Genomic DNA, 72,089 nt, shown 5'->3' with positions numbered 1-72,089 from the left:
TGTGTGTGTGTATATACACACACATATATTCCATTATTTTTTTAGTATTTGCATTTGTCTAGGATTTGCATTATGTTTCTTGTTTTAGTTTTAATTTCCTTTAGAGCCATAACAAACCACCCAGAATCTCAGTGGAATCTCAGCTCCCTGGCCAGAGATTGGGCCCTGAGCCTTTGGAGTGAGGGCACTGACAACAAGACTCTAGACTGTCAGAAAAATCCTAACCCCAGGGAGTTTTAATTAGTGAGACCTCCCACAAAGGCCTCCACCTGTATACAAGACCCAGCATCACCAAGCTACCAGCAGAACACCCAAAAAACAGACAAAACAAAAACATAAATCCAGTAATCAGCAAAAAGGATTACCATATCATACAGCCCTTCTCATCAGAGGGTATAAAGAAAACTTACCTCCTACCACCCAAGTCACACCCAACAGAAGCCTACACAAACCACTGGAACAACCCTACTCACCAAAGGCCACAACCAAAAGGAAGAAGAAATTAGACCTCAAAGCCTGAGAAAAGGAGATCTCAAACATAATAAATTAAACAAACAAACAAAAAAAAGAAAAGGCAGAGAAGTATCATGCAAATAAATGAAAAACCTAGAAACACAAAAGACCAACAAAACAAAGAGGAAATAGGCAAGCTATCTGAAAAAGAATTCAGAATAGTGTTAGTAAAGATGTTCCAAATCTTCAAAATGGAGAAAATGCAAGAAGTAACCAACTCAACACAATTACCAAGGATATAGAACAAATAAAGAATGAACAGACAGATGACTAACACAATTACTGAAATTAAAAATATTCTAGAAGGAGCCAATAATAGCTTAAAAAATCAGAAGAATGGATAAGTGAGCTGGAAGATAGAATGGTAGAAATACTGACGTTCAGTTCAGTTCAGTCGCTCAGTCGTGTCCGAATATTTGCGACCCCATGAATCGCAGCACGCCAGGCCTCCCTGTCCATCACCAACTCCCAGAGTTCACTCAGACTCACGTCCATCGAGCCAGTGATGCCATCCAGCCATCTCATCCTCTGTCGTCCCCTTCTCCTCTTGCCTCCAATCCTTCCCAGCATCAGAGTCTTTTCCAATGAGTCAACTCTTCGCATGAGGTGGCCAAAGTACTGGAGTTTCAGCTTTAGCATCATTCCTTCCAAAGAAATCCCAGGGCTGATCTCCTTCAGAATGGACTGCTTGGATCTCCTTGCAGTCCAAGGGACTCTCAAGAGTCTTCTCCAACACCATAGTTCAAAAGCATCAATTCTTCGGCGCTCAGCCTTCTTCACAGTCCAACTCTCACATCCATACATGACCACAGGAAAAACCATAGCCTTGACTAGACGGACCTCTGTTGGCAAAGTAATGTCTCTGCTTTTGAATATGCTATGTAGGTTGATCATAACTTTCCTTCCAAGGAGTAAGTGTCTTTTAATTTCATGGCTGCAATCACCATCTGCAGTGACTTTGGAGCCCCCCAAAATAAAGTCTGACACTGTTTCCACTGTTTCCCCATCTATTTCCCATGAAGTGATGGGACCAGATTCCATGATCTTCATTTTCTGAATGTTGAGTTTTAAGCAAACTTTTTCACTCTCCTCTTTCACTTTCATCAAGAGGCTTTTTAGTTCCTCTTCACTTTCTGCCATAAGGATGGTGTCACCTGCATATCTGAGGTTATTGAGATTTCTCCCGGCAATCTTGATTCCAGCTTGTGCTTCTTCCAGCCCAGCGTTTCTCATGATGTACTCTGCATAGAAGTTAAATAAGCAGGGTGACAATATACAGCCTTGACATACTCCTTTTCCTATTTGGAACCAGTCTGTTGTTCCATGTCCAGTTCTAACTGTTGCTTCCTGACCTGCATACAGATTTCTCAAGAGGCAGGTCAGGTGGTCTGGTATTCCCATCTCTTTCCACACTTTATTGTGATCCACACAGTCAAAGGCTTTGGCATAGTCAATAAAGCAGAAATAGATGTTTTTCTGGAACTCTTGCTTTTTCGATAATCCAGCGGATGTTGGCAATTTGATCTCTGGTTCCTCTGACTTTTCTAAAAGCAGCTTGAACATCAGGAATTTCACAGTTCACATATTGCTGAAGCCTGGCTTGAAGAATTTTGAACATTACTTTACTAGCATGTGAGATGAGTGCAATTGTGTGGTGGTTTGAGCGTTCTTTGGCATTGCCTTTCTTTGAGATTGGAATGAAAACTGACCTTTTCCAGTCCTGTGGCCACTGCTGAGTTTTCCAAATTTGCTGGTATATTCAGTGCAGCACTTTTCACAGCATCATCTTTCAGGATTTGAAATAGCTCAACTGGAATTCCATCACCTCCACTAGCTTTGTTTGTAGTGGTGCTTTCTAAGGCCCACTTGGCTTCACATTCCAGGATATCTGGCTCTAAGCCAGTGATCACACCATCGTGATTATCTTGGTCATGAAGCTCTTTTTTGTACAGGTCTTCTGTGTATTCTTGCCCCCTCTTATTAATATCTTCTGCTTCTGTTAGGTCCATAACATTTCTGTCCTTTTTTGAGCCCATCTTTGCATGAAATATTCCCTGGTATCTCTAATTTTCTTGAAGAGATCTCTAGTCTTTCCCATTCCGTTGTTTTCCTCTATTTCTTTGCACTGATAACTGAGGAAGGCTTTCTTATCTCTTCTTGCTATTCTTTGTAACTCTGCATTCAGATGTTTATATCTTTCCTTTTCTCCTTTGCTTTTCACTTCTCTTCTTTCACAGCTATTTGTAAGGCCTCTTCAGACAGCCATTTTGCTTTTTTTGCATTTCTTTTTCCATGGGGATGGTCTTGATCCCTGTCTCCTGTAAATGTCATGAACCTCAGTCCACAGTTCATCAGGCACTCCATTGGATCTAGTCCCTTAAATCTATTTAATGACTGTAGAGCACAATAATAATTACTGTAGAGCACAATAAAGGAAAAAGAATGAAAAGAATTGAGGATAGCCTCAGAGACTCCTGGGACAATATTAAACACACCAACATTTGGTGTTACAGGCATCCCAGAGGAAAAAGAGAAAAAGAAAGGCACTGAGAAAGTTTTTGAGGAGATTGTAGTTGAAAATTTCCCCAGCATGGGAAAGGAAATACTCAACTCCAAGGAGCACAGTGAATCCTATACAGGATAAACCCAAGGGAAAACCTGTCAAAACACATACTAATCAAGCTAGCAGAGATTGAACACAAAGAACGAATATTAAAAGCAACAAGGGAAAAGCAAGAAGCAACATACAAGGGAAAACCCATACAGTTAACAGCTGATCTTTCAGCAGAAACTCTGCAGGCCAGAGGGAATGGCAGGATATATTCAAAGTACTGGAAAAAAAAAAATTACAACCAAGATTACTCTACCTGGCAAGGATCTCATTCAAAATTGATGGAGAAATCAAAAGTTTTATAGACAAGCAATATTAAGAGAATTTAGCACCGCCAAATAAGCTTTACAACAAATACTAAAGAAACTTATATATCAATAAGCACAGAGAAAGGAAAAAGCTACAAAAAGAAACCCAAAACAATTAAGAAAATACCAATAGGAACATATATATAAACAATTACTTTAAATGTAAATGGATTAAATTCTTCAGCCAAAAGTCACAGACTGGCTGCGTGCATATAAAAACAAGATCCATACATATGCTGTCTACAAGAGACCTACTTCAGACCTAGAGACACATATAGACTGAAAGTAAAAAGATAAAAAATATATGCCATGCAATTGGAAATCAAAAGAAGCTGGAGTGGCAATTCTCATCTCAGAGAAAATAGACTTTAAAATGAATATTACAAGAGAAAAAGAAAGACACTACATAATGATCAAGGGATCAATCCAAGAGGAAGACTTAACAATTATAAATATTTATGCAACCAACATAGGAGAACGTCAATACATAAGCTGAAAGTTAACAGACATAAGAGAAGAAACTGAAAGTAACACAAAAATAGTAAGGGACATTAACACCCCATTTATACCAATGTAGAGATATCAAAATAGAAAATTAATAAGGAAACACAAACTTTAAATGAAACATTAGACTGCTGCTGCTAAGTCGCTTCAGTCGTGTGCGACTCTGTGCGACCCCATAGACGGCAGCCCACCAGGCTCCCCCGTCCCTGGGATTCTCCAGGCAAGAACACTGGAGTGGGTTGCCATTTCCTTCTCCAATGCAGGGAAGTGAAAAGTGAAAGTGAAGTTGCTCAGTCGTATCTGACTCTTAGCGACCCCATAGACTGCAGCCTACCAGGCTCCTCCATCCATGGGATTTTCCAGGCAAGAGTACTTGAGTGGGGTGCCATTGCCTTCTCCGAAACATTAGACTAAATGGTCCTAATTGCTATCTCCAGAACTTTCCACCCAAATGCAAAAGAATACACTTTCTTCTCAAGTGCACATTGAACATTCTCCAGAATAGCCCACATCTAGGATCACAAGTCAAATTTCAGTAAATTAAAAAAAAATTGAAATTGTATCAGGCATCTTTTCTGACCACAATGCTATGAAACTAGATATCAATAACAGGAAAAAAAAAAAAAAAAGATGTAAAAAACGCAAACACATGAAGATTAAACAATATGCTTCTATGTAATGAACAGGTTAACTAAAGAAATCAAAAGGGAAATCAACACATTCCTAGAAAGATATGACAATGAAAACGACAACTCAAAGCCTATAGGATGCAGCAAAAGCAGTTCTAAGAATGAAGTTTATAGCAATACAATCCTACCTCAAGAAACAGGAAAAACATCGAAGAGATAACCTAATTTTACACCAAAAACAACTGGAAAAAGAACAAAAATACCCCCAAAGTTAGAAGAAGAGGAATAATTGAAAAAGAAATAAAGGAAACAATGCTGCTACTGCTGCTAAGTCACCTCAGTCGTGTCCGACTCTGTGCGACCCCATAGACGGCAGCCCACCAGGCTCCCCCGTCCCTGGGATTCTCCAGGCAAGAACACTGGAGGGGGTTGCCATTTCCTTCTCCAATGCATGAAAGTGAAAAGTGAAAGTGAAGTCGCTCAGTCATGTCCAACCCTCAGAAACCCCATGGGCTGCAGCCTTCTAGGCTCCTCCATCCATGGGATTTTCCAGGCAAGAGTACTGGAGTGGGGAGCCATTGCCTTCTCCAAAAGGAAACAATAGTAAAGATCAATAAAACTAAAATTTGGTTCACTGAGAAGTTAAAGAAAATTCACAAACCATTAGCCAGACTCATTAAGAAATAAAGGGAGAAGAATGAAATCAACAAAATTAAAAATAAAAAGGAGAGGTTACAACAGACAACAGAGAAATACAAAGGATCACAATAGAGTATTGCAAGCAACTATATGCCAACATAATGGACAACCTGAAATAAATGGACAGATTCTTATAAAGTTCAATTTTCCAAGACTGAACCAGAAAGAAATAGAAATCACAAATAAGCCAATTAGAAGCACTGAAATTGAAACTGTGATTAAAAAACTACCAAAAACAAAAGCCCAGGGCCAGATCTTCACAGGTGAATTCTATCAAACATTTAAAGCTAATCCCTATCCTTCTAAAACTCTTCCAAAAAATTGCACAGGAAAGAACACTTCCAAATTCATTCTATGAGGCTGCCATCACCCTGCTACCAAAACCAGACAAAGAACACAAAAAAGAAAATTGCAGGCCATTTCCACTGATGAACGTAGATTCAAAAGTCCTCATCAAAATTCTTGCTAGGATTCAATAACACATTAAAAAGATCATACACCATGATCAAGTCAGTTTTATCCCAGGGATACTTGGATTCTTCAGTATATGCAAATCAGTCAATGTGATACACCATATTAACAAACTGAAATATAAAATGATATGATAATCTCAATAGGTACAGAAAAATCCTTCAACAATATTCAGCACACATTTATGATAAAAGCTCTTCAAAAAATGGGCATAGAAGGAAGCTACCCCAACATAATAAAGGCCATATATGATAAACCCACAGCAAACATTATTTCAATGGTGAAAAACTGAAAGCATTCCCTCTGAGATAGGAACAAGGTGACAAGTGTGCCTACACTCACCACTATTATTCAGCATAGTTTTGGAAGTATTAGCTCTGGCTAATACTTCAGAAGAAAAAGAAATAAAAGGAATCCAGATTGGAAAATAAGAAGTAAAACTCTCACTGTTGGTATAAAACCCTATAGTGAAATCGCTCAGTCGTGTCCGACTCTTTGAGACCCCATGGACTGTAAGCCACCAGGCTCCTCCGTCCGTGGGATTTCCCAGGCAAGAATACTGGAGTGGGTTGCCATTTCCTTCTCCAGGGGATCTTCCCAACCCAGGGATCAAACCCTGGTCTTCCGCATTGCAAGCAGACACTTTCATGTCTGAGCCAACCCTATAGATACCATCAGAAAATTACTAGAGCTAATCAGTAAATTTAGCACAGTTACAGGATACAAAATCAATACACAGAAATCACTTGCATTCCTATACACTAACAATGAAATATGAAAAATAGAAATTAAGGAATAAAATCCTATTTACCATTGCAACAAAAAGAATAAAATATCTAGAAATAAGCCTACCTAAGGAAACAAAAGAGCTGTATACAAAAACTATAAGACAATGATGAAAGAAATCAAAGACAACATTAAGAGATTGAGAGATATTCCATGTTTCTGGCTTGGAATAATCAATATTGTGAAAATAGCCTATACAACCAAATGTAGTCTACAGATTCAATGCAATCCCTATCAAATTACCAATGGCATTTTTCACAGAACTAGGACAAACATCTCACAATTCATATGGAAACACAAAAGGCCCCCAATAGCCAAAGCAATCTGGAGAAAGAAAAATGGAGTTGGAGGAATCAACCTTCCTGCCTTGAGACTATACTACAAAGCTATAGTCATCAAGACAGTATGGTATTGGCACAAAAATTGAAATTTAGACCAATGGAACAAAACAGAAAGCCCAGAGAAAAACCCATGCACCTATGGATACCCTATTTTTGACAACAGAGGTAAGAATATACAGCGGGGCAAAGATAGTCTCTTCAATAAGTGATGCTGGGAAAACTGGACAGATACATGTAAAAGAATGAAATTAGAACACTTCCTAACACCATACACAAAGATAAACTCAAAATGAATTAAAGACCTAAATTTAAGACCAGAAAATATAAAACTCCTAGAGGAAAACATAAGCAGAACATCCTTTGACATAAATCACAGCAACATCCTGTATGACCCACCTCCTAGAGTAATGGAAATAGAAACAAAATAAACAGTAAATAAATAAATAAACCTGATTAAACTTAAAGCTTTTACACTGCAAAGGAAACTATAAACAGGGTTAAAAGAAAACTCTCAGAATGGGAAAAAAATAATAGGAAATGAAACTGACAAAAGATTAATTTCAAAAATATACAAGCAGCTTTTACAAATCAATACCAGAAAAACAAACAACCCAATAAAAATGTGGGCAGAAGACCTAAACAGACATTTTTCCAAAGAAGACATACAGATGGCTAATAAACACATGCAAAGGTGCTCAATATCACTTATTATTAGAGAAATGCAAATCAAAACTACAATGACACATCACTTCACATCAGTAACAATCAGTTCAGTCACTCAATTGTGTTTGACTCTTTGAGACCCCATGGACTGCAGCACTACAGGCTTCCCTGTCCATCACCAACTCCCAGAGCCTGCTCAAACTCTTGTGCATCGAGTCAGTGATACCATCCAACCATCTCATCCTCTGTCATCCCCCTCTCCTTCTGCCTTCAATCTTTTCCAGAATCAGGGTTTTTTTCAGGTGATTAATCCCTTTGCATCAGGTGGCCAAAGTATTGAAGCTTCAGTTCCAGTATCAGTCCTTCCAATGAATATTCAGGACTGATTTCCTTTAGGATTTTCAGTAAGAATCAGATCAGATCAGATCAGATCAGTCACTCAGTTGTGTCCGACTCTTTGCGACCCCATGAATCGCAGCACGCCAGGCCTCCCTGTCCATCACCAACTCCCGGAGTTCACTCAGACTCACGTCCATCGAGTCAGTGATGCCATCCAGCCATCTCATCCTCTGTCGTCCCCTTCTCCTCCTGCCCCCAATCCCTCCCAGCATCAGAGTCTTTTCCAATGAGTCAACTCTTCTCATGAGGTGGCCAAAGTACTGGAGTTTCAGCTTTAGCATCATTCCTTCCAAAGAAATCCCAGGGCTGATCTCCTTCAGAATGGACTGGTTGGATCTCCGGTAAGAATAGACATTATCAAAAAATCTACAAACAATAAATGCTGGAGAGCCTGTAGAGAAGAGGGAACCCTGTTGCACTCTTGGTGGGAGTGCAAATTGATACAGCCACTATGGAGAACAGTATGCTGCTGCTAAGTCGCTTCAGTCGTGTCCGATTCTGTGCGACCCAAAACTAGGAATAAAACCACCATATGACCCAGCAATCCTACTAGTAGGCATATAACCAGAGGAAACCAAAACTGAAAAAGACACGTGGAACCCAATGTTCACTGCAGCTCTATTTACAACTGCTAGGACAGGAAAGCAACCTAGATGTCCATCAACAGATGAATGGATAAAGAAGCCATGGTACATATAAACAATGGAATATTACTCAGCCATAAAAAGGAACATGTTTAAGTCAGTCCTAATGAGATAGATGAACCTGGAGCCTACTATACAGAGTGAAGTAAGCCAAAAAGAGAAAACTGTTGTTGTATACTAATGCATATATATGGAATCTAGAAAGATGGTACTGATGAACCTATTTGCAGAACAGTTCCCTGGTGGCTCAGTGGGTAAAGTCTGCCTGCAGTGTGGGAGAACTGTGTTCGATCTCTGGTTTGGGAAGATCCCCTGGAGAAGGAAATGGCAACCCACCCCAGTATTCTTGCCTGGAGAATTCCATGGACAGAGGGGCCTGGTGGGCTATAGTCCATGGGTTCACAAAGAGTCAGACATGACTGAATGACTAACACTAATGGAGACACAGACATTGAGAACAGACTTATGGTCATGGCTGGGCATGGGGGAAGACAGAGAGGGTGGGAGGTATGGAGAGAGTAACATGGAAACTTACATTACCATATGTAAAATAGATAGCCAATGGGAATCTTCTGTATGACTCAGGGAACTCAAACTTGGGCTTGGTAACAACCTAGATGTGTGGGACGTGGAGGGATGTTCAAGTGAGAGGGGACTTGGGTAAACCTATGGCTGATTCATGCTGATGTTTTATAGAAACCAATGCAATACTACAAACCAAATATCCTTCAATTAAAAATAAATAAAATTTAAAAGATATCATTAGTATATGTAATTCAAGCACATGTGTGCTAAGTCACTTCAATTATGTCTGACTCTATGTGGATTGTAGCCCATCATGCTCTTCTGTCCATGGGATTCTCCAGGAAAGAATACTGGTGTGGGCTGCCAGGCTCTACTCCAGGCCATTTTCTCGACCCAGAGATCAAACTTGCCTCTCCAGCTTTGCAGGCAAATTCTTTACCACTGAGCTGCTGGAGAAGCCCCCAACACACACACACATTCATATCGCTATTTCTAAAGTGCTGACAATTGTGAACTCAGAGAAATAAAACTAAAGCTATTTGATCAAGTCTTAGAGAACTTTGGAAGCTGTCAAAAATGATATGACAAGAGTTTAAATGTCATATTTGCTTAGGTTTTGCTCACTTAGTAAGCAAACAAGATCAGTTTATTGATAATTGAAGGAAACAAAGCTTATTGTATGAGTAATGAATAGAGTTAATAAGAACAAATTATGTGAAAGGTTCAGTTCAGTTCAGTTCAGTTCAGTCACTCAGTCGTGTCCAACTCTTTCCGACCCCATGAATCACAGCACGCCAGGCCTTCCTGTCCATCACCAACTCGCAGAGTCCACCCAAACCCACGTCCATCGAGTCGATGATGCCATCCAACCATCTCATCCTCTGTCGTACCCTTCCCCTCCCACCTTCAATCTTTCCCAGAATCAGGATCTTTTCAAATAAGTCAGCCCTTCACATCAGGTGGCCAAAGTATTGGAGTTTCAGCTTCAACACCAGTCCTTCCAATGAACACCCAGGACTGATCTCCTTTAGGGTGGACTGGTTGGATCTCCTTGCAGTCCAAGGGACTCTCAAGAGTCTTCTCCAACATCACAGTTCAAAAGCATCAATTCTTTGGTGCTCAGCTTTCTTCACAGTCCAACTCTCACATCCATACATGACCACTGGAAAAACCATAGGCTTGACTAGACGGACCTTTGTTGGCAAAGTAATGTCTCTGCTTTTTTTTTTTTTCTATTTTATTTTATTTTTAAACTTTACACAATTGTATTAGTTTTGCCAAATATCAAAATGAATCCACCACAGGTATACATGTCTCTGCTTTTGAATACGCTATCAGCTGGTAACAACTTTCCTTCCAAGGAGTAAGCGTCTTTTAATTTCATTGCTGCAATCGCCATCTGCAGCGATTTTGGAACCCAGAAAAATAAAATCAGCCACTGTTTCCTCTGTTTCCCCGTCTATCTGCCGTGAAGTGATGGGACTGGATGCCATGATCTTAGTTTTCTGAATGTTGAGTTTTAAGCCAACTTTTTCACTCTCCTCTTTCACTTTCATCTGCGAAATGTTAGTTACCAGTTATTCAAGAACCTCATCCCTTTCCAAGAAAAGTAGAATTTAAAAGCAATTTTTTATTTTATCTATGCAGGAAAATGTTTTTGCCACTTATGTTGTTTCTCTTCCACACATTAAAAAAATTAACAATTTAAAGCTTTCTGATAATCAAATTAAGACAGATTAATACGGAAAATCAGAAGTAGCAAATAAATATCATCTATGATATCATCACCAAGGAAATACAGTGCATTTTTTGACATATATTCTTCTTACCTTTCTTATGTGTGTGTATGATATATAAATATAATTAATTTTATAATTAAAATTAATTATAATTAATTTTTAATACTGTATACAGCATATTCAGACTTTATTTTTTTGGGCTCCAAAATCACTGCAGATGGTGACTGTAGCCATGAAATTAAAAGACGCTTACTCCTTGGAAGGAAAGTTATGATCAACCTAGATAGCAAAAGCAGAAGTATTACTTTGCCAACAAAGGTCCGTCTAGTCAAGCCTATGGTTTTTCCAGTGGTCATGTATGGATGTGAGAGTTGGGCTTTGAAGAAAGCTGAGCACCAAAGAATTGATACTTTTGAACTGTGGTGTTGGAGAGGACACTTGAGAGTCCCTTGGACTGCAAGGAGATCCAACCAGTCCATTCTGAAGGAGATCAGCCCTGGGGTTTCTTTGGGAGGAATGATGCTAAAGCTGAAACTCCAGTACTTGGGCCACCTCATGCGAAGAGTTGACTCATTGGAAAAGACTCTGATGCTGGGAGGGATTGTGGGCAGGAGGAAAAGGGGACGACAGAAGATGAGATGGCTGGATAGCATCACCGACTCGATGGACATGAGTTTGAGTGAACTCCAGGAGATGGTGATGGACAGGGAGGCCTGGTGTGCTGTGATTCATGGGGTCACAAAGAGTCGGACACAACTGAGTGACTGAACTGAACTGAACTGAAGTGAACTGAAGTATTTATCACCTCTTTTGCAGTTTAATCCTGTACAACTTGTTTGCTACAACATGATAATTACATGTTTAGGAAAGTTATGGACTACAGTTTCAGATTTCCAGCATCTATTCTAATAACAAAGGTATGTCTGAAACTGTGCCCATATACAACGTAAACAACACTCAGTCAAGCCAGTGTTTCATTCCATCCACTTCTTGTTATCATAAACAGAGCACTTGTTAATCATTCTTGGCAAATAAATGGGGAAAAATGAAAACAGTGAAAGACTTTATTTTCTTGGGCTTCAGAATCACTGTGGATGGTGACTACAGGCATGAAATTAAAAGATTTGCTTCTTGCAAGAAAAGCTGACAAACCTAGAGAGCATATTAAAAAGCAGAAACATTACTTTACCAACAAAGTTCCATATAGTCAAAGCTGTGCTTTTTTTAAGTAGTCATGAATGGATGTGAGTGTTGGACCAAAAAGAAGGCTGAGCGCCAAAGAATTGATGCTTTTGAATGATGGCACTGGAGAAGACTCTTTAGAGTGCCTTGGACAGAAAGGAGGTCAATCAAACCAGTCAATCCTGAAGAAAATCAACCCTGAATATTCATTGGAAGTACTGATGCTGAAGCTAAAGCTACAACATTTTGGCCACCTGGTGCAAAGAGCTGATTCATTGGAAAAGAACCTGATGCTGGAAAAGATTGAGGGCAGGAGGAGAAGGAGGTGATAGAGGATGAGCTGGTTGGATGGTATCCCTGACTCAAGGGACAGGAGTTTGAGAATACTCCAGGAGCTGGTGAAGGACAGGGAAGCATGGTATGCCATAGTCTATGGGGTTGCAAAGAATTGGACATGACTTAGCGACTGAACAACAACAAAATAGTTCTTATCTCCTTATCCCCTATGTTTAAGAGAAACAAAACACTAAACCACACAAACAAGGTTTAGGCTTTAAATGTTTGATGCCAGTTCTGAATCTTGCTTATCTATAACACCTCACAGAATACAGGTTATTTCCCTTTAATATTGGTTCACCAACATCTCTACAGTGAGCTGTTCACACTCCTGACTCAGGAGAAATGTGGGTGTGGCACATTTCTAAGTTGTCTGCACCCTGCTAGTTACCATGGATGCAGTTTATCTTTAGAGAGCATTGGGACTCTTCTGTCAAAGCTAAGCTGTTCATAATTTCATTAAATAACAAGAGGATATGACCTACTTCTTAAGGGCAATCCATAGCTACATCCCATTCATCACAGGACCTGTCCTGGGCAGGTAACAACTATGGTTACATATGACATGCATAAATATTACCTTCTAGTGTTCATCTGTAGATAACTGACATGACATGACTAATTCATCAAGAACTTTATATTTACCACACACTGTTCTAAGTAATTTCTTTGTATGAGCAACATTATGAAGTAGGTACTAAAATTATTCCCACATATAAATGCTATGGGGAGGGGGGAGGGAGGAGGGTTCAGGATGGGGAGCACATGTATACCTGTGATGGATTCATTTTGATATTTGGCAAAACTAATACAATTATGTAAAGTTTAAAAATAAAATAAAATTTAAAAATAAATAAATAAATAAGAAAACTTCAATCATGAAACCAGGGATGCTTGACTAGCAAATGATGCCATCTGATTACAGAGTCCACATCTTCACTACTATAGCATATTCCATGTCTACATGCAGGGCAGTTTGACTCATTTGGGAGAGAGAGTTTTAGTAAACACAAAACGGAAACATCAATAGATTGAACCTAATTCAACCATGGAAATAAAATACTTCCTGGAATAATTGAACATTATTTTTAAAATGATAAGATAATTAAGCTTAGATCGTATCTCATACATGATTGTTGTGTGAACTTAAGACACATCAAATAAACATTTCAACTAATACTGTGAGAATTGTATGTAGTTAATTGCATGACAATCCACAGAGAAATATTAAGATTTTATTACCATTTGTAAAACAGAGCACTGCACCATAAATTGGAAGCCAAGTTTAACTCTTATCTTGCACTAGTTGGTTGTTGTTATTCAGTCTCTCAGTTGTGTCCGACTCTGCAACCAGATAGGCTGCAGCACACCAGGGTTCCCTGTCCTTCACCAGCTCCTGGTGTTTGCTCAAATACATGTCCATTGAATCAGTGATGTCATCCAACCATCTTGTCCTCTGTCATCCCTTTCTCCTCCACCTTCAATCTTTCCCAGCATCAGAATCTTTTCTAATGAGTCAGCTCTTCACATCAGGTGGCCAAAATATTGGAGTTTCAGCTTCAGCATTAGTCTTTCCAATGAATGTTCAGGGCTGACTTCCTTTAGCATTGACTGGTTTGATCTCCGTGTAGTCCAAGTGACTCTCAAAAGTTTTCTCCAACACCATATTTCAAAAGCATCATTTTTTCATTGCTCAGCTTTCTTATAGTACAACTCTCACATACATACATGACTACTGGAAAAACCATAGCTTTGACTAGACAGACTTTGTTGGCAAAGTAATGTCTCTGCTTTTTAGCATGCTGTCTAGGTTGGTCATAACTTTTCTTCCAAGGAGCAAGTGTCTTTTAATTTCATGGCTGCAGTCACCATCTGCAGTGATTTTGGAGCCCAAGAAAATAAGGTCTGTCACTGTTTCCATTGCCTACTATCTATTTGCTATGAAGTGATGGGACCGGATAACATGGTCTTTGTTTCTTGAATGTTTAATATTAAAGAAGTTTTTCACTCTCCTCTCTCACCTTTATCAAGAGGCTCTTTAGTTCCTCTTTGCTTTCTGCCATAAAGGTTAGAATGGAAAAATCACTTAAAATTCTGTATTATTTTCCCATTTATAAAATAAGAATAATTATTAATCTTATCTTCTGAAATTATCATAGGAATTATCATGGGAGCCATGAGTCAGCTTCCAGCTCAAATTATCATGGGAAAGAAAATGAGAAAATAAATGAAAGTACTTTGAAAAGTCACACTATAAATTCAGCTTGTGGCATTGCTATAAATAGAACTCTGAAATATTGAGTAATATGTCATATATAGGTGATTTTAAAGGTGACTCTTGTGTTCAGTGGGTGTTCATGTTGAGAAAATTCGGGGGTTATTGAAGTCATAACAGTTCTTTCGAATGGGAGGCTTTATGATATCTCCTTGATGTTTCCTTCCTTTATGATTTTCTATTAAATTTTCTGAGGCTTCAAAAGAGAAAGACAACCATAATAATATTTTAAGATATTTCACATAATATATATAATGAGCATTATATTACATGTACACACACATTCATAGATATATTTTTCACCTTTAGAGTCATATGATTATTAGAATTGGAAGATTTTTGGAAGCTGATTTCATTCAAGCCCCATGTTAGTGACTGACAATCATACAGCTCTTTGTCTTTTAACGATTATTCCCAAGTTAGGAGCAGAACCAAATCTCCTGAGATAGGCGTTCCTACACACCAATTTTCCTTATTTGATCTTATCTTTGCTTTTCATATCTTTCCGTTTAAGTCATTCCTTCTTCTTTTTTTTTTTTTTTTTCATTTTCAAATTTCCCCTCTACCATATCTCATCACTTTCAGGTCAGAAATTATTAAATTATAATCCAAATTGGTCAAATAAAATGAAATAATTCCCATCCCATTTATATTTTGAGCAAAAAGATACTTTAAATTTTGCTGTATTCACTTAAATATGTAGCACCTGTGAGGAGCTCAGATTAAGCTTCTTATGTAATTCTGGGCCATGCAATACTTTTCTGCCTGAGTGCACATGAATGCAGATCTTATTAAAAAGTTTATGCAGCATGTGGATAAACACATGGGCATGGACTCCACATGCCAGCGCCCAAGGAGGTGAGCTTCTCAAGGACACGGATTTCCCATGGAACCATGGTCCTCACAAAGCCCATCTGCTTTGCCTATGACCATGAACCTTGAGCCCCTTTGAGCTCCATACACCCAACCATGGCCATGATCTTCCTCCTCTGTTGAACCCACATCACTCTCACTTTCTTTGAAACCACTTGGGTGAGCAGATTTCATATCCTCTAACATCTAGGTCACTCATAGATGTAATAAATACACTATATATTTTTCTTAAATTTTAGAGGAAGTTCGTGTACCAGTTATATGAGGACAGAGACTACACATTTTGGGGATTATTTCCCTTTCATCTTGGAAAAATAATTGGCATCGTGGCTTATTATAGAAGCAATGTGTGTGCTAAGTCGCTTTAGTCGTGTCCAACTCTTTGCAACCCCATGAACTGCAATCTGCCAAGATCTTCTGTTCATGGATTTATCCAAACAAGAATACTGGCATGGGTTGCCATGCCCTCCTCCAGGGGATCTTCCCCATCCAGGGATTGAACCCACGTATCCTGTGGCTCCTGCATTGCAGTCTGATTCTCTACCACTGAGCCACTGGGGAAGTCTGTGGAAGCAATAGTCAATTTTAATTCATAGTTTATTTTAAATAATTTCACTTTTAAATGTAATCATGAAAGAAAGGGTATGATTAAAGAATTGGATGGGTGAATATAGACTCATTTACCAAATTACTTGTTAGTGTTACAGGCAATTCTTGAAACTCTGATAAGGAGAGTACGGGATCAGTAAAAAGAAAAAGTTAACCCAGTGAGTAATTTATTAAGCTTATACATCTGGTGAGCATTTTTAGGGAAGCTAGTCCATGGATTCCTGAATAACACACTATGAGGCTCCATTATCAGTGACTAAATATTAAATAAGATAGACTGAGGTCCTTACCTGAAAGAATAATTCTGATAGATGTGCACTTAGTGAAAGGTTGTTGTTGAATCACGTGAATACACCGGGATTCTTGGCCCCCGGAGGAGAAGAATTCAATCCAGGGCCAGAGACGAGGCTTGATTGCTCAGAGCTTTTGTGTAATAAAGTTTTATTAAAGTATAAAGGAGATAGAGAAAGCTTCTGACATAGGCATCAGAAGGGGACAAAAAGAGTACCCCCCTGCTAGTATTTAGCTGGATGTTATATAGTCACTAGCAGTCTGTTAATGAAAGAAAGGAATGTCTTAAAATTCAGAATGGCACCAGGCCCCTCACCCATAAGATGCATTTTGGGATAATCTTGGCACCAAATGGTTTATCCTGGGCCATAAAATGATTAACTTGAATCTTGAAGAAGGGCAGACCACCATACAAATAGTTTCATTTACATAGATTAGGAGAACAATATCCATACTGGTTTGTCAAGTAGGTTCTGGGCCAAGAGGCGGAACGACTTGGAGACAGAGTTTGGGGTAAAGGCATAGTACATTAGCATAGCTTAAGACAAACATTTCCATAAGAAAAAGGCATTGGTTATCTCTAGGCTCAAGAATAGCTAACTTCAGGCGAAACCAGGTGTCATTATGGCAACACAGTATTTTAAGAGAAACCTCCCTTTAAATTTGTATAGAGAAGGAAAAAATATTGCTAGTTTGTTTCCTCTGCCGCTTAAGAGAGATAAAAATGTCTGACACTTGCAGGCTATTTCCTCCATTTGGAGACCCTGGCCTTCCTGCCTGTTACCCTCTTATTAGGTTCATCAACAGGCTTGGCTTCCACGAGGTATATTGACAGGAAAGTCTACTTTTGAGTAGGATTTCTCAAGAAGAAAACTTTGTTTTTGGCTTAGGTACACTTTTGAAAGGGAAGTGACAGTAGCAGTGCTTATCATTTTCACACGAAAATTTAATGTAACATGATATAAAATGAAACATTGGGTGAATGTATGACAGATTATCTTTAGTGACAGTTCAGGATATAAATAGCTCATTGAAGAGACCATTTACCTAAAGCTTTTAAATTAAATTTTCTAAGCTCTTTGCATGTTCAACCTTACATTTAAGGCAAGTGGTGTTCCACTTCAGGGAAATTAAACCACTTATGGTCATAAAATGATAGATTCAGATTGACTTTTCAATTTAAAGAAGTGAGTGTGCCAAAAATCAGAGGGTATTACTGTAAATAAAAATCTTCATTAAGAGTTAAAGAGGAAAAATTAATTTCAAAAGTTGTCATCCTTGCTGGCACATGATAAAATACAATAATGATGAAGTGAAGTGAAGTCAAGTCAAGTCACTCAGTCGTGTCCAACTCTTTGCGACCCCATGGACTGTAGCCTACCAGGCTCCATCCATGGGATTTTCCAGGGAAGAATACTGGAGTGCGTTGCCATTTCCTTCTCCATAGGACCTTCCCAACCCAGGGACTGAACCCAGGTCTCCCGCATTGCGGACAGACGCTTTACCATCTGAGCCACCAGGGAAGCCCTACAATAATGATAATCAATATTAAAATGCACCCTAGGATGGAGGATGTCCTGAAGCCAGACAGAGTATTCATCCTGCAGAGAAAGAAGCAGGGTCCAGCCTCTCATAAGGATAGCCTGATACACAAGTCTCTATTTTAGGACTTTGTGAGAGAGACCCAGGCATGAAGGTCAAGGGTCAGCAGTTCACTGTCAGCTGTATTTGTTCCTAGACCAGAAACACTGTCTTTACTCATCTCCATCAAGGACTCCTTGTTCATGGAAAGTTTGTACCCAGGTCAGTCAGTCAAGTTTGTTTCCCATGGGGTGTTCTGGCAAATAGGGCTGGACTCAAGGAAAATAGCTTCAGCTCCTAACAAATGAAATTAATCTTCCTCTCTCACTAGCTTTCTGCATGTCTTTCCCTTTAATGCGCCTTCTTCCTGCTTACCCACACCCCAGTGCTCTCATGTCCCTTGTTCTTTCATTCTCTCCTGTAATGGGGCAGATAGAAACCAAAACAAACCTAAGGAGTTAGGGACTCAGTAGCATCCATGTCTGCTAACCCATGGCCTTTGATAAAAGAGCAAACAATAACTATAGTCTTACACAAACTTTATATTTTAAGGAATTGACCAGGATTTGCTCCTAGATCAGGCTGATTCCGGGCCCTTGCGCTCCTCAGATTCCTCATCCCTGCCAGATGATTGCAAGGATATCCTTGTGTGTGAAGAAGAGGTGGAGCTCCTAGTGTCCCAAAGCCCATGCTCTGCACCTCTATTCATTTGGCCAGGCCTCCTAAAGGAGCTGCCTTGGTGCTGACTCAGGCTATTTATGCTGATTTTACCTCAGCCTGGACCTTCCTTTAAATTCACAGCAAGATTTGGCTGCTATGATTTTGATGCCTGTATATCCGCATTTCTTCTCATTTCTTCAGGTTTCCACTCTCCTGAGGTGACCAGGGCTCCAATGTGCCCCAGTGGTTCAGGCCCTGCCTCTGGCCTCATGAGATGTGTAGGTTCCGAGAGGGCAGCAGGGGCAGAAACCAAGGACCTGGGAGGTGCTTTCAAGTGGTTCATACTTAGTGATGAAATCATATGCTCCAATGGCTATGTAGAAAGTATGGTACATAAGAATTTAATTATTTGGGAATTTGTCTTGATCTGTTTTTCTCATTCCCATGTTCAGCTAAGTCTAAGGCTTTAGTTTTGTGGATAAGTCATGGTAACCTTTAGTGAAGGTTTCTTCCACTTCAGAAGGAAAGAGAAAGTCCCTTATAAAAGGAATAGACTGTAGAAATGACAAGATATTATTTGCTTCTCTTATATTTATTCCTTTAGGAGTAATTATAAGATCTGACTCATTGGGAAAGATCCTGATGTTGGGAAAGAGTGAAGGCAAAATATGGCAGAGGAGGATGACAAGGTTAGATAGCATCACTGACTTAAACAAAATGAGTAAGTGTGTAAGTGCTTAGTTTCTGAATCATGTCCAGTCCTTTGCAGCCCTGTGGACTGTGACTTACCAGGCTCCTCTTGTCCATGGACTTCTCCAGGCGAGAATACTGGGGTGGGTACCATTCCCTTCTCAGTGGACATGAATTTGAGCAAACTGAGAGATATTAGGGAGGACAGAGGAGCCTGGTATACTACAGTCTGGGGGGTCACAAAGAGTCAGACACAGCTTAGCAACTGAACGACAACCAAGTCATGTGTCAGTCAGATTCTCCAGAGAAACAGAAGCAATAGGATGTCATGTCCAGTTCTTTGCGACCTAATGGACTGTAGCCTGCCTGGCTCTTCTGTTCATGGGATTCTCTAGGTAAGAATACTGGTTGTCATGTCCTTGCCACCTGGAAAGCCTATATGTGTGTGTGTGTGTGTGTGTGTGTGTGTGTGTGTTTGTGTGTGTGTGTAAAATGATTAAATCAACTCCAACACAAGTCGTGTTTCTAAATATGAGTAATATTTCTTCACTTCTGTGTTCAGCTATTCCCTGTGGCTACATGTCATATAATTTACTAGAGAGTGAGATGAGTGCAATTGTGCGGTAGTTTGAGCATTCTTTGGCATTGCCTTTCTTTGGGATTGGGATGAAAACTGACCTTTTCCAGTCCTGTGGACACTGCTGAGTTTTCCAAATTTTCTGGCATATTGAGTGCAGCACTTTCACAGCATCATCTTTCAGGATTTGAAACAGCTCAACTGGAATTCCATCACCTCCACTAGCTTTGGTTTTAGAAAAGGCAGAGGAACCAGAGACCAAATTGCCAACATCTGCTGGATCATCGAAAAAGCAAGAGAGTTCCAGAAAAACATCTATTTCTGCTTTATTCACTATGCCAAAGCCTTTGACTGTGTGGATCACAATAAACTGTGGAAAATTCTGAAAGAGATGGGAATACCAGACCACCTGACCTGCCTGTTGAGAAATGTGTATGCAGGTCAGGAAGCAACAGTTAGAACTGGACATGGAACAGCAGACTGGTTCCAAATAGGAAAAGGAGTACATCTAGGCTGTATATTGTCACCCTGCTTATTTAACTTCTATGCAGAGTACATCATGAGAAATGCTGGGCTGGAAGAAGCACAAGCTGAAATCAAGATTGCCAGGAGAAATATCAATAAGCTCAGATATGCAGATGACACCACTCTTATGGCAGAAAGTGAAGAGGAACTAAAAAGCCTCTTGATGAAAGTGAAAGAGGAGAGTGAAAAAGTTGGCTTAAAGCTCAACATTCAGAAAACGAAGATCATGACATGTGGTCCCATCACTTCATGGGAAATAGATGGGGAAACAGTGGAAACAGTGTCAGACTTTATTTTCTGGGGCTCCAAAATCACTGCACATGGTGATTGCAGCCATGAAATTAAAAGACACTTACTCCTTGGAAGAAAAGTTATGACCAACCTAGATAGCATATTGAAAAGCAGACATTACTTTGCCAACAAAGGCTCGTCTAGTCAAGGCTATGGTTTTTCCTGTGGTCATGTATGGATGTGAGAGTTGGACTGTGAAGAAAGCTGAGCACTGAAGAATTGATGCGTTTGAACTGTAGTGTTGGAGAAGACTCTTGAGAGTCCCTTGGACTGCAAGGAGATCCAACCAGTCCATTCTGAAGGAGATCAGCCCTGGGATTTCTTTGGAAGGAATGATGCTAAAGCTGAAACTCCAGTACTTTGGCCACCTCATGTGAAGAGTTGACTCATTGGAAATGACTCTGATGCTGGGAGGGATTGGGGTCAGGAGGAGAAGGGGACGACAGAGGATGAGATGGCTGGATGGCATCACTGACTTGATGGACATGAGTCTGGGTGAACTCCAGGAGTTGGTGATGGACAGGGAGGCCTGGTGTGCTGCGATTCACAAAGAGTCAGGCACGACTGAGCGACTGAACTGAACTGAACTGACGTGTCAGATAAGTACTCATCTTGGTGGTCCAGGGTCATAGCTCAGTAATGCTTGTTTCCTAATTATTAATAGTGTCTCATTTTTCCTTCAAAGTCAATGATATGCACATCCTACCTATACAGGAGTTTCCCAGGTTTAAACGTTTTACAGATACACAGCTTAAAATAGTTTTTTCAACTTCTTCTCTCAGTGAGTCTACAAAACAGCGCTTGTCACACTTCCAGTTTTCTTTTCACTGTTCTTTGAGTTTATTGCCCCAGTCTCTGTGATCATGGACTTTGTTTCCTTTTCTTTTCTAATTCTTCAGGTATCCATTTAACTGACATCTATCATTCAGAGGATATGGCTGCAGGTGGACCCTTGGGCTAAACCCAGGCAATCAAGTCATGCCCCCTTCCCTGTCCTTACAGCATAGGCTCAGCCCACTGTCCTCACACAAGGAGCTGCCCAATAATGCAAACTTCGAGAGCTCTGTGTTGCTGATACCATCAGGACCATGTATGCAACTGAACCCAGTTAAAGCCTCTGTATACACTCTTATGATTCTGGAGGGTGTGTGCTGAGACCGCATCTTGCCACCATCCAAGACAAGCCTGGTATGTGAGTTCCCTGCTTATTAAATTTGTCACCTATCAGTCTAGTGTAGCTGCCTCACTTGGCCCTCTGCATACAGGGATTAGTTTCTAATGTCAGTCTGAGAACTCCTGATGTCATGAACCAACATCTGCCAAAAGATTAGTTCTCTCCATGTCTATTAATGACATTTACAATTTTCCATACTCAGTCAATGCTAGAAAAGTTTGAGGAGGTAAGATTAACAGGCACATGATGCTTAACCAGAATTGACAATGTATGATGCTAATTTTATGCATCTACAATTGTCTCCTGAGATGAGAGCCAAGCTGATTAGTCCAAGGAGCAAAGCTGACAGCATTGCATCTCTTCCCAGGGATGCCCACTCCCATGGCCTTATCTATAGCCAGGCCTGCATCTGCGGTCCTTCTCACCAGCCAACACTGATGCTATTGTTGGTCTCAGGGGACTGGAGTAAGAAATAGAGTGCCAGCTTCCCCTCTGCTGCCAGCTAAACAAGACGTCAAGGGTGTGCATTGGGAGAGGTGGGCAGGGCTGCAGGGCAGTCTTCTTATGTGAAGGTTAGCAAGTGTGATTAAATATTCTCCATTGGGAGGTGATTGGATTAAATAATTGTTGAAGGTAAATTTCTATAAACTGCTCATCATTACACTTTGTGGGTCTGTTTTGCAGTTGACCAGCTGTCAGGGGACTTATCAGGAGGCATGGAACCTGGGGTGGTGCTCTAGTCACTTGTCTCCACTCCCCATGAGTGCTGATAGTTGTATCGTGGATGGATTTTGGTATTTACAGCATTTACAAATGTAATCTACCATCATGACTCCTCAAACTTTGGTTTATAGGATAACAGGGTGAGATAGCTAAATGGAAAACTTTTCTGAAGAAAAGGAAGATTAGGGACAGGAGATTAGCAAACTGCTCACACTATTAATCACATATCACCACACCGATGTGAGTACTCTGAGCTTGTTGTGCACTGCAGGAAAAAAATACAAATAGAGCTCAACTATTGATAAGTTTCTTATGAGCAACTTGTTCTGAAAGTTCAATTTAATCTGTTGTAGTGCAGAGGTTTGAAAGATAGAGAAGCAATTACTCCTGTCCCTGGAAGGCCAGGTGTTTCCCCATTAAGGAATTATGGCCAGCTTTCAAGATGATTTAAGAAGCTGCCTGACAAATACCATATGTAAAATTGAATAATCCATAGTCAATCATGTCAGTGTGGTTTTCAGTAGATTTTAGATAATATATCTTTGTTAATGAGCTTTCTAAGCTTGGTAGCCCCACCTTTCCTATGCAAACCACAAGTGGATATAATAAACTTTAAACATGTAGCACTCACTCCAAAATTGGTAGGATATTAATGCATTTGACTCCATTGCTTTTAAGTAAAGATCTTTGAATGTTGGTAGGAGAGAGGAGAATAAAATTAAAAGTGACTGTGATGTAGAGCACATACGAGAGTAGAACAGAGTGAATCATTAGAAGTCAACTATGTTGAGATAAAGGAGAATGAAGTATTTAAAAATATTTTTTTAAGGTGCATAACTAATCACTTGAAGGGAAGAGGATTTCTGGAAACAACCTCCAGTTGTATTCCCTTAGCCCATCACTGTTCTACTACTTTGGCATGTCTGACTTGGAAGGGAAAAAAAAAAAAAAACAGATGGATAAACCGGTGATGGGTCAGCCAGCGGGAAGTGACTTGGTCCATCTGTGCTGGCCTGAGTCTGAGGAGACCCCAGCATCTGAAGAGAGGGCCTCTCTGGAGACTTCCTGTAGAGAAAGAGGATGGGGAAATAAAAGCCCAGTGAACTTTCTGCATCTTAGCTAGAGTAAAGGGAGCAACATCACAACTTCTTGAGGCTGTAAAGCCAGTGGAAGGGCAGGATTTGAGTTGGGAAGTTGTGTCTACAATGTTGGCAGCACAGAGTCTAAATCCAGACTTCCCCAAGCTGTGGGCCCAACTCTCCCGGGTATGGGCTGTGTGTCCTTAGGAAGGTTGCTTAATCTCCCTGGGCCTCAGCTTATTGGTCTCTAAAGTGGGGATAATATTAGATTGCATTGAACATTAAAGTATCTTGAATAATTAGAGTTTTCAGGATATTATCAGCACTATATAAATGCTTGTTCTTATAGAAAATGATATTAAAATTACTGGTGTTAATAAAATGAAATCACTGTTGTTAAATAAAAATACAAGAATTACTATTATGAAACACCATTAAATATATACAAGATCTAGCTTCTAATCTGTAGCTAAGAACAAATTAATTGTGATTACTATTAGGCAATTAATTATTTCTTAATTAACCACAGAAAAGGCAGTGTCATTTAGGGGAAAGGAAACTGGGCTTTGGAGACTGAACACCTGAGCTCATGTAGGGGCTCGGCCATCTGTGCCTTCACTGCTCCCGCAGACCCTCTTTCTCCTTTGGACTCTCCTTCAGTTAGAGCATTGACCCTGGCTTCCCCTTTGCCACTGAGAACGATACTTGCCAGGGGTGCTAAGGTGCCAACCAAGGACCTTATCTTGCACTATTATTCCACTTGACTCTCCAAACTATCCCTTATTCTGCTGCTGGACTAATTTTTGTAAAGCACCATTCGTTGTGTTTCTATTTCTCCTTTGCTTCGCAAACTTCCACTGGTCTTCATTTTTTTTTTTTTTTTTTAAACAAAGTCAAGTCAATGTTTTATTTTCCAGTGCTCTAGACATCGAAAAGCTCCAACATGAAGGGAGAGTTGGCTCCCTGGCTTCATGTTGAAGCTTTGTGATGCAACCAAACTGAGCCAAATTAATCTCCTGCTCCACCCACTGCTCAGGCTCCCTCCCAGTCTTCTCAACCTGCACCATCCATTACAAATGTCTTTCCTGAAATTTTTTCCCCATCTTTGCTTTATGATCTACTTAAGATGTTGTATACATCCTAGCTGACCTTATATTATAACAGTTGTTATTATGGTTATATGGGCTTCTTGTACCTGTGTCCCATAAGGCTTCGCTGCTCCTCGATCTTCTTGTATAGGCACTCAAATATATGACGAATAAGTCAACTAAATGAATGAATAAGTGCCATTAAATGTGTGATCCAGTAGATCTTACCTTTGGCTTGAATTTTACTATTTATCAAATAATAAGATTGAAGGAGAATCTCCAGCTTATTTTCATGTTTCTTTCCAGCTTATAAAATTGATGATTCTAAATATTCCATGGCATCAAATAAAGAGTATGCAGTATATTTGAAATGAAAACAAAACCTCTTTGAATACAATCACCCTTTTGGTTTCCTCAGCTTTAATTATTTGTAATTTCTTGCTAATGTTAGCATATTAAGCACAAATCCCATTATTGTTTAAAAAGTAGTTAATAATAAAAAACTTTTTTTCAAATAGAGAAATGAGTCATGGGGTTTTAAGTTGCTCAGAGAATCTGTTTATATCAAGGTTTTCATGCTCTAATACATTTTCCCAAAGCTTTGCACTGTGGTTAAGAAGCAAGGACCTTATATATTTGTTTTTATTTTAATTCGTTGATTATTGTTAGTCATTTCCCTCCTCTTTAATATCTTGACATTTGAGTTACAGATGTAGAAAATGAACTAATGTTCATTATGTTAAATAGAATAGTACTTCATAAAAAAAGAATGAAATGCCTTTTGCAGCAACATGGATAGCCTTAGAGATTATCATACTAAGTAACATTCTTTTAAAATACAATAAAATGCCATTAGGAAGTGTCCTGCTCTTCCACAGATTCCTTCTCCACATTTCATCACACCCCTGTGTACTCAAGGGTACAGAGTGCATCAACCTCATCAGACACTTGGAAATCTTTGACTTTATGGTCATTAGCCCTGGACTACAGCACCTATGGTGAACTAGTATGTCTTTGTAAGAGCTAGATGGAACCAGTAATAAAACAGGAGAAGTATAGAATTTTAAAATTAATTTTTACTAGAGCATATGCTAGGAGTTGGACACGACTGAGCGACTTCATTTTCACTTTTCACTTTCATGCATTGGAGAAGGAAATGGCAACCCACTGCAGTGTTCTGGCCTGGAGAATCCCAGGGACGGGGGAACCTGGTGGGCTGCCGTCTATGGGGTCGCACAGAGTTGGACACAACAAAAGTGACTTAGCATATGATTTACAATATTGTGTTGATTTCTTCTGTACAGTAGCCTGGTGGGTTACAGTCCATGGGGTTTCAGAGTGGGATGCTACTGAAGTAACTTAGGACTCAGGCACACATATGTATATATGTATATATATATATATGTATATATATATATGTATATATATATAGGTATAAATATGTAATATAGTGGATCAGTTCAGTCTATCAGTCATGTCTGACTCTTTGCAACTCCATGGACTAGAGCACGTAAGGCCTTCTTGTCCATCACCAACTCCCATAGCTTGCTCATGTCCATTGGGTTGGTGATGCCATCCAACCATCTCATCCTCTGTCATCCATTTCTCCTACTCCCTTCAATCTTTCCAAGCATCAAGGTGTTTTCCAATGTGTCAATACTTTGCATTAGTTGGCCAAGGTATTATAGCATCAGCTTCAGCATCAGTCTTTCCAATGATATTGGGGACTGATTTCCTTTAGCATGGACTGGTTTGATACTCTTGCAGTTCAAGGGACTTTCAAGAGTCTTTTCCAACACCACAGTTCAAAATAATCAATTCTTCATTGCTCAGCTTTCTTATAGTACACTTTCACATACATACATGACTACTGGAAAAACCATAGCTTTGACTAGATAGACCTTTGTCAGCAAAGTAATGTCTCTGCTTTTTAGTATGCTGTCTAGGTTGGTCATAGCTTTTCTTCCAAGGAGCAAGCATCTTTTAATTTCATGGCTGCAGTCACCATCTGCAGTGATTTTGGAGCCCAAGAAAATAAAGTCTGCCACTGTTTCCATAGTTTCTCCCTCTATTTGCCAGGAATTGATGGGACCAGATGCCATGATCTTAGTTTTTTGAATGTTGAGATTTAAGCCAACTTTTTCACTCCACTCTTTCACATTCATCAAGAAGCTCTTTTGTTCCTCTTCACTTTCTGCCGTGAGGATGGTGTCATTTGTGTATCCGAGGTTATTGATATTTCTCCCAGCAATCTTGATTCCAGCTTTTGTTTCATCCAGCCTAGCATTTCACAAGATATACTCTCCATGTAAGTTAAATAAGCAGGGTGACAATATACAGCCTTGACGTACTCATTTCCCAACTGGGAACCAATCTGTTGTTCCATGTCCGGTTCTAACCGTTGCTTCTTGGTCTGCATACAGATTTCTCAGGGGGCAGGTAAGGTGGTCTGGTACTTCCATCTCTTTAAGCGTTTTGAACAGTTTGTTGTGATTTACACAATCAAAGTCTTTGGCGTAATCAATAAAGTGGGCTGCCGTCTATGGGGTCGCACAGAGTCGGACACGACTGAAGCAACTTAGCAGCAGCAGCAGATGTTATTATGGAATTCTCTTGCTTTTTCAACATCTAATGGATGTTGACAATTTGATCTCTGCTCCTCTGCCTTTTCTAAATCCAACTTGAACATCTGGAAATTCACGGTTCACGTACTGTTGAAGCCTGGCTTGGAGAATGTTGATCATTACTTTGCTAGCATGTGAGATGAATGTGATTGTGTGGTAGTTTGAACATTCTTTGGCATTGCCCTTCTTTGGGATTGGAATGAAAACTGACCTTTGCAGTACTGTGGCTACAGCTGAATTTTCCAAATTTGCTAGCTTATTGAATGCACCACTTTACGTATCATCTCGTAGGATTTGAAATAGCTCAACTGGAATTCTATCCCCTACACTAGCTTTGTTTGTAGTGATGCTTCCTAAGCATCACTTAACTTCACCTTCTATGATGTCTGGCTCTAGGTGAGTGATCACACCATGTTGGTTATCTGGATCATGAAGAACTTTTTTGTATAGTTCTTCTGTGTATTCTTGCCACCTCTTAATATCTTCTGCTTCTGTTAGGTCCCTACCATTTCTTTCCTTTATGGAGCCCATCTTTTCATGAAATATTCCCTTGGTATCTCTAATTTTCTTGAAGAGATCTCTAGTCTTTCCCATTCTACTGTTTTCCTCTATTTGCATTGATCACTGAGGAAGGCTTTCTTGCTATTCTTTGGAACTCCTTGCTATTCTTTGGAACTCTGCATTCAAATGGGTATATCTTTCCTTTTCTCCTTTGCCTTTGGCTTCTTTTCTTTTCTCAGCTATTTGTAAGGCCTCCTCAGGCAACCATTTTGCCTTTTATCATTTGTTTTTCTTGGGGATGGTCTTGATCACTGCCTCCTGTACAATGTCACGAACCTCTGTCCGTAGTTCTTCAAGCACTCTGTCTATCAGATCTAATCCCTGTAATCTATTTGTCACTTCCACTGAATAATCATAAGATCATACCTGAATGGCCTAGTGGTTTTTCCTACTTTCTTAAATTTAAGTCTGAATTTGACAATGAGGAGTTCATGATCTGAGCAACAGTCAACTCCCAGTCGTGTGTTTGCTGACTGTATAGAGTTTCTCCATCTTTGGCTGCAAAGAATATAATCAATCTGATGTTAGTATTAACCATCTGGTGATGTCCATATGTAGAGTCTTCTCTTGTGTTGTTGGAAGAGGGTGTTTGCTATAACCAGTTTGTTTTCTTGGCAAAAGTCTGTTAGCCTTTGCCCTGCTTCATTCTGTACTCCAAGGCCAAATTTGCCTGTTACTCCAGGTATCTCTTGACTTCCTACTTTTGCATTCATTCCCATATGATGAAAAGGACATCTTTTTGGGGTGTTAGTGCTAGAAGGTCTTGTAGGTCTTCATAGAACCATTCAACTTCAGCTCTTCAGCATTACTGATTGTGGCATAGACTTCGATTAATGTGATATTGAATGCTTTGTGTTGAAAACAGAGATCATTCTGTCATTTTTGAGGTTGCACCCAAGTACTGCATTTCAGACTCTTTTGTTCACTATGAGGGAAACTCCATTTCCTCTAAGGGATTCTTGCTGACACTAGTAGATATAATGGTCATCTGAATTAAATTCACCCATTCCAGTCCATTTTCATTCACTGGTTGCAAAAATATTGATGTTCACTCTTGCCATCTCCTGTTTGACCACTTCTAATTCATGGACCTAACATTCCAGTTTCCTATGCAGTATTGCTCTTTACAGCATCAGATTTTACTTCCATCATCAGTTCACCAGTCACATCCATAATTGGGCACTGTTTTGCTTTGGTTCCGTCTCTTCATTCCTTCTGGTGTTATTTTCCCACTGATCTCCAGTAGCAAATGGGCACCTATTGACCTTGGGAGCTTATCTTTCAGTGTCATATCTTTTTAAATTTTCATATTATTCATGGGGTTCTCAAGGCAAGAATACTGAAGTGGTTTGCCATTTCCATCTTCAGTGGACCATGTTTTGTCAGAACTCTCCACCGTTACCCATTTGTCTTGAGTGGCCCTACATGGCATGGCTCCTAGTTTCATTGAGTTAGACAAGGCTGTGTCCCTTGTGATAAGTTTGATTAGTTTTCTGTGATTGTGGTTTTCATTCTCTCTGCCCTCTGATGGAGAAGGATAAGAGGCTTATGGAAGCTTCCTGATGGGAGAGACTGACTTTGGGGAAACTGGGTCTTGTTCTGATGGGCTGGTCCATGATCAGTAAATCTTTAATCCAATTTTCTGTTGATGGGTGGGGCTATGTTCCCTCCCTGTTGTTTGACCCGAGACAGAACTATGGTGGAGGTAATGAAGATAATGGTGACTTCCTTCAAATGGTCCCATGCATGCACTTCCACACTCAGTGCCCCCAACCCTGCAGCAGGCCACTGCTGACACATGCCTCCACTGGAGACTCCTGGACACTCACAGGCAAGTCTGATCAGTCTCTTCTGGGGTCACTGCTGCTTTCTCCTAGCTCCTGGTTCACACAGGCTTTTATTTGTGCCGCAAAGAAGTCTTTCCCCAGTCCTGTGGAAGTTCAGTAATCAAATCCCAATGACCTCCAAAATAAAATTCTCTGGGGGTTCTCAGGCATTTTGCCAGATCCCCAGGTTGGGAAATTTGTTGTGGGTCCTAGAACTTTCTTAACAGTGTGAAGATTTATTTGGTATAATTGTTCTGCAGTTTGTGGGTCATCGGCTTGGCAGCTCTATGGTGGGGTTAATGGTGACCTCCTCCAAGAGGCTGTGTGACACAAGTCTGCTGCAGCCAGAGGCCCTGTCCCTGTGGCAGGCCACTGCTGACCCATGCTTCTGCTGCTGCTGCTGCTAAGTCGCTTCAGTCATGTCCGACTCTGTGCAACTCCATAGATGGCAGCCTACCAGGCCCCTCTGTCCCTGGGATTCTGCAGGCAAGAATATGGGAGTGGGTTGCCATTTCCTTCTCCAATGCATGCATGCATACTAAGTCGCTTCAATCATATCTGACTCTGTGCGACCCCATAGACAGCAGCCCACCAGGCTCCTCTGTCCACGGAATTCTCTAGGCAAGAGTACTGGAGTGGGTTGCCATTTCCTTCTCCACATGCCTCTGCAGGAGACTCAAACACAGGTCTGGCTCAGTCTCTGTAGGATCTCTGTGTCCTGAGGCACAGAAGGTTTTGTTTGAGCCTCCTGAGCATCTTTGGCGGGTATGGGGTTTGATTCTAAATGCTATCTTGCCCCTCCTACCGTCTTGCTGGGGCTTCCCTTTGCCCTCTGTTGTGGGGTATCTTATTTTGGTGGGATCCAACATTCTCCTGTTGATGCTTGTTCAGCAATGGGTTTTAATTTTGGAGTTCTCACAGGAGAAGATGAGCACACCACATCCTTCTACTCCCCCATCTTGAGAGCTTCACTTTCTCAACTGTGACTTTGGGCCTCTTAGTCAACTACTTGATGGGGATGGAGCCTGAGTTTTTCATTCTTAGGGTGCTGGCAGCCATCTCATTGGTTTTCAGTGTCTCATTGGTGCTTTTCCAGCCTCTCAAAGTCAACTGCCATCCTTAGACTGCACATTCAAAACACATCTCAGGCAGTAACCTGACCATGATCACGGAGGACTGGTGGTCAGGAACTGAGATGAAACTATGCACAGGCCTTTCCCTTCTCTAGGGGATCTTCCCAACCCAGTGATTGAACCCAGGTCAATTGCAGGTGGATTCTTTACTAGCTGAGCCACAAGGGAAGCCCAAGAATACTGGAGTGGGTAGCTTATTCCTTCTCCAGTGGATCTTCCCGACCCAGAAATCAAACTGGGTTCTCCTGCATTGCAGGTGGTTTCTTTACCAACTACGCTATGAGGAAAGCCCCATATGTGTGTGTGTGTGTGTGTGTGTGTGTGTGTGTGTGTGTGTGTGTGTATAACATTTGTAAGTGTTTATGTATATATGTGCAAATGTATATATGTGTGAGTATGTGTATGTATGTATATATATATATACACCACATCTCCTTAATCTATTCATCAGTCAGTGGACATTTAGGTTGTTTCCATGTCTTGGCTGTTGTCAGTAGTGCTGCAGGGATCTACTGTATAGCACAGGGAACTCATTAATATTATGTAAAAACCTATATGGGAAAAGAATCTGAAAAAGAATAGATATATGTATATGTGTAACTGAATCACTTTGTTGCACGTCTGAAATTAATACAACATTGTGATCAACTATTTGTTGTTGTTGTTCAGACTGTCAGTCATATCCGACTCTTTGTGACCCCATGAACTGCAGCATGCCAGGCTTCCCTGTCCTTTGCTATCTCCCCGAGTTTGATCAAACTCATGTCCATTGAGTCGATGATGCCATCCAACTATCTCATCCTCCATCACCTCTTTCTCCTCCTCTCTCAATCTTTCCCAGCATCAGGGTCTTTTCCAATAAGTTGGCTCATCGCATTAGGTGGCCAAAATATTGGAGCTTCAGCTTTAGCATCAGTCTTTGCAGTGAATATTCAGGGTTGGTTTCCTTTAGAATTGGCTGGTTTGATCTCCTTGCTGTTCAATGGACTCTCAAGAGTCTTCTCCAGCACCACAGTTTGAAGGCATCAATTCTTCATTGTTTAGTCTTCTTTATGGGCCAACTCTCACATCTGTACATGACTACTGGAAAAAACCATAGCTTTCATAGCTTTGACTAGACAGTCTTTTTTTTCAGCAAAGTTATGTCTTTGCTTTTTAATATGCTGTTTAGGTTTGTCATAACTTTTCTTCCAAGGAGCAGACATCCTTTAATTTCTTGGTTGCAGTCATCATCTCCAGTGATTTTGGAGCCTGAGAAAGTAAAATCTGTCACTGTTTCCATTGTTTTCCCATCTATTTGCCATGAAGTGATAGGACCAGGAGTCATGATCTTAGTTTTTTAAAGGTTGAGTTCTAACCTAGCTTTTTCACTTTCCTCTTTCACATTCATCAAGAGACTCTTTAGTTCCTCTCCTCTTTCTGCCATAAGGGTGGTGTCATCTGCATATCTGAGGTTATTGATATTTTTCACAGCAATCTTGATTCCAGCTTGTGCTTCATACAGTCTGACATTTTGCATGATGTACTCTGCATATAAGTTAAATAAGCAGGGTGACAATATATAGCTTTGAAGTACTCTTTTCCCGATTTTCAACCAGTCTTTTGCTCCATGTCTCATTTTAAGTGTTGCTTCTTGAGCTGCATACAGGTTTCTCCAGAGACAGGTAAGGTGTTCTGCTATTTCTATCTCTATTCCAGTGCTATGCTAAGTTGCTCCAGTTGTGTCCAACTCTTTGTAATCCTATGGACTGTAGCCTGCCAGGCTCTTCTGTCTATGGGATTCTCCAGGCAAGAATACTGGAGTGGGTTGTCGTGCCCTCCTTCAGGGGATCTTCCCAACCCAGGGATCAAACTGTTATCTGTGATTCCTGCATTGTAGGTGGATTCTTTACCACTGAGCCACTGGGGAAGCCCTCCTAACTCTATACTACAATATAAAATGTAAAAATTAAATTAAAAAATGTTATGACAATGATGGCACTTTGAATTATTATTCAGTTAAACAGATGAATGCATGATTTAAAATTCTTGACTTAATATGAAAGTTCTATATCACTTGGTGTTTCACTGAATATTTGAACTTTAAAAAGTTTTATTACCTAATATAGAAGCAAAATAATTCCAATGCTTCCTATTTGACAGAGACAATAAGAATTTCTGTCTTGTATGTGCAGCAAGACAGGTGTTTTAAGGTCATATTATCACATAATTTGTTGTTTCTGACTCTGTGACTCTCCGTGTAAAGGAGATGTTTATGTCTTTATTACAAAAGTGTTGCCATTGACAATTCCTATTCCTCTGAAGGTTGGAAGAATTCAGCATTCAACGTACAATTGTTTCCTTGCTTTGCCTTGCATTACAAGAAAGATTCTCTTGTAATTATAATTTTAATTATAATTTTAATGCTATTTTGCTATTCTTACAGTTTTTGAGCAGTGTTAAAAGCACTGGGTAATCCAAGTCTATGCCTTGACCAGTAACTGAAGAAGCTGAAATTGAACAGTTCTATGAAGACCTACAAGACCTTCTAGAATTAACACCCCGAAAAGATGTCCTTATCATTTTAGGGAACTGGAATGCAAAAGTAGGAAGTCCAGAAAAACCTGGAGTAATTGGCCTTGGAGTAGAAAATGAAGCAGGGCAAAGGCTAATAGAGTTCTGCCAGGAGAATGCACTGGTCATAGCAAACACCCTCTTCCAACAACACAAGAGGAGACTCTACACATGGACATCACCAGACGGTCAATAATGACATCAGATTGATTATATTCTTTGCAGCCAAAGATGGAGAAGCTCTATACATTCAACAAAAACAAAGACCAGGAGCTGGCTGTGGCTCAGATCATGAACTCCTTATTGCCAAATTCAGACTTAAATTGAAGAAAGTAGGGAAAACCACTAGACCATTCAGGTATGACCTAAATCAAATCCCTAATGATTATACAGTAGAAGTGAGAAATAGATTTAAGGGACTAGGTGTGATAGAGTACCTGTTGAACTATGGATGGAGGTTTGTAAGACTGTATAGGAGACAGCAATCAAGACCATCCCCAAGAAAAAGAAATGCAAAAAAGCAAAACGGCTGTCTGAGGAGGCCTTACAAATAGCCGTGAAAATAAGAGAAGCAAAAAGCAAAGGAGGAAAGGAAAGATAAACCCATTTGAATGCAGAGTGCCAGAGAATAGCAAGAAGAGATAAGAAAGCCTTCCTCAATGATCAGTGCAAAGAAATAGAGGAAAACAATAGAATGGGAAAGACTGGAGAACTCTTTAAGAAAATTACAGATACCAACGGAACATGCAAAGATGGGTTCAGTAAAGGACAGAAGTGGTACAGAGCTAACAGAAACAGAAGATATTAAGAAGAGGTGGCAAGAATACACAGAAGAACTGTACAAAAAAGAGCTTCATGACCCAGATAACCAAAATGGATCACTCCAGAGCCAGACATCCTGGAATGTGAAGTCAAGTGGGCCTTAGGAAGCATCACTACGAACAAAGCTAGTGGAGGTCATGGATTCCAGTTGAGCTATTTCAAATCCTAAAAGACGATGCTGTGAAAGTGTTGCACTCAATATGCTAGCAAATTTGGAAAACTCAGCAGTGGCCACAGGACTGGAAAATGTCCATTTTCATTCCAATCCCAAAGAAAGGCAATGCCAAAGAATGCTCAAATTACCACACAATTTCACTCATTTCACACACCAGTAAAGTAATGCTCAAAATTCTCCAAGCCAGGCTTCAGCAATACATGAACTGTGAACTTCCAGATATTCAAGCTGGTTTTAGAAAAGGCAGAGGAACCAGAACCAAGTTGCTGACATCCGCTGGATCATTGAAAAAGCAAGAGAGTTTCAGAAAAACATCTATTTCTGCTTTATTGACTATGCCAAAGCCTTTGACTGTGTGGATCACAACAAACTGTGGAAAATTCTGAAAGAGATGGGATTACCAGACCACCTGACCTGCCTCTTGAGAAATCTGTATGCAGGTCAGGAAGCAACAGTTAGAACTGGACATGGAACAACAAACTGGTTCCAATGAGGAAAAGGAGTACATCAAGGCTGTATATTGTCACCCTGCTTACTTAACTTCTATGCAGAGTACATCATGTGAAACTCTGGGCTAGAAGAAGCACAAGCTGGAATCAAGATTGCTGGAAGAAATATCAATAAATCAGATATACAGATTACATCACCCTTATGGCAGAAAGCAAAAGAAGAACTGCAGAGCTTCTTGACGAAAGAGGAGAGTGAAAAAGTTGGCTTAAAGTTCAACGTTCAGAAAACAAAGATTATGGTATCTGGTCCCATTACTTCATGGCAAACAGGTGGAGAAACAGTGGAAACAGTGTCAGACTTTATTTTTTTGGACTCCAAAATCACTGCAGATGGTGACTGCAGCCATGAAATTAAAAGACACTTACTCCTTGGAAGAAAAGTTATGACCAACCTAGACAGCATATTTAAAAGCAGAGACATTACTATCCAACAAAGGTCCATCTAGTCAAGGCTGTTTTTTCCAGTAGTCATGTATGGATGTGAGAGTTGGACTATAAAGAAAGCTGAGTGGCAAAGAATTGATGTTTTTGAACTGTGGTGTTGGAGAAGACTTTTGAGGGTCCCTTTAACTGCAAGGAGATGCAACCAGTCCATCCTAAAGGAAATCAGTTCTGAAAGTTCATTGGAAGGACCAATGAAACTCCAATTCTTTGGCCAATGATGCAAAGAGCTGATTCATTTGGAAAGACCCTGATGCTGGGAAAGATTGAAGGAGGGATGAGAAGGGGATGACTGAAGATGAGATGGTTAGAAGGCGTCACCGACTCAATGGACATGAGTTTGGGTAAACTCCAGGAGTTGGTGATGGACAGGGATGCCTGGTGTGCTGCAGTCCATGGGGTAGCAAAGAGTTGGACACGACTGAGCAACTGAACTGAACTGAACTGAACAGTGTTGTGTATTTTTTAATATGTAGGAGAGATAATAAATATTTAATCTACTTAAACTTTAGTTCTGAGAAGATTTTTCATCCTGTATCAATTATTTTCCAATCTTATTTATGCAGCCAATATCGTTTCAACTCCCAAGCTTACTGACTCATCTCATATATTGAACAACATGGGCAACTTTGACTTGGCTATCATTTCAAAATACTGAAGTTCCAGCTGGTTGGGAAATACCTTTACCTTCCCCATTTTTGTCTTCAGATCTACATAGCTTGTGCTCATTTCAAGTCTCTAAATGAGACCTCTGGCAAATTTATCTGCTTTTTACCTGGTTTGGAATATGAAATAGTCTGTTTTATAGGTATTAAGTAGTCCTGCATAATCCAAATAAAAACTTTCATTCCACATGTGTGCTAAGTAGATTCAGTCATGTCCGGCTCTTGAGACCCTATGCACTGTAGCTTGCTGGGATCCTCTATCCATGGGATTTTCCAGGCAAGAATACTGGAGTTGGTTGGCATGTCCTTCTCCAGAGGTCTTCCCGACCCATGGATTGAACCTGAGTGTCCTATGTCTCCTGCATTGGCAGACAGGTTTTTTACCACTGGAGCCACCTGGATCTTCTCCCTGATTATACCCTCATACCCTTCAACTCCAGTGCAGGGGTAACCAGATTCCACAACCTGCAGCCTGGGGCCTGGGAATGGCACTACCTTTTGCCTCACAGATTCTGTGTCTCTGTGCCACAGATGTGTTAGCTGTTGCTTCTGGCTCCTTAGAATCACCAGAATGGAGATAACTAGAATATTAGGTTGGGTCTTAACCTGGTTGTTCATTAGAATCTAATATCACCACTGGTCATGTGTGGTTCTTTCCCAGGCTGCCTTAGCAGGTGTAACAGAAGTCTCCCACCCATCCAGGGAGCTCCAGACTCATATATCTCTCTGACATGGACCACATGCTTTCTGGGGGCCTGTGTGGGCATCTGTCCCTTGTTTCTGGCTCCTCTGAACATGCTCCATACATTGTTGCCTTGGTAGGTACTCTTCCTAAGCTGAATGCTGTCCTAATGCCTCCCCCCAACCACCTGCCAGCCTCAGAGAAAACAGCTGCTTTCCCCCTGCATCCTAGCCTTGGACACATGGCCAAATGCTAAAATAAATCCTCTCTGGAGAAAAATAACAATGATAAGCATCTCTACAAACTTTCAACCTAATGCACAACATTCAAGAAAAAATTATACTTATCCCATTAGTCAGGCATATTAACTAATGGGATCAAAAGAGAAAATAGATAATGAAAGCAAACTCATAGTGATACAGTTTTAGACACAGAAGGTGAGGGTGGGATGATTTGAGAAAATAGCCTTGAAACATGTATTTTACCATATGTAAAACAGATGAACAGTGCAAGTTCGATGCATGAAGCAGGGCACTCAAAGCCGCTGCTCTGGAACAACCCAGAGGGCTGGGGAGGAGAGGGATGTGGGAGGGGTTTCAGGATGGGGGGACATGTGGGCACCTGTGGCTGATTCATGTCAATGTATGGCAAAACCCATCACAATATTGTAAAGTACTTATCCTACAATTAAAATAAATAAATTAATTTAAAACAAAAACATGTGATTAAGAAGTTTTTCAGAGAACTATGCCCAATACACACAGACACACACACGTATTGTTTTTTTTTACATTCAAATTTATTTTTATTCTTACTATTTTCTTAATAACTATGCTATGAATTTGGATATAATTTTCACATTTTTATATTTAATTTGTCATTTAGGCATACACAGCTTAGAGTTCTTTTGATTTCTTTGTTAACCTGAGAATCATTAATGTTTATAAGGGTTTTTAAAATTAGTTTTATTGGACTATAGTTTCTTTACAATGTTGTGTTAGTTTCTGCTGTACAGCAAGGTGAAGCAGGTGTAGATATACATATGTGCTAAGCCACTTCAGTTGTGACCCTATGGACTCTAGCCTGCCAGACTCCTCTGTCCATAGGATTCTCAAGGCAAGAATACTGGAGTGAGTTGCCATGACTTCCTCCAGAGGATCTTCCTGACCCAGGGATTGAACCTGAGTCTCTTAGGTCTCCTGCATTGACAGGAGGTTCTTTACCACCAATGCCACCTGGGAAATTCATATATATACATATATCCCTTTCCTTTTGAACTTCATTCGCAGTCTGGTCTCCACAGTGCAAAGTGGAGCTCCCCTGTGCTATGTATTATGTTCTTATTAATCACCTATTTTATACATGGTATCAATAATGTATATGTGTCAATCCAAGTCTCCCAATTCCTCCCACCCTTAACCCATTCCCCGCTTGGCATCCATATATTTGTCCACTACATATTGTCATTATTTCTGCTTTGCAAACAAGATCATCTATACCATATTTCTAGATTCCACATTTATGCGTCAATATATGATATTTATTTTTCTCTTGCTTACTTACTTATGAACACTCTCTAGGTCCAACCACGTCTCTGCAAATGACCCAATGCATGTATTATTAATATCATACAAAACACGACTAGATCAGAAAAACACAAAGAGGTTTACACCTATGTGAATGTCTGGTGGGGCACTTGAAAATCTTTCAGGATGTTCCTGGTGTAGAACTATCCTGAGAATTGCAAGGCCTCTAGCATTTCAACAGCATCTTACAATTATCATGTCAACTGAACCACCCCCAATTTTCTCAGATACCTTATGGGGAAGGAATTGATCCTGTTGAAAACTATGGCTCCATTGTCCCTTTTTCCATGGGGAGGGTGCATCCTTGACAGCTGTGATAATGGCACAAATCTGTACAGATCATCCAGCTGGTAACTTAATGAGGCTTGAATCCTGACCTCCTAACTTCTAATATGATGCTCTTCCTCAAATTCTGGATTACACTTTAAGTTTTTGGGAGAACTGGCTTGGATTCCTCAGTCAATCAGCAATTTGAGGCTTTGGCAGAAAGTGAAGAGGAACTAAAAAGCTTTTTGATGAAAGTGAAAGTGGAGAGTGAAAAAGTTGACTTAAAGCTCAACATTCAGAAAACGAAGGTCATGGAATCCGGTCCCACCATTTCATGGGAAATAGATGGGGAAATAGTGGAAACTGTGTCAGACTTTATTGTTTTGGGCTCCAAAATCAATGCAGATGGTGACTTCAGCCATGAAATTAAAAGAGGCTTACTCCTCGGAAAGAAAGTTATGACCAACCTAGATAGCATATTCAAAAGCAGAGGCATTACTTTGCCAACAAAGGTTCGTCTAGTCAAGGCTATGGTTTTTCCTGTGGTCATGTATGGATGTGTGAATTGGACTGTGAAGAGGGCTGAGTGCTGAAGAATTGATGCCTTTGAACTGTGGTGTTGGAGAAGACTCTTGAGAGTCCCTTGAACTGCAAGGAGATCCAACCAGTCCATTCTGAAGGAGATCAGCCCTGGGATTTCTTTGGAAGGAATGATGCTAAAGCTGAAACTCCAGTACTTTGGCCACCTCATGTGAAGAGTTGACTCATTGGAAAAGACTCTGATGCTGGGAGGGATTGGGGTCAGGAGGAGAAGGGGACGACAGATGATGAGATGGCTGGATGGCATCACCGACTCGATGGACGTGAGTCTGGGTGAACTCCGGGAGTTGGTGATGGACAGGGAGGCCTGGCGTCCTGCGATTCATGGGGTTGCAAAGAGTCGGACACTACTGAGCGACTGATCTGATCTGAGATATATATATATATATATATATATATATATATATATATATATGTATATATGTATCTCCAGATGAATGATACAGGATACCTAAAACCATGAAGTGCAACATTAGTTGAAACATTAGCGAAAACTAATGAAACAAAATGAAAGCATTAGTTGTTTTAAAAACTCCCTTTATTATAGTACTTATTTTAAAAAAATTTTGAAGTAGGTTGGGATGTTTTGCTGAGAGTTTAAAGGTCTCAAAATACCACGCCCTGCTTCAGCTTAGGGGAATCAAAGCATCTTTCAAAGATCTCAAGTTTGAAAAACATCAGAAAGTCCTTGTAGAAGAGTTCAAAGCAATCATAGGTGAATCATGAGGGATTTGTGTGGAAAGTTAGTATCCAAATATATTTTTCCTCTGAAATGGACATAGGGTTCTAAATTCAGTTGCATTAGCATTTTTATGAGTTCACATACAATTCCACAGTTCCTTGGCCCTGCCTGAGATTCTAGCCCCCTCCAGCTTCCATGGTCCTGCTATCTGCTCCCCATCTACCTGCCCTCTGTGTCTCTCATACATGGATAACAGAGCTCTTCTAAAAATTTTTGATTTTTCTCCACCTCTGTCTTATAGGCAGTTTTAGATTTGCATTTTTATCACATCTCTCAAAACACATTGGTGCAGCTGTTGAGTTTTAATGGCCCTTTATTGATCATTCTCAAAACTAGCACATTGTTATTTAGTGTTCTGTGTGTGTGTGTGCACATGCGCAAGCTCTGTTCTATTTCCTGTGCTTTTTTTCCCCCTGACTCAGCAGATTCCTAGTATCTACTAGTGAGATAGATGGATGTACATGTGTGCATCTATCTCACTAGAGCCAAAGCCCAGTAATGAGCACTTGTACCTCAGAAAGTAATTACAGTGCAGAAATTCTGCTGATAAAAGCATACAAATCCAGATAGTTCTACTTTTATCAGAGCCTCAATGCGCTCTTGGCAGGGGGCTGCTATACCCACAGAGCTGTCAGTTTTTACTTGCTGCAACTTTAGGTATGCCAACAAGGTTTAGAATTGGGAACACCAGTGACTACTCCTTAGTCCCTGCCAGTGAGCAGTGCCCTCAGCAGGATTATCTCTCTAGGATCTAGTTTGTCCCTGTCCCTCTGCTCAACAAATATGCTTGAGTGCTTGTCTAAGTGCAAGACTTTTCTACTGGAAAACATAAGACAATTAGGTTTGCATTCGAATATTTCAGTCCATAGCAGTTTATATGCTTTTTGGAAATCTGTGCAAGTGTTACTTCAGTCCTAACACTTTGCTGAGTCTTTTTATGTAGCTGGCACCACTGGAGCAAACCACACGAGGCTCACTGCAGTGTAAGGATGGGTTTTAGGAGCATCGTGAAGTGTCTGACTCCCGTCTTTCCCCACCCTCCTCTCTCTGTTCCCCATCACCTTCCACACACTTCTCCCACCAGTTCATGACTGAAATTATCCTGCTACTTTGGCATTATGTATTTTTTAATCAAAATTTAAGCCTATTATCTGATTGTATGTTAGTATGAATTGGTGTATACTTTTAGGAGAGCAATTTTTGATGATGAAAAGGTGAAGGAAGCCTGAAGAATCTGGTCCCTTGGAATAAGAGGGACCAAGAATAGACCAAGAGAAAAACCTCTTGGGTGGAGAAGGCAACACTCCCGAGCCCCTGGAGCAGGTCATGTGGTCTCAGCCTTGCTAGCCGTCAGTCTAGAAAGCTGGTGCCAGACTTGGTTCTCACCTTGTGTTAGGAGTTAGCAAAGTGGGGAGGGAAGTATGTAGTCTAACTTCCTATCAGGTTGTCTGCTCATGCTCTCAGTGAGTGCTGGTACAAGGTGCAGGAACCCACTTAGTATACCAGATTCAACAAGGTTTTATTTTCTTCAGAATCCAGGGTGAGAGGTGGACACAGTACTTAAGTTTCCTTTAAAATGGGCACTAACAACAGGATGGACCTCAAAGGGGATTGTGAGAATTCAATCAGAAAGTACATGGACATTAATGACAGATACATGAAGATATGATATATTTACAAAATGGAATATTACTCAGCCATTAAAAAGAATGAAATAATGCTATTCTCAGGAACATGCATGATCTAGAGATGATCATACTAAGTGCAGTAGGTCAGACAAATATCATATGACATTGTTTGCATGCAGAATCTAAACTATGACATATATTAACTTATCTACAAATCAGAAATAGACTCAAAGACATGGAGAATAGACTTGTGGTTGCCAAGGGGATGGGTTTGGGGAGAGTTGGACTGGAAGGCTGGGGTTAGCAGATGCAAACTATTATATATAGGATGGATAAACACTGGGTCCTACTGTATAACACAGGAAACTGTATTCAATATCCTATAATAAACCATATGTAAAAGAACATGAAAAATAATATATATATACATGTATAACTGAATCATTTGGTGTACAGCAGATATTAACACAACATTGTAAATCAACTATACTTCAATAAAAAAAGAAAATACGTAGGCATTAGAACAGTCTTAAAATAGTGATAATTATGAATTACACTCAAGTTTAACTTAACCAACTAGTTTATGATTCCACCTAACTTCAAAATACGGTTTTTCAGTATCCCCTCAGGTATTATTCCAAACATTTTCAGTGGCTGTTTACTACAGTCATTTTTTTATCCTTTCAATGTATGATAGCTGTTGCCTGAATTTATTGGTTCCAGTGAATTACTTGCCCTTTCAGAGCATTACTACCAGTGGGATTTTAATTTGACCACATTGTACAGATTTATTTTGTGTTTCAGCTATTTTGTTTGATCAGCTGTTAATCCTCTGCTCTTTACTTTGAAAGGGATGAAGAAGGTGACAGAAGCAGAGGTTAAGTTTATAATTGTTCAGCAAATTTTTCTTTCCATTTTCCCATACAAAAGTGTCCTAAATACTTTCACAATGGCCCTCATCAGCTTTCATTTTCATCAAATTAGCTTTACAAAAGGCATCTTCCAAATTACTCTTTCTTGGACTCTTTCTTTGAGTTTCCACTTTTGTTAGTGTCAATCGACACTTGCTTTTCTTCCAAATACATCCAAATTTATTGACCTTGCCCTGACTTCTGAACTCTCATTAACAGGTCTGTCATGCATTTTCCTTTCCAAGTAAAGCTGTTATTACGTGTAGACCCAACTTGTGGTTGCCTTGCTCGTGGTAACTCCCCAGGTGGTAGCGGGGATGCTGACCTAGAGATGACCATGCTAAGTGCAGTAAGTCAGACTACTTAAGTAAGTAAGTATGATCAACTTCACTCCTGGCTTGCTGTTCCAGGGCACCTCCAGGACCTCAAGTGATAAAAGACTATCCGGAAGGTGGTAATCATGTCCAATCTCATAATTGTGCAACCATTAAAAATAAGTCATTTCTATATTTAAATCTCTTATTAATATAAGGTCATCTTATCAATATCTTATCAATATAGTATATCTAGATATAATTGTCCAAGAGGAAGCAAAGAGACAAAGAAGCAGTGATTTTACTTTTAATTGTGCTTTTTTATCTGAAGCAATCAGTCTGGGAGAGAATTATGTTAGGTGTTAGAGTCTCTGCTCTCCCAAATTCATAGCCCTTGCCTTTCCAAGAGTTTATTTCAACCTGTCCCCAATAGGGAGGAGCAGGGAACATGTGTGTGAATCATCCTTGCACTCACTGCCTCATCTGAGTGGAGGAGTTTGCCAGCTGTGCTGTGAATTTAGAGAAAGCGTTTCATGGAAAGCATCACTTTGAGCAGCATTGGGTGATGGTGGAGCCAGTCCTGGAGACAACCCAGATGCCTGTGGAGTGAGCTTTCTGTGCACTCAGCACAGGCTCTTTAATCACACCATTACTTTTCACACAATTGAGAAAGTTTTATCTTAGGCACTTCCAAAAGGATTAGTCCTATTTGTCCTTTAAAAATCAGTAAAGGAAGTGATGCCCACTTGCTGATCCCCTTTTCTCCAACTCCAGGTTGAAGGAAGACGCCTTCAGTATGGTTTGATTTCCCCTGATGGATCTGGCTTCCAGTGCTGGTCAAGATGTCTCTGTCATCTCTTCCATCCTGAGGACAAGGATGGGGCTGACCCTAAGCTGTCATGGGCACAAGGTGCAGACAATGCCACACCAGCAGCCTGTCCCTGGTGTCCCCTCGGTGGGGCAATATCTCCCAAGCCCATGGCTCCCAGTCCCCTTACACTGAAGTGAGGGTGGGGACTAGCCTCTAATGGCTTATTTCTCCTAATATTTTTCCTGAAATGTTTGTGTACAGACTTATAATCATTTTATGGTGTCTGCTGTTGTGTTTCTCAGGTGTTCTGATGAGTATGCTGTAGTAAACTATTAGACATTTTGCCTAGTAGAGGTTTTTTTGCTTTAAATTATAGTGTATAAATACTTTCCTGAAGGGATACTCCTGTAGATTGAGCTCTTAAATAGTGTGATTTTGATCTAATGAAACACAAAATTATGAATAAATGCACAAAGATATCTTGGGTGTCCTGACACAGATTTGTGAGGAAGCTGGATCACTGTCTGGATGGGCGGACATTCTTCTTTCCCATTGACAGCGTGGGATCCTTAAAGCAATTGGCTTGTTCCCTTACAGGAAATTCAAACACAACTTTTAGAAGTTGTATCAGCTTCTTGTAGCTGCTGTAACAAATCACACACTTGTGTCTCAAAATGATGAAAATGTATCCCTGATAGTTCTGGAGGCCAGAAGTCAGAAATCAATTTCAGGAGCCAAATCAAGGGTGCTCCACCTCATGGGGTTTTGAGGAGGGTTGGAACCCTCTGTCTCTTTCTCTCACCATTTTCTGCTCTGGCAGCCACTGGCATTCCAGAGTTTGAGGCTGCATCATTCCTATCTGTGTCTCTATGGTTACCATGCCTTCTCTTCTGTTTGTAAAGTCTCTCTCTGCTTCTCTCATACAAGGATACATGTGACCACATTTATGACCCACCCTGATAGTTCAGGATGATTTCCCCATCTCAGAATCTTTGATTTGCTCACATCTGAAATCCCCTTTCTTGTTGCATAACACTTGCAGGTTCTTCCAGCAACCCACTATTCAGTCTTCCACACATATTTTACCCACAGCTTAATAAATAGCATGACCTAAATTGCTAACAATTCTCTCAGAAATCTGCAACATCCTCCACTAAGAATATAGAGCATCTTAATTAGCAAATGGGGGGCAGTGTAGCTTATGAACCAGAATGTTATAAAACACAAAGATGAAGCTTGTAGACTTTGTGTAGATCCAGAGTTGCATGGAATTTTTCATTAGAATTTGTATATGTTTTAGATTGAACATCTGTTACCAATGCTTGTCTGTAACTTGCCAAAATCTAGAGATTGTCTGCTACATCAGCATTTTCTGGTCTACAGATATTATAGACATGGATACCAGATTGTGATGTATGGGTTTCTTTATTAATAAAAAATCAACAACAAATATTTCCAATTATAAGAGTTCAAAAAAAAAAAAAAAAAGAAACATGATTTTATAGACCTCTGTGCTAGAAGAGACTGCCCCAGAAACACCAAATGATTCATGCAACCAACAAGAATATTTCTATTTTTGAGGACTTTGCTAGGTGATAGGAACAAAATGATAAACAAAAACAGACTTGCTTTGCATCTTCTTGGGGCTTATATGCTAGAGGTAAAGTCATCTATTAATTCAAATAGTCATAAAAATGGCAAGCTACAATTATGAGTGATAAAAGACCTCTTCTAGGAAAAGTCAGAGTATGAAATTTGTTATCCAACCTAGTTGAGAGGAGGTATTCAGAGAAGGTTTCCCCAAAGAAGCAATATCTTTATAGGAATTTAAGAAATGAGTGGGAAATTGTCAGGATGGGATGGTGGGGATGAGGAGCGGCCTTTCCAGGCAGAGGGCACGTGTGCACATGTCCTGGTGAGAGAGAGCCAGGGATGTTGAAGGGCCTGACTTCAGACCACTGAGGCTGAATCAAGAAGCTGTCTTGGTGCAATAATGTTGGGGAGGTAGACAAGGCTCAAGTTTTCTGTTTTCAGGCCTTTAAAGATTTTATCTTGCCAGAAAACCATAGGGAAATTATTGAATACATTAAGCAGAAACCTGATGTGATCAGGTTTGTTTTAAGGAGACTATGCTCGGTAGAGATGAATTTGTAGGAAATCAAGAATGAGTGTGGGGAGCCCAGTCAGGAGACTAAAAAAGATGCATGAGGGCTCCTTCTTTTTTTTCATATTCCTTGATTTTATCCATTTTTTGGGCTTTCAGCTTTGTCCTTGGATCAATATACATTTATTTAAGGAAAAGGAAAAGATTTATGAACAAATAAGTCCAGTTCTGCTTGGCAAAGGGGAAAAATTCCAATTAGCCAGGCTGTGCATTTAGTGCCTCAACTGTTTGTCATGGAAGCCCAGGCTTCATCTGAAAAACTCAAAAGTTTTTTGCATCATGAAAACACAGAGAGCAAACATGTTCTAAATATAAGAAATCACTCACTGGTGCATTAGGGGAAGAACCTGGAGAAGCTCTAGGGATAAGGGGCAGACAACCCATATTGTGATCCCTGTGGACAAGACAGTGATTAAGCAAAATTAAAGGTCTTTTTAAGACTGCAGAGGGTATAGAGATCCCTAGGTTTTTGGTAATTATGCAACAGAAATTTAATTCAAATTGGCAGGAAATTAGTCTTTGAAGAATAAAAAGATGATAATAACTAAGTTAGTTGACAATGCAATATGAATATTTTGTTTCAGCTAAAGAAAAGGTCATTCTATCAGCTTCATTAAGGCAAGTATTTTATTAAAATGAATATATTCTAAATATGTTAGGCTTTAGAAAAAGCGATCCAGGAATTACCAAAAGATATTCTAAATTGCAATTGCTTGATATCCATCCAGGGATTGAATTAATAACCACAAAAATATGAACTAACTATTTCTGCTGAAAATTTCCCCACATTTATCCTAAAATATTCAAAATTAAAATAAAGTTGAGGTTCTGAAGCTTTGAAAATGTGCTCAGTTGTCTTTGTGAGTAGAGCTGGGGAAGGCTGTTTCCTTAGAAAAAGGTCCTGGTGATGTGTTCTCAGTCATGTTTGTGAAGACCTGCCTTGACTGGCTTCTCCATAGAGGACTAGAGTCTTCACCCCTTGGTTTCATTTTCAGAGATCAAATCCAGAGACTAAGAATTTTATTTACCAGGAGAAGGGAATTCTAGGTTCTAGAGAAAATGAACCCAGGGAAAATCTTTAGGGGAAGCGTTAACCTGATGACATATGATACAGATTCTCATGACTCAGAGAACCACTTTGCTTCAGACCCATTGAAGATTCTATAATCACAGGGAATTCTTGTAATCTTATTGAGAAAGGATACAACCTGGCTAGTAACACCCAGGATGTTATTTCTGGGGTCCAGTCAACCAGAGGGTAATTATTCATCTTACTAAAACCCTTCTGTTGTCACAACATTGTACTGTAGTAGATCAATACTTCTCTGGTGGCTCAGATGATGAATCTGCCTGCAATGCAGGAGACCTGTGTTCAATCCCAGGGTTGGGAAGTTCCCCTGCAGGAGGGCATGGCAACCCACTCCAGTATTCTTGCCTGAAGAATTCCCATGGACAGAGGAGCCTGGCAGGCTGCAGTCCATGGGGTCGTAAAGAGTCGGACACGACTGAATGACCAAGCAAAGCACAGATCAATATGCAGCCTTTTGAGTCCTGCATGCAGGTCAGGAACTAGCTTTATCAAACATTAGCTTTGAGACCTTTGTTATGTTGCAGAACCTCTCTAAGCCTCATTCTCATTTCTAGAATGGGGATAACGGTGCTGTTTACTTTCTACTGTTATTAAGTAAGTAAGTAAGTGTTAATTGCTCAGTTGTGTCCAACTCTTTGCGACCACATGGACTGTAGCACACCAGGCTCCTCTGTCCATGGTATTCTTCAGGCAAGAATACTGGAGCAGGTTGCAATTTGCTTCTACATATACTGTTATTGGGGAGATGAAATTTTTTGATCAACACAAAGAACTTAGCGCAGTTTGTGGCACATAATAAATTAATTGCAGCAATTACTCTTATTTGGAGACCTTTCAGAGTAAGTTGATCTTCATCTAGTTCCCAGTAGAGATGCAAACAAAAGAGTGAAAGATTTCCATAGAATATTATACCAATTATGCAAATATAATGATTATCCTATGAAACTATTATATATTCCTGGAGACAATTTTAGGGAAAAAAAATTATTTTGAAATTCAACATTGAAACAGTTATAAACTGTAGCAAAAAACAAACTGTGGAAAATTCTTAAAGAGATGGGAATACCAGACTACCTTACCTGCCTCCTGAGAAATCTGTATGTATGTCAAGAAGCAACAGTTAGAACTGGACATGGAACAACAGACTGCTTCCAAATAGGAAAAGCAGTATGTCAAGGCTGTTTGCAGAGTACATCACGAGAAATGCTGGGCTGGAAGAAGCACAAGCTGAAATCAAGATCATCAGGAGAAATATCAATAACCTCAGATATGCAGATGACACCACCCTTATGGCAAAAAGTGAAGACCTAAAAAGTGATGAAAGAGAAAGAGGAGAGTGAAAAAGTTGTCTTAAAACTCAACATTCAAAAAACTAAGATCATGGCATTTGGCCCCATCACTTCATGGCAAATAGATGGGGAAACAGTGGAAACAGTGAGAAACTTTATTTTTTGGGGGTTTGAAAATCACTGCAGATGGTGACTGCAGCCATGAAATTAAAAGACACTTGTTCCTTGGAAGAAAATTTATGACCAACCTAGACAGCATATTGCAAAGTAGAGACATTACTTTGCCAACAAAGGTACATCTAGTCAAAGCTATGGTTTTTCCAGTAGTCTTGTATGGATGTGAAAGTTGGATTATAAAGAAACCTGAGTGCCAAAGGACTGATGGCTTTGAACTGTGGTTCAAAGGACTCTTGAAAGTCCCTTGGACTGCAAGGAGATCCAACGAGTCCATCCTAAAGAAAATCAATCCTGAATATTTACTGGAAGGACCGATGCTGAAGCTAAAACTTCAGTACTTTGGCCACCTGATGCAAAGAGCTGACTCATTTGAAAAGACCCTGATACTGGCAAAGATTGAAGGTGGGAGGAGAAGGGGATGACAGAGGATGAGATGGTTGGATGACATCGCCAACTCAAAGGACATGAGACTGAGTAGGTTCTGGGAGTTGGTGATGAACAGGGGAGCCTGGTGTGCTGCTGTCCATGGGGTCGCAAAGAGTCGGACACGAATGAGTGACTGAACTGAACTGATTAAAGCATTTACAGTGTTTTTCTTAGAGCCACAAAAGGAGAAGTGTTAATGGCATATCATGTGAATTTTTCTTATATTCACATATAATTTATTATTGGCAAAATATTAACTGTTTAAGTAAACTCTGCAAAAGTTAGTGGCCAGAAGAAATAAAACTAATGCATACATTTAATAGAATATGCTAGTGTTTTCTTGATTTGTTTAAATGGTATAAATCATGTGATTTTTTTTTGAAAAATGCAATTTATATGAAAATGTAATTTCTAGATATTCACCATCCCATTCATAGGATAAAGAACAGTTGTTATAAATTTAAAAAAAATGCAATCTTATATTCTTGTGACTATTTATCAAAATGAAATATTTTCTGCAGGCATGATAGAGAACTTATTATTATATGCTTGGGGTTTTTTAAAATTCATGTTTTGTTTCAGAAACAGGTTATTATTTCTGATTGACTGTTTTGGATTTTAAAACCAATATTGTCATTAGCCAAGAAGTATAGTGAGCTATATAAGCATAAACAAAATCAGGCTATACTTAAACAGCTCCTCAGAGGAAGTTTCTCAAGAAATCATTTAGGTAATTTGAAATGTATTTTTTTTCTGATGTTCTAATATGTTACATATACATATGAGTTTAATCGCCCTTGGGTGATCATTTTAAGGGAATCACACAACTGAATCTTAATCCCTTAGTGTCTTAGGGCCTCACATTATTTCCCTTGTGTTATCTGGTTTATCTCTTTTTTGCTAATGAATCCTAGAGAAGTTCTAAGAATCTCTTCCTCCTCCATATGCAAGTATATGCTATTGCTGGTATTTTGGAAGAGCCATGTGTGTTACCCAGAACCCTTTTCCTTGAGAAATCTTTGTCGATATGTATGAACACCAATAGGTATTTTTACATCAGATGATCCCCACCCTCTAACCTCAGCCTCAGTAGACAAGATCCTCTTTCCTGTTGAAGGTGTTTTTGAGCCCATGTCAGCTGTGTCTTCATCAGCTGAGTTTCTCATTTGGGGGAGATACTGATCCATAATATCCTCAGACAGAGGGAAATCCAGTTTTCAGGGAGAGAAAGAGAATAGATAGATTATGTAGAAAGAAGCAAACTCAAGTGCATGAAGTCCCCAAAACTCAGAGCAATTTTGTTTCCTGACACTTTCCAGTTGCTGATGCCAAACCCTTAAGATATACAGCAGTTTATGAATTCCATAAGATGCCCTGTGTTCTTATAACACATTTTCCTTTGTTTAACTAGCTTTTGTGAGTTTTTGCTATTTGTAACTGAATAGCTTCTATTAAGGAGGAAATTTAAGTCTCTGGCCTTGTGTAGGAAAAAAATATTGTGGTTATGGAAGAAGAATTTTCCCTATGATATTGTACAAGTCTGAATTCCTACACCCCTTAAAAGCATCTGAAACAGTCAGGGGCAAAAGCTATGAAAATCATGTGTGATGAATTTTCAGCCATTTTTAAAAATTGAAGTATACTTAATTTATAATGCTGTGTTAGTTTCAGGTGTACAGTAAAGTGATTCACTTCTACATATCTATCTTCTTTTTCATTACAGGTTATCACAATGTACAACAGGATTGTGTCATTTATCTATTTTAAATATGCTGGTGTGTATATGCAAACTCCTAGTTTATCTTTCTCCACCTTCCCCCTGACTCTACTATCCCCTTTGGTAACCATGCTTGTTTTCTATGTATTTGAGTCTATTTCTGCTTTGTAAATAAGTTCATTTGTATAATTTTTTAGGTTTACATATAAGTGATATTGTATATTTGTCTTTCTCTGTTTGGCTTATCTCTAGGTCCATCCATGTTGTTGCAAATAGCATTATTTCATCCTTTTATGGCTGAGTAATATTCCATTGTATATATACACAATATCTTCTTTATCCATTCATCTGTCAATGGGCATTTAGGTTATTTCCATGTCTCGGCTGTTGTCAGTAGTGCTGCTGTGAGTATAAGGGAGCATGCATCTTTTTGAATTGGAGTTTTGTCCAAATATATGCTCAGAAGTGATATTGTAGTATCTTGAGGTAACTCTTCTGGGTTTTTTAAAGAACGTTCATACTGTTCTCCATAGTGGCTGTACCAGTTTACATTATTTATAAAATAAACTCAAAATGGATTAAAGACTGATAAATGTAAGACCAGACACTATAAAACTCCTAGAGATAAATAGGCAGAACACTCTTTGAAAGAAATCGCAGCAACATTCTTTTCGGTCTGTCTTCTATAATGGAAATAAAAATAAAGTAAACAAATGGGACCTAATTGAACTTAAAAGCTTTTGCATAGAAAGAAAACCATAAACCAAATGAAAATGCAACTTATGGACTAGAAGAAAATATTTGCAAATGATGACACCAACAAGGAATCAATTTTCAAAATATATAAACAACTTACACAGCTTAAAAGATACTAGAGAATAGCCCAATCAAAAGATGAGAAGAGGACCCAAATAGACATTTCTGCAAAGAAGACATATATATGGCCAATAGGCACAGGAAAAGATGCTCAATATCACTAATTATTAGAGAAATGCAAATCAAAACTGCAATGAAGTATTACCTCACATCAGTCAGAATAGACATCATCAAAAAGTGTATAAATAATAAATGCTGGAGGGGCTGTGGAAAAAAGGAACCCTCCTACACTGTTGGTGGGAATGTAAATGTGTGTGTAATTTTAGGAATTCCTGAATATTGACAAAAAGTAAAGCATGATATTTCATAGACCAGGAAAGCTTTGTCAACTTTCTTGTGAAAATTTATGGAAAAAAAATTATAAAGCACAGAAGAGAAAACTACACAGGTATTTCTGAGGATACTTTTTGCTTCTGAGTTTATAATTTTATTTCTTCATGTAAGATGTGACTGCATGGTACAGATTTTAAGTCATTTTCTTAAGGTCACAGTAGCCATGTGTCAGAACTGAGATCAGTTTCAAGACACATCTCCTCAGCTACTTTGCTATTCTGCCTGTAAAGGTTATCTTAAGATTTGGAGATTGCCACACAGGTTAGTTCTTGGAAGTACATTTTTCGATAAGGGATGTGTACAAAGGAAGGGTATGAATAAAAGAAGCTTCTCATGTTCCTTATCTACATCCCTTGCTCCTCTCAGATGTCCGTCCTCCACCCACTCCACCCCTTCCCAGTCCCCGGCTTACTAGACCGTAAATGACTTAGATGTTACCGTCATTTTGTAGCATGTAACTACCAGCCTTTACTACCTTTACTGCACCTGCTGGATTTTTTTGTGATTCTATTGGACTAGGAGTTACATTTGAGATATCAAAAAGCAGGGTAGTGGTGCTAAAAATCCTCCATAGAAAAGAAGCTTCTACTGTCAGGTATTTCCTCCTTTAATATACTGTATGAGCTAATGACTTTAAATGCTGCTGCGGGTGAATGACCACCTTTGTCAGCTCCCCAAATTTAAAATTAGACCCCACAGAGCCAGTACTTCTTATTACTTTGAATAAAACTGATAATATCAGACAATTCCAGTATAATTTTATTTTAAATGTATTTAGATGGCTATCTATAGTTGACAATGACAAATGATCACAGCTTAAGTCTCTTTTCACAGGCATTGATCCACACTAAAAAAAACGCCAGTGTAGTTCTTATTGCAATGTATTGTGAGTGTGGGAAACAATGGACAAATTTATGAGAAGTCAGTTACCTGGCTCCTGCAAAGTACAGCATTAGCCCTTTAGAGGATGAATCTAAAAATAGACATTATAGCTACTATAATGACTAAAAACATCTCTAATAAAATTACTACTTAGAGAAATTCCAAGCCGCATGATTTGTGGGTCATGCTTGTGGTACTGGAGATTGGTTTAGAGGAAAAGATATAACAAGCAAATTGCTTCCCTGAGTCCAGCAGGAAAAAGGAACATTAGGAGTAATTGATAGTGAAGGGATGAGGGAGATAAAATGAGATGGACTGGGAAAAATTTAATGACTCTTTGTAGCTTTACATCTGTCACAGTTTTTGTGCTACATTAAAGTTTCATTATTTCCACATTTCATGTTTTCATATTTTTCCATCCCCTTCTTTCTGCTAAATTTACCAAGTAATACAATGGAGATAATGGAGAGCTATTTCTGCAAATGTCATCGAATCTGTTACTGGAAATGAATAAATTGTTGCACTGATGCATTTCCCTTAAAATACATTTTCAATTAGCAGTAGAGGATTTGTATACAAAACATGGTCTTTAAAAAATTACAGAAAAGATAGATCATGCTATGAAAAACTGGAAGCCTAGAATCATGAATATTTGCATCTTTTTTCAACTTCAGTGGGACAAATGGTTGTGTCAACCTGCTTTTATGAATTTTCTTCATGTATAAAATTTAGTGTTTATCTAGAAATGCACTCCACCCCTCAGCTCCTTGGACTTTCACTTGCCACAAGCTGCATTTTCATAATAATTTCTGTTAATGTATAAGTTAAAGGTATTTTATGTGTGACTATCTGCAGCCATTAATTAAACTTATTTTTGCAATCCTATATTAGCATAATTACTATTTTAGAGTAATTCTTCATTCAGAGTAAAGAAACCATGATTAAATCATCATGCAGCCTCTTGTAAGAACTTGTACTTTTGGTACCTTAGTTGACTGGCACGGAAGAGAAAATATTTCAATAGTTTGCCCTAAGCCTGTGCATTCCAAGATGTGGAAGCAGGCTGGACTTCAAGATGCAATTCCTTCAATCAAAACTGAACTGCTGGGTCAATGCTGCAGATGGACTCCAAGAGGGCAGAAATTCACTTCTTCATTTGCCATATAATTCTCTCCCTCACTGTACTGCCACACCCCCCACACTTAGAATTCCAAATCAGGAGGACTTGAATAGAATTGAATAGGAATTTGCATAGAATTTGTATAGTGTTGTGTGAAAATTGTAAAAATCTTAATCATGTTGAATTGGTTCATGGTACTTTTCAGGTCTACTAAATCCTTCTACTTTTCTGTATATTAATTCTATTAATTTTTGAGAGCTTGATATTGAAACTCCAACTAAATATCTGAATTTAGCTGCTTAAAAAATAGTTGTAATATATAGTTGAACTATCAGTAACTTTGTTCTGTATTTTCAAAGTTTCCTGTAAATGCGTTATCATACTTTCATAATTAAAAAAATAAGAAAGAATTACAAAAAAAGTGGTATCATCTGTATACCCGAGGTGGTTGATATCGCTCCTGGCAATCTTTTGAGGATTGTGATTCCAGCTTGTGATTCATCCAGCCTAGCATTTCACATGATGTACTCTGCATAGAAGTTAAATAAGCAGGATGACATCTTGATGTACTCCTTTCCCAATTTTGAAGCAGTCTGTTGTTCCATGCAGTTCTATTGCTTCTTGACCTGCATACAGGTTTCACAGGAGGCAGGTTTTGTGGCCTGGTATTCCCATCTCATTAAGAATATTCTGCAATTGTGATCCACACAGTCAAAGGCTTTAGCATAGTCAATAAAACAGAAATAGATTTGTTTTTTGGAATTCGCTTGCTTTTTCTATGATCCAGGGTATGTTGGCAATTTGATCTCTAGTTCCTCTTCATTTTCTAAATTCAGCTTATATATCTGGAAGTTTTTGGCTCATGTATTGCTGAAGCCTAGTTTGAAGGATTTTGAGCATAATCTTGCTTGCATGTGAAATGGGTGCAATTGTATGGTAATATGAACATTCTTTGTCATTACCTGTCTTTGAGATTGGAATGAAAATTGACTTTTTCTGGTCCTGTGGCCACCACTGAGTTTTCCTAATTTGCTGGCGTAATGAGTGCAGCACTTTAACAGCTTCGTCATTTATGATTTGAAATAGCTCATTTCAAATAGGTGATGGAATAGGAACTTCATCATCTCCACTATATATATATATAAATTTATTTTTAATTGAGGGATATTTGCTTTATAATATTGTATTAGTTTCTGCCATGCAGCAACCAACATGAACCAGTCACTGGTTTCTGTCTCCTCCCTCTTGAACGTCTCTCCCATCTCCCACTCCATCCCAACCCCTCTGCTACTGCTACTGCTAAGTCACTTCAGTAGTGTTCGACTCTGTGCGACCCCATAGATGGCAGCCCACTAGGCTCCCCCGTCCCTGGGATTCTCCAGGCAAGAACACTGGAGTGGGTTGCCATTTCCTCCTCCAATGCATGAAAGTGAAAAGTGAAAGTGAAGTCTCTCAGTCATGTCCGACTCTTCGCAACCCCATGGATTGCAGCCTACAAGGCTCCTCTGTCCATGGGATTTTCCAGGCAAGAGTACTGGAGTGGGGTGCCATTGCCTTCTCCCCCAACCCCTCTAGGTTGTCACAAAGCCCTGATTTGAGTTCCCTGAGTCAAACTGTGAATCCACTGTCTTTTAACTGAAACTGCTCCCCAGGTGTCAGGACTTACTGAAGCTCAAGTTCCTTTGTCTCAGCACTGAAAGGATTCAGTGCTGAGACAAAGCCACAAGTGAAGATAAGTTATTAGCACAGGATGCTTGTGAAAGGTACAAGCAGGCAGGCAAGGGAGTGCAGGCTCAGAACAAAGAGGGTTGCATTTTTATAATCAAAGAAAAAGGGGAGAGAGGAGAAGACCATCTTCTTCCTTATTCTGGGGTAGACATCATGGCTTACATCATTAGTTCCCTCTCTAATGCCATTTGGTCTAACAGGGCCTTCCACAGTGCTATTTAAATCATATGTATATTAGCAGAAGGATAGTGACATATCCTAAAATATGGTAATTCATCTCAGCTTTCAGTATAATGTATCTTTTCCCCAGTTTCTTTCCTTTTTACCTATTTTCTTGCCTAGGCTACAGGCAAAAACGCTGCTCTTCAGGGTCAGTAAACTCCCTGACTTCATATAACAAGATTCAGACCCCATATCAATCATCTGTGCTTTGAATATCAGGGCTTGTGGCTTGAAAACGCCTGGTGCTTGGATGCATCTGGCCTGTTTTCAAGGTAGAATACATTGTTGCTAGGTTACTGGGTTCTTCTATTCAGTGATCATTGGATTCAAGCTTCCCCAGATGGTGCTAGTGGTAAAGAACCTGCCTGCCAGTGCAGTAGATGTAAGAGATATGGGTTCAGTCCTTGGGTTGAGAACATCGCCTGGAGGAGGGCATTCCACTCCACTATTCTCGCCTGAAGAATCCCTTGGACTGAGGAGCCTGTTAGGCTACACAGTTCACAGGGGCTCAAAGAGTCAGACATGACTGAAGTGATTTAGCACGTGCACATGCACTCACTTCCCACAGTCTCCCAAACTTCCTTAAATTCCCTCTGTCTTTAATCCCCTGGTGGGATTTCTAAAGTATTTAATTATATTACCCTATCTCAATCATTGTGTTAATGAACTTCATCCACATGTCTTCCCTACTTGTCCATGTGTTCTTCAGTGAGAAATGGACATTCAGTCTCATGGAGCTAAATACTGGAAGAAACTATGATATTCTGATTGAGAATCGAACTTGTCCTCCTCACAAAATATTGTTGAATTAATGTTGTTTCTGCTTAGTATATTGCACTCTTTTGGGTAGTGTTTCATTGAGAGCTCATTCTCTCATTTTTTTTTGACTGAAGTAATGTTTTATAATAAGCAATGTTAATTTTTAGCTCCCAATCTGCCTCTCCTCAAAATATATAAGTTGTACATGCTGCATTTATGATTATAGGTGAGCAAATCAAAGAACCACCAATCTAGGAATGCTTTCATTGCTGTCTATTTGGAGTTTCACATTACATGATGTGACAAGGAGTATTATGCAATATCAAGACAGTTTGCTGTATTCATCTACTGTCGCTCATTCAGTAAACATTTATTATAACATTTCTTTGTGCTGCTTAATTTCTGTGCTAGATGATAAAGCCAGGGATAGAGCTACTAAGCTTGCAGTGAGCCTGTGGCTGCCATCTGCATGTATAATGAGCACAATTGTGTGTACCTGTCTTTGGACTTTTTAGACAGCCCTTGCAAAGGGGAAAGAGATGGCTTAGTGCTGGATAACCTGGGTTCAAGCCCAGGCTCTGACTCTTGGCAGCCTGATAGTTTTGAGTAAATCTTTTTTTTTTTTTTTTTCTTGAGCCTCCATTTCCTCTTGTGTCAAAGACAAACATGCTTGTCCTAGGGTTGGATGAGATAATACACAAAAATCATCTGTAAACTCTAGAGAGGTTCCCAAATTTAAAATATTTGAATTATTATAAAATGTGTAGGCAGTTATTATTAAGGAACAAATGGAAAGCACTGTCCATGAGAATGTACTGCCAGCAGAGACTGCCAGAATGTCTCACCCAGGGCTGCTTTGAAAGTGGACTCTGATCCATGATTGGAAGGAGCATGCTTGACACCCTCTGTGGCCCTGCTTCAGTGCCCCACTGTTTCACACAGCTTGCTTTTTGCCAATTAAACTGAGCCAAGAGTGTTAGCATTTATTAGGCTGGACTCTGGGCCAAGCATGGAACTGTGAAAGCAAAAAAGAATCTCACATATGTGCAAGGTTACTGAAAATACATAGGCTTTGAAATTTGCATAAGTTGCCTTCTTATACATTGTAGCTTAAAATAGGCATCTAACTCTAGGAGACAGTGAAGGACAGGGAAGCCTGGCATGCTGCAGTCCATGGAGTCAAACGAGGAGTATGCAAAAGAAATGTCCAGCTTTGCTAATGCTGACTGGCATATGGGTTTTTTAGTGCCACTGGAGCATTTAGATTTTTATCTCTAAGATGTCTGCAATCTGCACTCAGCTGGAACCAGTGGAAAAGAGTCTCAGAGATAACAATGTTATAGCCTGAATGTCTAGACTCATTTTCATCTGGATGAGGCACTTTACTTTCTACATCTTTAAAATGGAGAGGAAAAAAATATCCTTGTTTCACAATTGAGTAGCATAGCTCACCTCTAGAAGGGCTATTGACAGACTCCCATTTCTTTGATATATTTAATCAGAAGGGGCTCTCGATGATGTGTGGTCATTTACAGACACTTTTAAATGGGGGAGTTAATGGAAGTGAGAATAAAAGCCTCCCTGTTAGAAGACTTTTGGCCTTGTCTGAAAGAAACCTGAATCATGTACCGGCCCAGTGATTATCAATTAAGCTTGACTTACATCTTCACATACCAACATTAAAGGGAGCTGGTGTTTCTTTATCTTTGAGAATACTTCCTCCCTTGAGTCATTACAGCCAACTCTAAAAGGGTTTCTCCCACTTGACTTCAAATGTGAGCACAGTCAATTTAAAGTAATGTATGTAGAAATAAATTGTACTTTGGTGCCTCTCTAATAACCAGAAGAAAAAGTGGGCAATTTCCTTGGAATTAGAGATGGACATGCTCACATTTACCAAATATTTATATGGAACCAAATGTTCCTTAAACAGATTAAGAGTAGCCAGGGACACACCAGCCTAGCCCAGTGTGTCCAAAGTTACGGTGGGACTCCTGTGCTGTCCGCATGTACAGGTGTTGCCATCAGTTACACACGCTTGCTGTCAGCAGCTCCGGTTTATACACATTTTAATGCTTATTTTTCAGAAGCTTTTTTGAGTATATAAAGGTTATTTTTAAGAATGTTATACAGATTGTAATTCACTCCCATTTATTTGATCTTTTAAATCAAAAGGGACTCTTGATTATGAGTGCTCATTTGCAGACAGTTTTAAATGCAGGAGTTAATATAAGGAGAAAGTATTCTTACTCTTTATTGTGCCTTCCAGTTAAAAGATTTTTTGTCTTATCTGAAGGAAATCTTCTTCATTCATCTGCCTGGTGATTATTAATAAAGCCTGACTTATATCTTTTCTTATAGTCAAAAATATAATGAATGATTGGATACACTCTGAAAGACATTAAAAAAAACCTCTTTTAAACCGTAGATATAAGCATTACATAATCTTTAAAATTTTTTTGATTAATTTTAGACAATTCTCTTACATTTAGTTTCCTGTCTTATGTAGGTTAGACATAAGAAAAATGTTTTTCAATATTTCTAATTTCTAAGTTTTCTAAGTGGTAAAAATTTCATGTTTCATTATAACAATTTTTAGCTACTCAGCCTATTTATAACAACCAAGGAGAGAAACAGAATGGATTTTGTGAGGAAACATTCATTAATAGGCAAGTATACAGGGATTAGAAAAGTCTGTCTGAATCACAAAGCAAGGATGGTATTTAGTATCCAAGTCTGCTTCCAGACAAAATTAGCTAAGGCTTCTGTGAAGTTAGAGCCTGCTGGTTGCAAAATTGGAAATTGGTTTCCTGGGGCTTTCTGTAAACTCTTCATTACTTTACTCAATCATGGTTCATTAACAAGTTAACAGACAGAAGACCAGTGTAGGTTGGGATGTATGAGCAGCCAATCCTTCCATCTCCTTGAGCGTCACTTAGAACGTGAATGTCTCAGCAGATTAGACATTGCATCAAGCTGTGTTTTCATACAACACCATACATGGTCATCCCACAAATCACATCCACTCAGCCTCTAAATATTGCTAGGTGTTTTTGTTTTATCATGCATTTCACAGGTCGGTTAAGGTTTTAATTCCAAGACACTCTGATGGAACAAATAAGAAATCTCAAAAGGCATCTGAAAAAGAAACAACTTGAGAAGTGGAGTTAAGAGATTTGACGAAAGCAGATTTAATGGTTCCCATTAACTTGGATCTAATTCACTGGAGGGAAAAAATCCATAGAGACATTCAGTTCAGTTCAGCTTAGTCACTCAGTCATGTCCAACTCTTTGCGACCCCATGAATCGCAGCACGCCAGGCTTCCCTGTCCATCACCATCTCCCGGAGTTCACTCAAACTCATGTCCATCGAGTCAGTGATGCCATCCAGCCATCTCATCCTCTTTTGTCCCCTTTTCCTCTTACTCCCAATCCTTCCCAGGAGACATTAGAGAATTTAAATGTGCTTCTGAAAATTCTTGGACAAACTTGTAGCCTTGGCTCATAAAATACTTTTGCTTAACCTAAGCAAATATTTTTGACCCTCCGACCAAAAAATTCCTGTTATATAGTTCATATTAGCAAGAAAGTATTTTTGTAGTCTTGTGACTCATGAAAAACACTATCTAGAGAATGTTGCATTCTCTCCCTAGGACTCACAACAAGTCATGTTGTATTTCTATTTTGGCTTGTTGGGCATTGTATTGCTCAAAGGATCTATTATTGTTATTTAGTGTATCCATTAAGCAGATCTTGTTTATTTCATATTCTAGAGTATTTCTTATTCAGAGAGTAAGCCTAACTATTAGGTGAAATAAAATGGGTCAGAATTTCAGTTTAAGAAGGTGGAAAAGTGGGTTTATAAGGCTAGGTTGACCAGCCGTACCACTTTTTTCCAACGTAATACTGGAAATCCTAGCCAGAGAAATTAGGAAAGAAAAATGAATGAAAGACATCCAGATTGTAAAGGAAGGGGTAAAACTGTCTATTCACAAATGGTACAACAGAAAACCCTAGACTCTACAAAAATTTTTAGAAGTAATAAATTAATTCAGTAAAGTTGAAGGATGCAAAATAAATGTACCCAAATCAGTGGTGTTTCTATACACTAGTACCAAACTATCAGAAAGAGAAGTAAAGATACCAATCCCATTTATATTTGCATCAGAAAGAAAATCCAGGAACAAAAACCTAAGGCAATGAAAGATCTATACACTGAAAATTATAAGATATAGACAAAAGAAATTGAGTAGACAAAAATAAATGATAGGATATTTGTGCTCATGTATTGGAAAAAATGAATATTATTAAAAAGTCCATACTACCCAATGCAATCTACAGATTCAATGTAATCATTTTCAAAATCCCAATAGCATTTTTCATAGAACTAGAACAAATAATCCTAAAATTTGTATGAAACCAAAAAAGACCCTGAATAGACAAATAAGTCTCGAGAAAGAACAATAAAGCTAGAAAGATTATGCTTCCTCATTTTAAATCACACTGTAAAACTTTAGTGTTAATATTAAAAAGTGTGTGGTACTGGCACAGACACAGAGATCAAGGGAACAGAATAAAGAGGCTGGAGATAAACCTAAGCATAGATAGTCTATCAATTCATGGCAAAATAGCCATGAATATTCAATGGGCAAAAAATAGTATCTTCAATTAATGTGTTAGAAAAGCTGGGTTGCTGTTGTTTAGTCACCCAGGCGTGTTTGACTCTTTGTGACCCCATGGACTGCAGCACACCAGGCCTCCCTGTCCCTCACCATCTCCCCAAGTTTGCCCAAGTTCATGTCCATTGCATCAGTGATGCCATTTAGCCATCTCATCCTTTGATGCCTTCTTCTCCTTCTGCTCTCAATCTTCCCCAGCATCACGGACTTTTTCAGTGAGTTGGCTATCCACATCAGGTGACCAAAATACTGGAATTTCAGCTTCAGCATCAGTCCTTCAAACCAGTATTCAGGGTTGACTTCCCTTAAGATTGACTAGTTTGAGCTCTGTGTTGTCCAAGGGACTCTCAGGAGTCTTCTTCAGCACCACAGTCTGAAGGCATCAATTCTCTGGTGCTCTGCCTGCTTTAAAGTCCAGCTCTCACACCCGTACAAGACTACTAGAAAGACCATAGCCTTGACTATATGGACCTTTGTTGGCAGAATAATGTCTCTGCTTTTCAATACACTGTCTAGGTTTGTCATAGCTTTCCCGCCAAGAAGCAATTGTTTTTTGATTTCATGGCTACAGTAACCATTCACAGTGATTTTAGAGCCCAAGAAGAGGAAATCTGTCACTACTTCCACATTTTCCCCTCTATTTTCCATGGTGAAATGGGGCTGGAAGCAACAGTTAGAAGCAACAGTTAGAACTGGGCATGGAACAACAGACTGGTTCCAAATAGAGAAAGGAGTACGTCAAGGCTGTATATTATCACTCTGCTTATTTAACTTATATGAAAAGTATATCATGCAAAATGCCAGGCTGGATGAAGCATAAGCTAGAATCAAGATTGCTGGGAAAAATATCAATAATCTCAGATATGCAGATGATACCACCCTTATGGCAGAAAGTGAAGAAGAACTAAAGAGCCTCCTGATGAAAGTGAAAGAAGAGAGTGAAAAAGCTGGCTTAAAACTCAACATTCAGAAAACAAAGATCATGGCATCTAGTCCCATCACTTCATGGCAAATAGATGAGAAAACATTGGAAACAGTGAAAGACTTTATTTTTGGGGGCTCCAAAATCACTGCAGATGGTGACTTCAGCTATGAAATTAAAAGATGCTTGTTTCTTGGAAGAAAAGCTATGACCAACCTGGACAGCATACTAAAAAGCAGAGACATTACTTTGCCAACAAAGGTCCGTCTAGTCAAAGCTATGTTTTTTCCAATAATTATGTATGGATGTGAGAGTTGGACTATAAAGAAAGCTGAGCGGTAAAGAATTGATGCTTTTGAACTGTGGTGCTGGAGAAGACTCTTGAGAGTCCCTTGGAGATCAACCAGTCTATCCTCAAGGAAATCAGTCTTGAATATTCACTGGAAGGACTGATGCTGAAGCTGAAACTCCAATACTTTGGCCACCTGATGCGAAGAACTGACTCATTGGAAAAGACCCTGATGCTGGGAAAGATTGAGGGCAGGAGGAGAAGGGGACGACAGAGAATGAGATGGTTGGGTGGCATCACCGTTTCTATTGACATGAGTTTGAGTAAGCTCTGGGAGTTGGTGATGGACAGGGAAGCCTAGAGTGCTGCAGTCCATGGGGTTGCAAAGAGTTGGACATGACTGAACGGCTGAACTAAACTGAATGGGGCTGGATGCCATGATCTTGGTTTTTTTAAATATTTAATTATAAGCTGGTTCTTCCACTCTTTTTCACCTTTTTCAAGAGGCTTTTCAGTTCCTCTTCACTTTCTGCCATTAGAATGGTGTCATCCACATAACTGAGGTTGATGTTTCTTTTGCCTATCTTTATGTCAGCTTGTAACTCATCCAACCTAGCATTTCTCATAATATACTCAGCATATAGGTTAAATAAACAGGGTGACAGCAGATAGCCCTGTTTTACTCCTTTCTCAATCCTGAACCAATGCGCTGTTCAATACAGGGTTCTAACTGTTGCCTCTTGACCCATACACAGTTTTCTCAGGCAACAGGTAAGATGGTCTGGTATTCCCATCTCTCTGAGAGTTTTCCACACAGTTTGTATGATCCACACAGTCAAAAAGATTTAGCATAGTCAGTGAAACAGAGGTAGTTGTTTTCCTGGTGTTCTCTTACTTTCTCTATGATCCAGCAGATATTGGTAATCTGATCTCTGGTTCCTCTGCCTTTTCTAAACCCAGCTTGGAAGTCTGGAAGTTCTTGGTTCACATAATGCTGAAGCCTAGCATGCCAGAGTTTAAGCATGACTTTACTAGCATGGGAGATGAATGAAATTGTCTGGTGGTTTGAACATTCTTTAGTACTACTCTTCTTGGGAATTAGGATAAGGATTTACCTTTTTTAGTCCTGTGACCACTGCTGGGTCTTCCACATTTGCTGACATATTGAATGCAACACTTCGACAACATCATCCTTCAGGATTTTGAATAGCTCTACTGAAATTCCATCCTATCCACTAGCTTTATTGACAGCAGTGTTTCCTAAGGCCCACTTAACTTCATTCTCCAGACTGTCTGCCTCTGCGTGACAGACCACACCATTGTAGTTATCTGGTTCACTAAGATCTTTTTTTGTACAGGTTTTCTGTGTATTCTTTTCATCTCCCAGGAAAACTGTGTAATCATATGCAACAGAATGCAACTGGACCCCTATCTTACATCACATAAAATTCAGCTCCAAATGGATTAAAGACTTGAATATAAATTTGAAACCATAAAATTTTCAGAAGAAAACATAAGTGGTAAGCTCCTTGACATCAGCCTTAGTGGTGAACTAAGTAGGACTCAGCAGTCCTACTTCTGGGTATATGTCTAAAGGAAATGAAAACAAAATATCAAAGAAATTCTGCACATATTCATTGCAGTATTATTCACCATAGCTAAATATGGAGATAACTTGTCTATTAATGGATGGATGAAAAAAAAAGATGTGATATACATATACAATGGAATATTATTAATTCATGAGAAATGAGGAATTCTTACCATTTGTGACAAGTACGTGGACTTTGAGGGAATTACATTAAATGAAATAGTCAAAAAGAGAAAGACAAATGCTTCATGGTATTACTTATGTGTGCTTACTCATTTCAGGCATGTCTGACTCTTTGCAACCCTATGGACTGTAGCCTTCGAGGCTCCTTTGTCTGTGGGTTTCTCCAGGCAAGAGTCCTGCAGTGGGTTGCCATGTCTTCCTCCAGGGGATCTTTCTGACCCATGGATCAAACTGTTGTCTCTTATGTCTTCTGTATAGGCTGCTGCTGCTAAGTCACTTTAGTCGTGTCTGACTCTGCGTGACCCCATGGACTGCAGACCACCAGGCTCCCCTGTCCCTGGGATTCTCAAGCAAGAACAATGGAGTGGGCCGCCATTGCCTTCTCCAGTGCATGAAAGTGAAAAGTGAAAGTGAAGTCACTCAGTCGTGTCTGACTCTTAGCGACCCCATGGACAGGTTCTTTACCACTAGCACCTACTTATATGTGGACTCTTAAAAGAAAAAATCAAACTTGTAGAAACAAAGTAGAAAAGTAGTTTCCAGGGGCTGGAGGATGGGAGAAATATGGAGAGGTGGGTAAAAGAATATAAATGTTCAGCTATAAGATGAATAAGTTCTGAGGATTTAATGGAAAACATGGCGACTGTAGTTGATAACACTGTATTGTTTAATTGAAATTTGCTAGAACACTTAAAAGTTTTCACCAAAGGGGAGGAAAAAAAAAAAAAAAAGAGAGAGAGACAGAGAACTATGTGAGGTAATGGATATGATAACTTACTAGATGTGGAAATTGTTTCATAAATCACATGTGTATCAGATCATCATACTTTACACTTCAAATACTTTGCAACTTAATTCATAAAGAAAGTCTGTATTTGTTCAGTTCAGTTCAGTTTAGTCACTCAGTCGTGTCCGACTCTTTGCGACCCCATGAATCACAGCATGCCAGGCCTCCCTGTCCATCGCCAACTCCTGGAGTTCACTCAGACTCATGTCCATTGAGTCAGTGATGTCATCCAGCCATCTCATCCTCTGTCATCCCCTTCTCCTCCTGCCCCCAATCCCTCCCAGCATCAGAGTCTTTTCCAATGAGTCAACTCTTCACATGAGGTGGCCAAAGTACTGGAGTTTCAGCTTCAGCATCATTCCCTCCAAAGAAATCCCAGGGCTGACCTCCTTCAGAATGGACTGGTTGGATCTCCTTGCAGTCCAAGGGATGCTCAAGAGTCTTCTCCAACACCACAGTTCAAAAGCATAAATTGTTCGGCGCTCAGCTTTCTTCACAGTCCAACTCTCACATCCATACATGACCACAGGAAAAACCACAGCCTTGACTAGACGGACCTTTCTTGGCAAAGTAATGTCTCTGCTTTTGAATATGCTATCTAGGTTGGTCATAACTTTCCTTCCAAGGAGTAAGCGTCTTTTAATTTCATGGCTGCAGTCACCATCTGCAGTGATTTTTTTTGTTAGAGGAAAAAACCCTAAGGGTGGCTTGTACATTTTAAAAAAAGGGTAAGTCTGCAACAGCAAGCAGCAACAACAACAAAAAGCACTATTTTATTTAGCACTTATGTTTTACATAGAAAAAATCATGACAGTGATTTATTTTGGTTTCATTCTGTCCTTTGAGATGGATGAGCTCCCATTCCCACCCCCCACTTTCATTTGTTTTAAGTTTCTTGCATTTATTTAACATTTTTGAGATCAGCTTTCCCTACATCATTTTCTCATTTATTTTCATATAAAAGTAAACTTTCACAAAATGAATCTTCCTACTGACAGGTGAGGACCCAGCTGTCTGATCATCACACTTTAGTTCTGCCCAAAAATATTGACTGGAATGAGAGATTCACCATAATTTTCAACCCCCTAGTAAAATTTGATTCAATAATAGACAGTTGACCTATATGTTTATTTATATTTAGGCTACAGAATTTCATTTTCATTTGCTCCTCTGTCCATGGAATTGTCCAGGCAAGAATACTGGAGTGGGTAGTCATTTCCTTCTCCAGGGAACCTTCCTGATCCAGGGATTGAACCTGGTCTCCTGCATTGCAGGTTGACTCTTTACTGTTTGAACCACCAGGGAAACCCCATCATTTACTCTTTCTTAACTCTAAAAATGGATGAGACAGGTCTGTTTGTAGAACTTACTCTATAGAGAAGCTTTTTGTAAGGTAAAAATCACTCCATCCTCAGACTCCAGAAAATTAGAGTGATTCTGGTTTAAATTACAGAGTACAGATCAAGCCCATTGTCCATGTTTGGAAAACAGTTGTTTGCCTGAGAACCTGCAGGCCAGCTTGGGCTCCCAGGCCTCTTCTGGGCACACAGGCACCCCACTGTCAGTTCAGCTCAGTTCAGTCGCTCAGTCGTGTCCGACTCTTTACGACCCCATGGACCGCAACACTCCAGGCCTCCCTGTCCATCGCCAACTCCAAAAACTTACTCAACCTTATGTCCATTGAATCAGTGATGCCATCCAACCATCTCATCCTCTGTCATCCCCTTCTCCTCCTGCCTTCAAATTTTCCCAGCATCATGGTCTTTTCCAATGAGTCAGTTCTTTGCATCAGGTGGCCAAAGTATTGGAGTTTCAGCTTCAACATGAGTCCTTCCAATGAATATTCAGGACTGACTTCTTTAGGATGGACTGGTTGGATCTTATTGCAGTCCAACAGACTCTCAAGAGTCTTCTCCAACAGTTCAAAAGCATCAATTCTTCAGTGCTCAGCTTTCTTTATGGTCCAACTTTCATATCCATACTTGATCATTGAAAAAACCGTAGCTTTGACTAGATGGACCTTTGTTGGCAAAGTAATGTCTCTGCTTTTTAATATGCTGTCTAATTTGGTCATAACTTTTCTTTCAAGGAGCAAGCATCTTTTAATTTCATGGCACCCCACTGTACTGACTTTAAATTAGCTCCAGTTCTTGGGTAGTGATGCACATTCAGGAAAGAGGGAGGTTTGAACTGGACTCAGGACCCTCGCCAGCTGAATGTACTGGCTTTTTTTGTTAGGCCTTGAGTCTAAAAGGGACAAAGCACCATGCATTGACACTCTGTTCTTTTCTCTTTTGCAATCTTCAGTTCAGTTCAGTTGCTCAGTCGTGTTCGACTCTTTGCAACCCCATGAATCACAGCACACCAGGCCTCCCTGTCCATCAACAACTCCCGGAGTTCACTCAAACTCACGTCCATCGAGTTGGTGATGCCATCCAGCCATCTCATCCTCTGTTGTCCCCTTCTCCTCCTGCCCCCAATCCCTCCCAGCATCAGAGTCTTTTCCAATGAGTCAACTCTTCACATGGGGTGGCCAAAGTACTGGAGTTTCAGCTTCAACATCACTCCTTCCAAAGAAATCCCAGGGCTGATATCCTTCAGAATGGACTGGTTGGATCTCCTTGCAGTCCAAGGGACTCTCAAGAGTCTTCTCCAACACCACAGTTCAAAAGCATCAATTCTTCGGCTCTCAGCTTTCTTCACAGTCCAACTCTCACATCCATACATGACCACAGGAAAAACCATAGCCTTGACTAGATGGACCTTTGTTCGCAAAGTAATGTCTCTGCTTTTGAATATGCTATCTAAGTTGGTCATAACTTTCTTTCCAAGGAGTAAGCGTCTTTTAATTTCATGGCTGCAATCACCATCTGCAGTGATTTTGCTGCTGCTGCTGCAAAATCCAACTCTGTGTGACCCCATAGATGGCAGCCTACTAGGCTCCTCTGTCCCTGGGATTCTCTAGGCAAGAATAGTGGAATGGGTTGCCATTTCCAGTGATTTTGGAGCCCCCCCAAAAAAAGTCTGCCACTGTTTCCCCATCTATTTCCCATGAAGAGATGGGACCACATGCCATGATCTTCGTTTTCTGAATGTTGAGTTTTAAGCCAACTTTTTCAGTCTCCTCTTTCACTTTCATCAAGAGGCTTTTTAGTTCCTCTTCACTTTCTGCCATAAGGGTGGTGTTATCTGCATATCTGAGGTTATTGGTATTTCTCCCGGCAATCTTGATTCCAGCTTGTGCTTCTTCCAGCCCAGCGTTTCTCATGATGCACTCTGCATATAAGTTAAATAAGCAGGGTGACAATATACAATCTTAACTGCACATAACTCTCAACTGTCTGTTTTCCTTCATATGCTTTTTTCCTGAGGGAATTCAACAGCACTGTAGTGTGACTTGAAAATATTCCCCAATAGTAAAATAAACAAAACAATTATTAAAAAAAAAAACTCTCTTGCATAAATCAGACTGGCTTTTTAAACTATATGCTTTTGGCACTGTTACTTTAGATCATAAAGTCTTTGTAAGCAAGGATGATGCAAGCTTTGACTAACCTTTGTCCAATGCCATGTGAATGAATCTTAATATGTGCTGACTATTTTCCCCCTTAACATAATCTTGCTTGTTTTAATGCATTATTTTCCTTCTTATTTCCTTAATGTACTTATTATGTGTAGTATAAAGCAGGGGGAATAGGCATAGGAGTAAATGGGCACTCTTTTTTTTTTGGAGAATTATGACTAATATCATTATTTGTCTTCTTTTTCATTCTTGCTGCTAAGTCGCTTCAGTCGTGTCCGACTCTGTGCGATCCCACAGATGGCAGCCCACCAGGCTTCCCCATCCCTGGGATTCTCCAGGCAAGAACACTGGAGTGGGTTGCCATTTCCTTCTCCAATGCATGAAAGTGAAAAGTGAAAGTGAAGGCACTCAGTCATGTCCCGTGTCCGACTCTTCGCGATCCCATGGACTGCAGCCTACCAGGCTCCTCTGTCCATGGGAGTTTCCAGGCAAGAGTACTGGAGTAGGGTGCCATTGCCTTCTCTGAAAGTGAAAGTCAATCAGTCGTTTCTGACTCTTTGCAGCCCCATCGACTATGCAGTCCATGGAATTCTCCAGGCGAGAATACTGGAGTGGGCAGCCATTCCCTTCTCCAGGGGATCTTCCCAACCCAGGGTTTGAACGCAGGTCTCCTGCCTTGCAGGCGGATTCTTTACCAGCTGAGCCACAAGGGAAGCCCTTTTCATTCTTAGACAGAGACAAATATTTTCTCCATTAACAAAGATATTCCTTTGTTATTTTCATCAGTGTTATCCTTCATCAGCAGTTATTAACTATTCTGTTCATAATCATCTCAAGAAATATCAATTCTTTCTTGTTCAGAAATGCAGTCCTTACAATACACTTTATGAAGTGTAAGCTGAGGGAGTTAAACAGTATAAATGCCATTACTCTGAAGATTCTTCTTTTTTTTTTTTTTGCTTTTTAAATTTTTAAATTTATTTATTTTAAATGGAGGCTAATTACTTTACAATATTGTGGTGGTTTTTGCCATACATTCACATGAATCAGCCGTGGGTGTACATGTCCCCATCCCATCCCTCAGGGTCATCCCAGTGCACCAGCTCTGAGCACCCTGTCTCATGCATCAAACCTGGACTGGTGATCTATTTCACTTATGATAATATATATGTTTCAATGCTATTCTCTCAAATCATCCCACCCTCGTCTTTTTCCACAGAGTCCAAAAGTCTGTTCTTTACATGATAGGATAAATTTGTGAGTGAGCATGTCCCCTGTTTGTGGGGCTGGGCCACAGTTTGATGGACTTGGACTGACTTCCTTCAGTGACACCCAGCCTGCAGAGCAATATATTTGTCTTGTTCCCTGAGAACAGCTACCTAATGAAACAGTCACCTTCCAAATTAAAAGAAAAACTTTCAATTAACAAGGCTATAGAAATGGAAATTATAGGTGCTCTATTCTGAGCAGGAAAGCCTGAGTAAGGCATGTATCTAGTCAAGCACATTGCACGGGCGTGGGTAATAACAATCTATTTCACAGAGAAGAATCCAGCTGGCATTCAGCATAAAGACTGGACTGGAATCCTCAGGGAGGGATGCAGAATAGAAGAGAAATTCTTCATGTACAGCTTTCCCAGGATGGGATGCAAAATGGGATGAGAAACTCATTGTAGACAGCATTCTTTCTTTCTTTCTTTCTTTTTTATTCATTTATTTTCTTAAACAGAAGTTTTTACTTATTTGGTGGCTTTGGGTCTTAGTTGCCCCATGGCATGTGGCATCTTAGCTCTCCAATCAGAGATCAAACCCATGTCCCTTGTATTGCAAGGTGGATTCTTAACCACTGGACCACCAGGGAAGTCCCGTTCTTTGTTTGAGAGGACCTGTATCTTGAGATGCTTAAGGTCTAAAACAGTTATCATAATCCTTGAACTTCCTGAGTTCCATAAGTGCTTTTTTTTCCTCATCAATAGTAGCTGGTTGTCTGTTGTTGTTTTTTCCCCCTCTCCACAGGGAGAACACCCTACAGAAGGATTGGGACAGCCCTCTGTGTCTGCAGACTTCTCTCAGAATCAGGAGAGGGACTGAAGGCTCAGGGGCAGGAATGGAACAGGGGGAAGATGAGGCCTGGTGTGTGGAGAAGGAGTGGCCGGAGGTAGGAATGGGTCTCTGGTACAAGTGAGTGACGGACGGAAGAAGAGACTCAGGACCACAGACCACTGACTTGCACCAGGGTGGCCAGTGGAAGATTGCAGAAAGCACATGGGACTGGGGCTGACGCACTGAGCTCTGGGCTTGGTCCCGTCACTAGTGTATGTGTGTCATTTGTGTGACTTGAGGCATATTCTTTAAGTTTACTGATTCTCAGTTTTGTCATCTGTGAAACAAATGAAGCACTAACTTCCATCCCAGTTTTAGATCTATGGTTCTATGGTGGGTCTTATTTGGAGCTATCATACTGTCAAAAGGCATAAGGCTGCTTAGAGAACATTAGAATTAACTTGAAAAAGAACACACCAAATCAATCTTTTTGACACTGATGGTTAGTTAGCAATTTAAAAACCATACTTGGCAAATGAATTCATGGGAAAGATAAAGAGAACATTCACTAAATACACTCTATCAAGAAACACTTACTGTTTTATGTGCTGACAGTAACAATAGATTAGAAAAGTTACTTAAACAAGTAACTTGTGCATAAATACACATAAACAACTGTGCCTAGAACAAAAGCACTAACATTTTTTATTTTACTTTTATTTTCAAAGGAAATTATATTCAAATTGTACTGAATTTCTATTCAAAGTAGATATGATGCATGTTTTTCCCTCTCCTCTGCCCCAAAAGTCATGTATTGGAATGCAGACTTTATCTAGACACAAATCTCCTAAGTATCTTAACAAAATAGGAAGAGAGAGAAAAAAGGGGATTACTCAGAGAAAAAATTGAAAGCCAACTTGTACTTTGCAGCACTGCGGTGGCAGAAACAGCTGCACTACAGCTTAATCCTTGTGACAAGCCCCAAACTCTGCAATAGTGGCTGGCACTGTCTGATGAAATTGCCAAGGAGCCAGATGCCACAGCCGGGAACATTATCCTTGTGTTTCAGATGAAACTGAAATTGATACAGCAAATGGTACTCTATCATTAACTCCTTTGTATCCATATGAGGCTTTTTACAAATAATTGAAATCTCTTATCAAGAGTAAATTTCAGAGGGTAATTGGGAGGTGTAGATGACAAGGATAACCACTTTATTAGAAAAACAAAGTGAAGAGGAGATTGTAAATATTTTTCAAAGAAGGAAAAATAGCAAATAAGTAATTTTTAAATGATAAACTATAGAGGGATGGAGGAGTTGTAATAGCATCAGGTTGATGAGGCTGTAAAAATTGCTTGACTTGTATATTTTTTCTAAAGTAAGTAGTACTGTTTTTGCCAGAGATAATGAGGAAAAAAGATGGTGAAGAATTCTTGCATGAAAGCATTCTAAATAACTCATAAACGTTAACTGAACATGTCCAGTGCATATGTCCCTGTTTAAAAAATCTCATAAATCTCAAAAGTGTTCTATAGTATGGAATCATATTTTCCATATGTAAAATAATACTGTGTAATTTATGTACATTATGTGAGACCCTGTGTGAAGAACTGGACGATTTGAGTCTATAGCATATTTCTGTCTGTAAATACA

Source organism: Bos taurus, chromosome 23 (genome assembly GCF_002263795.3).
Source record: "Bos taurus isolate L1 Dominette 01449 registration number 42190680 breed Hereford chromosome 23, ARS-UCD2.0, whole genome shotgun sequence".
Taxonomy (NCBI): domain Eukaryota; kingdom Metazoa; phylum Chordata; class Mammalia; order Artiodactyla; family Bovidae; genus Bos; species Bos taurus.
Note: the sequence above shows the minus strand (reverse complement) of the source record.